This window comes from Zootoca vivipara, chromosome 9 (assembly GCF_965207765.1).
Source record: "Zootoca vivipara chromosome 9, rZooViv2.hap1.1, whole genome shotgun sequence".
NCBI lineage: Eukaryota > Metazoa > Chordata > Lepidosauria > Squamata > Lacertidae > Zootoca > Zootoca vivipara.
Genome location: NC_142592.1, coordinates 33,627,377 through 33,688,324, shown reverse-complemented (window position 1 = coordinate 33,688,324; position 60,948 = coordinate 33,627,377). Strand labels below are relative to the sequence as shown.

The window sequence follows — 60,948 nt, the reverse complement described above, 5'->3', positions numbered from 1 at the left end:
TAGGCAAATTAAGGCCCGGGGGCTGGATCCGTCCCAATCACATTCTAAATCCTGCCCACAGACGGTCCGGGAATCAGCATGTTTTTACATGAGTAGAATGTGTGCTTTTGTTTAAAATGCATCTCTGGGTTATTTGTGGGGCATAGGAATTTGTTCATTCCCCCCCCCAAGGTCTGAGGGACAGTGGACCGGCTCCCTGCTGAAAAGGTTTGATGGCCCCTGATTTAGACCCTGGAAGATCAGGATTCTAAATTGCAGAGGAAACTTGAATACAACAGTTCAGAAGCTCAGTCCACAATATATAATAAAAATAACAATAATTTTTTATTTATACCCCGCCCTCCCCAGCCAGGGCTAGGCTCAGGGCGGCTAACACCAAATATGAATTACAATAAAACGTAATAGAAAAACAACAACAACAAACAAGCAATTAATTAAAATACGGCTTAAAATACAGCTTAAAATGCAGCCTTGTTTTAGTAATAGCCCATAAATCAAGACCATAAAGGGAGGAAACATCAAATACCAGTATTCAACTGAGCCAGCTATCCATGCTGGTCCTACATGAACCAGCAAAAAAGCCAAGGGAAAATTTATATACCAAATCCCATATAAGGGGTCAGAGTGGTGGAAATGACATTGGTTATGTACAGGGGGATGAAGCCAACAGGCCACCCCACTTTCTCTGTTGCGTGGTGGCAATATTATGTGTGTGTGTGTGTGTGTGTGTGTGTGTGTGTGTGAGAGAGAGAGAGAGAGAGAGAGAGAGAGAGAGAGAGAGAGAGAGAGAGAAGACAGAGACAGAGATGAGGACACAGGTGAGCCATACAAGTGCATATAGAAGGTCCTAGGGTCAATCCTTGGTGTCTCCTGGTAGGGTTGGGAAAGATTGTCTGCCTGAAACCCTGGAGAGCCACTGCTGGCCAGTGTGGAGCACTGAGCTAGGTGGGCTAAACCTAGGCAGTTTCCCGTGTTTCTGTAGTCCCTAAGTTTGGAAACTACTCAGATACAGTGGTACCTCAGGTTACAGACACTTCAGGTTACAGACGCTTCAGGTTACAGACTCCGCTAACCCAGAAATAGTACCTCGGGTTAAGAACTTTACCTCAGGATGAGAACAGAAATCGCATGGTGGCAGTGGGAGGCCCCATTAGCTAAAGTGGTACCTCAGGTTAAGAACAGTTTCTGGTTAAGAACAGACCTCCAGAACGAATTAAGTTCTTAACCCGAGGTACCACTGTATGTGGATTAATTGCTAAAGGAGCTGGCAGTAGACATTATACCCCCTCTTATGTGAATAAATTCAAGGGGCAGCTCTGTTATAAGAATGGCCTAGAGCAGGCACCCCCAAACTTCGGCCCTCCAGATGTTTTGGACTACAATCCCCATCTTCCCCGACCACTGGTCCTGTTAGAATGGGATCATGGGAGTTGTAGGCCAAAACATCTGGAGGGCCGCAGTTTGGGGATGCCTGGCCTAGAGTGTCTAAGTGTGACACTGCTAGCCCATCTGCACTTCTAAAAAGTTTCACCTTGCCAGGCGTATGAACATCCATTAAAAGAGAGTTGATGAAGATAGACGTAATTATGGTTCATGCTCTCAGAAGCCTGAGCTAATGAGATCATGGGGAAATGTGGCCAAGGTCCAGTTGGCAATGCTGCCAATGCCAAGGGCACGGCTCTAGATCAAAAGAAACAGGCTCGGTTTCTAGTCTCAGCATCAAAGGATCATGAAATGTGAGCATACTGGCAGTTTCTGCTTAGATGTATCATTTATTTTAGTCAGGCTCCTGGTGCTTGCTGAAGTATACAGATCAATAGATACATATGCACATTTTCAGAGCAGACTATGGATTTCAGCAACTGGAAATGAGTCTTTATATGAAGACAATTGGCTGTAATATCTGCAAACATATCACATAAATATTTCTGAAGGGGACATGTGTTTTCTCCAGGGATAGGCTGGCAGACTTTGGAAAGGTTCACCTGCAAGTAGTGAGCATAATTATCCTCCACTTCAACTAAAACATAGTGCAATTAGTCTGTGAACGCTAGTCTCAAGGCAGCCACAATAACAGTTCTGGCTACCATGGCTAGTCTACATATATGGGGAAGGCTCAGAGCTCAGTGGTAGAGCATTGCCTTTGCATGCAGAAGATCTCCTGGTAACACTGGGAATGAACCCTGCCTGAAGCCCTGGAGAGCTGCTGCCAGTCAGTGTAGACCAGGGTTTCCCAAACTTGCGTCTCCAACTGTTTTTGGACTACAATTCCCATTATCCCTGACCACTGGTCCTGCGAGCTCAGGATGGTGGGAGTTGTAGTCTAAAAACAGCTGAAGACCTAAGTTTGGGAAACCCTGGTGTAGACAATATTGAGTTAGATCAGGCATCCCCAAACTTCGGCCCTCCAGATGTTTTAGACTACAATTCCCATCATCCCTGACCACTGGTCCTGTTAGCTAGGGATCATGGGAGTTGTAGGCCAAAACATCTGGAGGGCCGCAGTTTGGGGATGCCTGAGGTAGATGAACCAATGATCTCAGTATAGGATAGCTCACTATGTACCTAACGGAGTTTATTGGTTTAGTTTTACATTTTAAAAAATCACGATGAGCCCTTTTGACACTGAACAGGCAGATCAGGGAAAGCCAGATCCTAATGGAAGGACAGGTTCTCCAACTACACATGCTCTTTTCAAGGCTGAGAAGGAGCCTCTATAGCAGGCATAGCCAAACTCTGGCCCTCCAGATGTTTGGGACTACAATTCCCATCATCCTTGACCACTGGTCCTGTTAGCTAGGGATGATGGGAATTGTAGTCCCAAACATCTGGAGGGTCGGAGTTTGCCTATGCCTGCTCTATGGCTATACTTGCCTCATAAGACCCATATCACAGCATGCACTAGCTCCATTGCAGATTCTAGGCACATTCAGCTGAACATGGCGAGACTCTTCCTTCCGACTTTTGCACCCAATGCAGGAAGGACAGAAGTGGAGCTAAAACTATGCATGAATTCTCGGATGGAGGTATGGCACTTCCATGTGCTTTCTTGCCCATCTCCCCACACATGTTCCCCTGAATGCAGGGCTTTACGATGTATTTTTATTTATTTATTGCATTTATATACCACAATTTTCTCCAAGGAGTTCAAGGTGGTGGACATGATTCTTCCCTCTCCTCAGAATCATAGAATCATAGAGTTGGAAGAGACCACAAGGGTCATCCAGTCCAACCCCCTGCCGAGCAGGAAACACCATCAAAGCATTCTTGACATATGCCTGTCAAGCCTCTGCTTAAAGACCTCGAAAGAAGGAGACTCCACCACACTCCTTGGTAGCAAATTCCACTGCCAAACAGCTCTTACTGTCAGGAAGTTCTTCCTAATGTTTAGGTGGAATCTTCTTTCTTGTAGTTTGAATCCATTGCTCCATTGATCCCCACAACAACCCCATGAGGGTAGGTTAGGCTGGGGAGCAGTGACTGGCTCCAGAGTCACCCCATGAACTTCATAGCTGGTCTCCCAAGTCCTAGTGCAGCACTCTAACCACTGCACCACAAGGGCTTTCATTCTTACAGTCATCAGATGAAGGACATGTGTGTGTGTGTGTGTGTGTGTGTGTGTGTGTGTGTGTGTGTGTGTGTGTGTACCAGCCTATAGTCAAGTGGCAAAGATGTGACAGTGACAAATAAAATTAAATTCTAATAGAAAATAATAAAATAAGACTTTATTGGGACACATCTGTAACTACAGAAAGCATGCTGACTGCGTATCATAGACTAGACATCACAGCTATTAATAAGTAAGAAGACTGCATGTTTTAAAGATGGATAATGCTGGCCTATTGACAAGCATAAATGGATAAAATAGTATTTTAGCATAGTAGTAAAGCAAGTTAAATTACTAATATAAAGGAGTAGTTATGGAGCACTGCCTCTGTCTTCAGAGTTTGTTCCTAAACCAAAGTTTAAAGCATCCACGGCAATTGGGAACACACCAGAGCATCATTATGACAATGGCACTTAGAATTCTAAGCGTGCCATTTCCCCCTTCTCTGTTAGCAGTAGCAAGCCAAAGAAAGAAAGAATCTGCCCATTAACTGAATAACCTGCTTTGTCTAGCTGCTTCATAATCCTCAATTAATAATGCAAGAACAGAAAGGCAATGAATGAGCCCAACCCAAAGATGCTTATATACATCCTCTCCCACCATTGCACACTTGAATCAGCTCTTACCATGCTGAGGATCTGTTAGGGGAGTGGGGGGGAAGAAAAGGGGGCACTCATATTCCATCCACTGATCAATGGTACTAGAGATGCCAGTGCCGAATTATTGTATGCAGTGAAGAAGATTGTATTGCTTCCTGCTGTCCCCTACTTCAGGCAGCTGATTTTGAATGCTGTGCAAGGGCAGCAAATTATTAGTTATTTACCGTGCAATCCTATGCTTGTCTACTCAGAGATGAACCCCAGGTAATTGTGTAAGGGGATCCAGCTTTCATTTATTATGAAGATAATAAGAATCTATATCATAGTTCTAAAGTCAATGTGCTCACAGCACATCTGAATTAGTGGTATTCCTGTGCAGTGTCTGGATTAGTGAATCCAGTGCAGTTGTGATTAGTGAATCCTGTGCAGTTGTGATTAGTGAAGAAGTTGTGGTCTCTGCATGCAAAATTCTTATTTTGTATCCTTAAGATTACACTGGCCGTGCACTGGATTTTACTAGCTTGTATAAGAGGGCAAGGGTGGCTAAAGGTAACGGTAAAGGAACCCCTGACTGTTAAGTCCAGTCGCGGACGACTCTGGGTTGGCCGAGGGAGACGGCATTTGTCCACAGACAGCTTCCGGGTCATGTGGCCATCATGACTAAGCCACTTCTGCCGAACCAGAGCAGCGCACGGAATGCCATTTACCTTCCCGCCGGAGTAGTACCTATTTATCTACTTGCAGTGGCGTGCTTTCAAACTGCTAGGTGGGCAGGAGCTGGGACCGAGCAATGGGAGCTCACCCATTGTGGGGATTCAACAGCCGACCTTCTGATCAGCAAGCCCTAGGCTCAGCAGTTTAGAGCACAGCGCCACCTGCACTACCTGGTAAGTAATAAAGCAATACATTTCCCCTTCCTCCAACAATTTCTCTTAATCCTTTCATTGTGTGCCTCCTTGATTACAGCTTTGCACATTTGTAAAAATTTACCTGGCAAGCCAACCTTCCATTATAAGGAAAAAGAAATCCCACTGTGCGCTAGATGCCTAAGCTCAAGGCAGAACTTAATTAAAGTTCAAACGAGCATGTAAGGTGGTTAAAAATGTGCGGCATACTTTTTTAAAAAAATGCACAAAGAAAATGTTGCTCATTCATCGCATCACATATTTTCTCATATTTCAGTCAAATGATGTCCCTCCACTTCTAGGTAGTTCCTCCCCCCCCCCCAAAATGCTCCAAGTAGATTAGCACTGGCACACATAATTACATTTAATTTTTGCACTTATTGTGCAGTTTCCTTTGCATGTGACAATTATGCTTGCTGATTAGGAAATTAATTCAAGACTAACTCGCATGTTGTTTCAAATAGTGTTTGCAGCTGCTAAAGAATCTGACAGGAGGTACATAAAAGAAGCTCCTTTATTATTATTATTTAAATGCCTATGCTAAACTCCTCACATTTTGCGTTGCTTCAGCTATGTCTTTTTGCTGCTTGCTGAGTTAATTCATGATACAGTGGTTGCCCACTAAACCTGTGCCTTCCATCTGGGTTACTAGGTTACTTTCTCTGTCTGCTGCTACCCCATCTCTGCTGCCTAGTTCCTATGCTGATACACCTTTTCCTTTAACAACTTTAACAAAGACTGCTATTTTAAAACTGGCGACACGGGGACCAGACCCTCATATACTCAAATGAGTTTAGACATAGAGAACACCCATTTAAATCAAGTCCACTGCTTTCAATTGGTCTCTACACGGAGTATGATTTAGTCGGCTATCACTCAGTCTTACAGACAGATGATGGGATTTCTGCAATCAACCTACCCATGTGTTAATCTGTTTTGTGGCGGATTATCCCCTGGTGATAGATGGCACCTGTGGAATCTAAAGGAGCTAAGATTTGCTGGGAGTCATAATAATAATAATAATAATAATAATAATACAGTCAGTTACAGCTGCTTCAGGTTGCGTCTTTTTGGGTTGTGCTCCACGCAGACCCCGGAAGTACCGGAACAGGTTACTTCTGGGTTCCAGCATGCGCGTGCATGCCATGCGCAGAAGTGCTAAATCGTGTTTTGAGCATGCACAGAAGCGCCGAATTGCGACCCGCGTGTGTGCAGATGCGGGTTGCAAATGCTGCGGGTTGTGAACGTGCTTCCCGCACGGATCATGTTGGCAACCCGAGCGTCCACTGTAATTTATTATTTATACCCCGCCCATATGGCTGGCTTTCCCCAGCCACTCTGGGCGGCTTCCAACCAAATATTAAAAACAATACAGCATCAAACATTAAAAACTTGCCTAAACAGGGCCACCTTCAGTTGTCTTTTAAAAGTAAAATAGTTGTTCACTTGGGCAAGAGAATCTGGGCTCGCTTCAGTTCATGGGCATAGCCAGGGGGCAGAGAGGGGCAGCTGCCCTCCCAAATCAAGTAAATCAATACAAAATACTTAACTGAGGTTCTGTCCCCCTAACACAAAGCCTGCCTCCCCACATAAACCCTAGCTACTCCCGTGCTCCAGTTTGAGGATGAGCTATGGCATCTCCTCTCTCCTGAAGTTGGCTCCCCGCAGCTGGTTTTCCTGAGTGTGCAATGGGAGGCTGCTGCTGCACAGGTTCCTTTGGTTCTTTCTCATGGCTTGTTCTCTAGAGTCATTACCTTGGATCAGTGCATGTTCACATGGCTTTGGACCTCAGTTTCCTCTATTCTGCAATTCTCTTTGCTGTATCCAAACTTGCTCACCCATATTCCACTTAGTTTGGGTAGGTGCCTTACTCACTTGGGCACCAAAGTGTTGACCCATCAGTCCCTGTGCTTGACCACAAACTTTGTGAAGGTGCATCCAGGATGGCTATATATAGATCAGGTGCCCATGATATAGATGGCTAGATATAGATCAGGTGCCCATGATACGCTGGTTCATGGGATGACTTAGATATGAACCATTCCTTGCTCTCCTGGCTTTCTTCAATTTTTTCTTAGCCATATATTGTTGCACATATGTGAATATGCAGAGTGTGCTGCATGTTCATTACAGTTTTCTAATTTGTGTTACACACACACACACACACACACACCACCACCACCACCAACAATTGTGTAGTAGATCAAGCTGGAGGAGCAAATCAGAATGAAAAATGTACTCATCCATGAAACTCACTGGGCAGTCTAAATACTGTAAAATAAAGCCTTGTTGGATCAGATCAAAGGCATGTCTAGTTCAGAATCTTGTTTTCACAGTGGCCAACCAGATGCATATGGGAAGCCTGCAAGTAGGACTTGAGAGCAATAGTACTCTCCTTACTTGTGATTCCCAGCAACTGGTATATAAAGACACACTGCCTCCAACAGGGGAGGCAGAACATAGCCATCATGGATAGTAGCCATTGACAGCCTTATTATCCATGATTTTGTCTAATTCCATTTTAGAACCATACAACTTGGTGGTTCTGGGAGAACATTCCACAATTTAACTATGTGGTGTGTGAAGAAGTATTTTCTTTCATCTTTCAACATTCGGGATGGCCTTGAGTTCTAATAGTATGAGAACTATGGTTATCTCCACAACCATTATTTGAGGAAAACAATGTACTGTACTGGTAAGCCCCCTGCTTTGCCAGGATGCCCCCTCTAACTTAGAGAAAATCTGATGAAGCCTCTAAATTGGCCAAGTCAGGTATATAAATACCAGGAAACTGGTTTCATCTCTTGCCTGATCAATAGCACAGTATCCTCTACCTGTTGCACTTCAGTTCTGAGTTTGAGTTATGGGTTGTAGAAACAACCTGGACTGAAAATATCCATCCCACATTGGGATTTGGATATGATTGTCATCCAAATCACAAGTGTGGCCCCAACACTACTAAACAAATCTGCACTGATTTTAAAATAATGATTCACACACACTGAGTGGTGTAATAGCAGGGTAGTTGATTAAGAAACTCAATGGATGATAAGTCTATATAGCAACCAGTGGGCAAATCCACAGTGTTCTTCATTTGTAAGATTTTCTGAATTATTTTCACACATTTCCCTATGACTAATTGATTTACTTGTGCTGGTGAAAAAGGGCCGGTAAATTATTACAAATAATTTTCAGCTAGGAAGCCTTGGGAAATGTAAACAATATTTTTGACCATCAGTTTGTTTTGCTACAACAAACCCTCTTCCTTTCATTAAGCCTGCCTTTAAAACCAAGTGTACATCCTCATAAAGCAGATAAGGTTTTATTATGGCAATTCACCATATTCACACAGAGGGTTGCATTTGGTAGATAAGGTGCCAGAAAATCAACAGATGTTCACACTAATTGAACTGCCTTCCTGCTGGTGCTCTCAGTCAAATCCCATACTAATTATCTCTTTATACATATTCTAAATAGGATCTATTCTTTTGCATGCTAAATGGCTTCAGAACACAATAGGGATTTACAGTCTAGTGTTGCCTGGTTTCTTAGTTTTTGCCTCACTAAGTGATAAGACTGGTTCTGCCAGAAGGGGATGGGAGGCCACTAGCCTCTGAGTAGGGGTGGATCCGCCACAAATCAGCCTCTCCAGACCAATGTATTACTGATATTATTCTTATATGTTGTATACTTCCCTGACATATTTGCATGGAAGTGTGGATTATATACTGCTTGGAATGAAGGACAAGATGGCAACCTCACCATGTCCTAAAGCCAACGGAACTAGTAGTTGAATCTTACTTGCCAACACTTTCCACCACCCTTGAGCAGCAGTTCAGATGGGAGGCTACAGAGCAGCCTGAGCAGCACACACAGTGTGTTCTCCAACAGCTCACCACTGCTGCCCCAAGTCATCTGCTGCCTCAGTCTCCCCAATGGAAGAGCTGCTCCTGACCTAGCTGGAGGAAAGTTCTCAAAGGTGATAGCTGCACAAGAGCGAATTCATTCATGCATATGCAGCACTTTTCAATGACTCCCTACAAATTTCTTGCTACTAAATCCACCGGCCTCTTCCGTTGAATCAATACTTAATCCCCGCTCTGGTTTGTTGTGTTCATTTCTTCCCACCAAGAAACAAGGATTCGAGAACTGACCAAATGATGACCTGCCATTATCAAATCTATTGTTCCTGAATATTAAGGGATGGATGAAACACATTCCGGTACACACACTCCTCTTGGGAGAATGGGAAAACCAAGAAGCGCCAGCAATGGGCCGATATGCGTAAAAGGGCCTTCCGAGGCAACCTTGAATGCCAGCCTTCCGCCTCTCTTCCTCGGCTCCTATCTCTTTGCGCGCAGGGCTTCCTTCACACACAGACGTCTCTCTCTGTCTCTCTCGTCGAAAGCACGAGAGCCGGCCTGGGCGCGCGCGCGCTCCGCAAAGGAGCCGCGGCCGCCGCATCTCCTCCGCGAGCACATGGCCCGCCTGGAAAGGCGGAATGTGCCGCAACGTCCCGCTGGAAGAACTATCTACGAGGGTGGGGTGCGGCTGAGGGATCCGGCGGCGGGGAAGTCGCGGCGGCGGGGCGGGAAGGCGCTTCGCTTTGTTCTCGAACAAAAGCCTCCGGGCTGGGTGGCGCGCTACCAGGGGTGGGGGGCGCCTCCGGGCGGCGGCGGCGGAGAGCCTTCTCTCCGGAGGGAGAGAAGGCACGCGCTTCGCGCAGACGGAAGAGAGGGAGGGGGAGAAGATGCCCGCCGCGCTCTAGCGTGCTGCTGCTGCTGCTGCTGCAAACTGCGCTGCGCCAAGGGAGGGGCGGCTCTTTTCGCCCTGCCTTTCCGCGCCCGCCCCCTCCCCACCTCCGAGTCTTTAAACGCCCCTGCATAGGAAGAGCCGCGCACATGTCCGTTCTCCCTCGCGCAGAAATATATATTTAAATAGCTATATACATACACACACAAGCGCGCGCGCGCGCGTCCCACCGACCGACCGACAGCCTGCCGGCTCAGCCAGTCGCTGATTCCTCTCGCCGACCTCCGCCACATTGCAGGGGCTGCCGCTTGTCGAGTCGCTGAAGCAGGCGGGGCACCCCGGGCACGGAAGAAGGTAAGGCGAGGCGGGGGTGCAGCCAGGGCCCCCGGCCCTGGGTGAGAGGGGCAAAGGGGGATGGGGTGGGGTGGGGGCAGAAATGGCTGGGCTGGAGGAGGCGAGCCTCGTGGTCGCCAAGAAAAAGGCTGAGCCGCGCGCGCATAGCGCCACAGACAGGTTTCTTTGATGGGAAGGAGGAGGGATCTTTGCCATCCGTGGACTCTGGATCGAGCGAGTGGGGAATAATAATCTTCACCCCCCCCCCAAAAAAATCTCGTTGGTTTCTGAAGAATAGGCATGGTGTATATTGAGCTAGAGAGACCCATGGTTTGACTCGGTCGATGGCATCTTCCTCAATGGGTAGTGGCCGGTGCCACGCGCCATCATATGCAGAAGAAGCCCCCGTGTGTCTGCAAGGCAGGGCTAAGTAAGGCAACAGGGATCGCGGGATGAATCCCTAACCAGGCAATAGTCTGGATCCATGGTGGGCACTGCCTGTCGCCCTCGCTTGTTCCAGCACCGTCTCGTACAAGGGATTCTAGGCAAGAGATCCCCACCCCCTGTCTCGATCCCTAGTGGCATAGAAAGGTGCAATGATGGCCTCGGCGAAGACACGCTATGGGGAAGTAGACGCGCAGGCTACATAGATGGACCCTGGGACCACAAGCAGCAGACGGAAAGATGAGCAGCGCATCCTGGGCTCCGGATACCCAGCATGAACTGAGCATCCTTCTTGGGCGAGGCGCGGCGAGGCAGCAGGGCTGGAGGCTGGCCAGAGAGGAAAAGAAGAGCCGTGTAGGTTAGTAGGATTTTGAGGTAGCGCTGCTGTCTGTGTTGTGTCCCTGCTCTCCACCCCCCCCCCCCCAAGTATATCCATCTGGCCAATGCAAATCGAATTCGTTCCGATCTGGCGATCCTACTATAAGAAAGCAGCAGCATCTCCATACCCTCTCTCACCCTCTTGGCAGACTTGCCAAGCGTGGCCCGAAATCCTCGTGCTCGTTTATTTTCCTTTCGTGGGAGGAGGTGATGTGTGTGTTTGGATCGCCCGGAGAAGGAATCCGGCATTTTACGCAATGACGCGTGGCGGGCATTTTACTTCCTTTCACTGCCATCAGGTGGGAAAGCGTGCCATTTCAACCCCCCCTCCCCCACGGGCTGAACTTAATGTGTGCTGAACTTGGGTCCCCCACCCCCAATCCACACCGCTTGTGGATCTGTGATGGTTAAGGAGAGGTGCACCCCCCGCGCTTCGCTCGCTCGGAGGAACAGGGGCTCGTACTCAGAACTATTTGGGTGTCTCCGGAGCTTATTACGAGGAAACGGGCGTAAATTGGGCAGGCGATCCTTGTCGATCCTAGAGGTTGAGGCACGCCACTCCAAGGACGCCTGCATCGCTTCCCAGAGCTTTCATTTAATAGCAGGTGGAAAGTGGAAGAGAGACGATAACTAGGCACAAAGGGATGGGGTTTGCTTTGTTTTTTCTGGAATCGGGAAAAGGAAGAGGAACAAAGACCAACCCTTTCCGAGGTGTCTAAAGGGGAAGAGCTCCAGTTGGTGATGCTCTGCTCTCCGTGACATGTTACCGGTTGCAATTCGCTACAAGGACACGCTCTGCTTTCCTAGTGCGTCCCTAATCCCAGCCTGCTTGGAGTAATTGTGGGCGGGCTCAAGCCTGGCACGGGGTGACGTCACCATGTTTGGGTGGGTATGTTAATGAGGAGCCCTGCTCGCTGTCTACAGAGATTGCTTTTTCCTTTTTTGCGGTATTGTGAACCTCACCCCTTTTATGGTTCCCAAATATTGTAAAGGGAATTGTTTTTTCTTTCTTTCTGAAATTATCATCTTGCTATAGACCCCGTTTCTTTACAGTGATGCCTGTTGCCTACATAGGGGTATTCCAAAACAGGCTCGTGTTGCTATTGTTTGGCATGACTTGTAAGCCTTTAGAACGACCCAGTACGGTATGTATTTGCTATGAGCTGTGCTAGTTAAGACAGTGCCTGTCTTATTAAATGATATATTTATTATCGAAGGAACTTTACAATACAATACAATACAAAAACACACACATATGCATTATCTTATCTTAGAATGCAATTATATAAATCAATTTAAAATATACACAATATATATTCTCTCTCTCTCTTGGATACATATTTGCCACCAATAAGATGAGAAAGACTTGACTTGAATCCTTATTGCGCAGTCCTGTGAATGTTAGAAGTTCCATTGTGCTCAATGAACCACACTTCCTAGTCTCATTAAGGTCATCTGGGCTTACTTCTGAGTAGAGATGTGCAGGACAGTGTTGTTAGTTGTTTCTCCATTCACACAAGGAAAGGGGCAGTTTCTGCTCAGTTCTCCTTCCACTTGCAGCAGCTGCTGCACAATATCATACACCATTCCGAAGGGCTCCCCAGTCTGCAGGAGTAGATTTTCAGGGGATACAGGTTGCTTCAGGGAGGATGTGGGCAATGAGAGAGCCTCATCCTGTGGTTGTGTGTACCACTGTGCCATTCACAGAAGGGAGGCTACAATTGAAGCTGTTATAAATAGACCCACCTCTCACTAATAAGCTGAGAAGGTGTAAAATGGTTCAGTTTATTAAAAAGTTTTTATTTTCCTGGGCAACATTAATGTTTTGTTTTTAAGTTATTGCATTCAATGGCAGTCAGTGAGGGACAAATGAGCCATTTTAGATAGTATTTAGCATCGATAAATACTAATCATAGTGGGTATATTTAGATGGGGTTATAAGATGTATATGTTGAAGAAAATTGACTTGAAAATAAGAAGGTACTTGCTATGTCCATCTGAAGACATGGCAGTTAAAATTTGCCTCTCCTGTGATGTGTTTAAAGTAGAAAATTGATGACATAAGTCTAAGATATTTCATCAGATCTTATGCTATGCTGTGACAATGCACTAAGATTTGTTGGGGATTTCCCTTACTCTGTAATGGAAGGAAATTGAAAGGGAAAGATTTTACTTCCTATGAAAAAGCAGATTATTCTGCAAACACAGCATGAAATTGCATCAGCAGTTTGCTTTCATCAGCTTATATACTTGCTTTTGCAGATGCTGTTTACTAGAATTATAGCATCAATATTCTTGGGATCAGCATGAATATATGGTTACTAATTGTTAAGCGTGATCCTGCCAAAATCTGACACTTTGCTCTTCCCTTGAAATTACAGGTAATTCACATAATAGTTGTTAGGCACTATTATTATCTGGAATACCGGGAAGCGTTGTGTGGGGTTTTTTTTTATAAAAAAAATACACACCCACATTCCTTTGAGCCTGAACAGTTGCAAATCCAGGAAGCAATTTCAACTGTTTTTAACCTAGGAAACAAAACTGCAAAACTGTGAGCTACTGTATGCATGAGCTAGTGAGCAACTGATGCAACAGTCTCCTCTCCACCCCAAAATTATTTGTCTTCTTTTGAAATACAGAATCTAAACTGTTCCTTTCCCCCAAGCTTTCAAAAGTTAGAAACAATGAATATGGCCTGGTATAAGTAGTGATTCGAGTTGGACCCTTCTACAATGCTAGTTTTATTGTTATGTTAGTTTTATTAAAATACAGTGGCTCAGTAATTCCCTCTCCCCCTGCAAAAAGGAAGAGAAGAACAGAAGCTAACAGGCTCTAGGGGAGACTTGACCCTTGTGATAGGCGTGTTCTCCATCCTATTGGATCACTGAACCACTGCTTCTCTGGCAGAAGCCAAGTCACCTAAGCTGATTCTTTTCTAACTCCATCATCCAATTGATATGATGGAGTATCTCAAATTACTTTCATGCGCTTCCAGGCACCTTTCTCAGCTGGCTTCTAGAACAGGGGCAGGGAAGCATTTTTAGTCTGTGTTACCTATTGGGCAACCTTCAGAGCACGGGTGGGGCAAACCATGACAGTGGGAGGCTCCAGATGCAGAAAATGGGTGGTTAAATGTGGGCAGGACCGGAAGCAAAAAGTGGGTGGAGCAACAGATATAACTCTTAACTATGTGTTGACAGCTACATCCCAGCCATGCAGAAGTCATACATTTCTACACACAAACCATCTCTCCACCCATCCAAGCAAGAAGCATTATCCTAGTTCAAGGATGCATCCCAGCCAGGCCAAAGCTGTTGAGTGTTGACCAGTGCCTTTAAGGGGCATGGCTTGGGAAGAATTTGGAGGGCCAGATAGAGAGGCATTTGACCTCTGAGCCTGGTATTCCCTTCCTCTTCTCTGGAGTGTAGGCATGAATATCAGTGTTTTTTAAAGAACAAAAAAATGGGCACTTTTAATCAGGCAAATACGTTTTTTTATCCTGTAAAAATACATATTTCACAATAAAGCAATGCTGTGCTAATAGTTGGATTCTAATTGTAATGGGAACTGTGTTTTGTCCACATTTTGATTAGGTCTTCATTGCTTTGTTGGAGGTATACTTCCCACCCCAATTTTGTAATTCCTGAATGTTTTCCCCTGAAACAGCAGGGGGAGAGGCACAACATGTTTCTTAATTTAATATATTTCGCAGCAGTGTCTCTATGCTTCAATTTTAGAATTTGGCATTGTGTGCACCACTCACACGAGCTGCTTTGCTGCAGACTTAATATCTTGACTCAGATTTAAAGCTGGCCTCTTACTCTACCCTATGCCTTCCCACCTCTCACATGCAGCAAAAGCGGGCATAGAGTGGCTTCCTTGCACTCTGATTGGCTCTGAATACAAGTTCTTCTGTATTGGCCTTTGAGTTGCCAGTGTATTCCAGGATATGGGCAAGACCAACTTGTGGAGGGGGGAGATTATAGACCACTCCATAATCTGTAGACTAGGAGGAAAGGGGTATTAGTAAAGGGTACAATATATTAGCATCTCTATAGTAGATGAAAACATTCAGACTCCCTCTTTTCCACTTGACATCCAAGATAATGTCTATAAATAATGTACAGCCATACCTTGGTTTTCAAATGCCTTGTGAGTTGAACGTTTTGGCTCCCAAATGCCACAAACCCGGAAGTGATTGTTCCAGTTTGCGAACTATTTTTGGAAACAGAATGTCTGACGGTGCTTCCATGGCTTCTGGTTGGCTGCAGGAGCTTCCACTTTGGTTTTCAAACATTTTGTAAGTCGAATGGACTTCTGGAATGGATTCCATTCGACTTCCAAAGTACGACTGTATCGCAGAGGAAATCTTCAGCAAGACACCCTTTAGCACCAGGGTACAAAAGCCTGATTGCCTGAGGGAATTGGGGAGCCATTTAGCTGCTGGCATCCCAGAGTCTTTTCTGTCCACTTCCTATTCTAAGATAATTATTCAAGTAGGCAGTTAGCATCGCATCTAAAGGTAAAGGGACCCCTGACCATTAGGTCCAGTCGTGACCGACTCTGGGGTTGCACGCTCATCTCGCATTATTGGCCGAGGGAGCCGGCGTATAGCCAGAGCAGCACATGGAAACGCCGTTTACCTTCCCGCTGTAGCGGTTCCTATTTATCTACTTGCATTTTGACGTGCTTTCAAACTGCTAGGTTGGCAGGAGCTGGGACCAAGCAACGGGAGCTCACCCCGTCACAGGGATTTGAACCGCCGACCTTCTGATCAGCAAGCCCTAGGCTCAGTGGTTTAACCCACAGTGCCACCTGGGTCCCTAGCATCGCATCTAGTTCCCATCATATCTAGCGTTCAAGAATCAAGACAGGGCAAAGGAGCAAAGCTCAGAACTAGGAAAGATGTGATGGAAACTAGAACAGCAGCTTAATTTCTATCCATCTCCCCAGTTATCATGGCCCTTGGAGGAGACAGAGTTAGAGTTCCCTAAGAAAAGGCACTGGATGGGACCCAAATGACGGGCAGGGGACCCATGTTCTCAAGGGCCCTTTGCTGCTGGGGAATTCAGGATGATGGGTGTGGATGATGGGATGGAATTTCCTTATTATTTTATATGTGCTTTTTTACATACCTTCACAGAATTGGCTGCATTTGCTTTACTATGCATGGATTGTGGGTATGGAGACACTTTCTTCTTGGCTGCTGTGCTTCTGTCATGCTTTTGAAAGGAGGAGGGGTCAGTTTAGACTGGGCTGAGGCAATATCTCCTAACGGTGCTGGTAGAAGTTTTGTGGAGCTGCTGTTGGCTGTGGTATCCATGTTCTTCATTGTCCCTCAGGAAAAAAAACTACTTCAGAAGTCTCCATAGAACCTCAAGCTGCATTCAAAGCTAAATGACAGAACCACAACCCGTGATGCTGAAATCGACATATGTGTGCCTTTTTGCATGCAAAAGTTGTGGGCATCTGTCAGAACTGTTACATTCACCCAGCTCCATGCCAGAGGCAGTTTTGAAACTAGAATTACTACGCTTACTGGAATTATTAACTATGCGATAGCTACCTACGTACTCACAGAAGTGTTCACAAAGCATGTAAGAAGAAAACAAAACAGCATGAGACTACTTTTCTCCCTCACTGTTCAAGAAAAGGTTTCTTTCTTAGTTTCTACTAGAACTGAAACTGACATAGATTAGAAGATGTGTATGGGATTAGTCACTAGGGGAGCTCACAACATTTTGGGGGCCCTGTGGTACATTTGCAAACCAGCAAATCTTTCATGTGCATCATGCGCACACCACACCACACCACACCACACACATGCACGTGCAGATACTGCCACACTCACTCTCCCCAAACAACATAAATTAAGCTTGAAATCAAGCTTTTTCAAAGCATAATGGGGCTGAACTTTCTGGAAGCTGCTGCTGCAGCAGTTAACCTTCTCTCCCCAGCTGTAATCTTCAGGAAGTTTACCCCACACTGCAACAAATAGGCTCACTAGAAAGCTTTCTGTTGGGATGAATAGAAGGTTTTTCCAAGTCTCATTAAAGCAGGGGAGGGGTGATTTGGTCACAGCTGGGGACATAAGGGCTCCCTGTCCCCTCCCATGCCACAATTGGGTCTGAAGGCCTCTTTCAATCCCCATTTCAGCAGGTGGTGGGCTGGGAGCAGGATCCTGCAGGCACGAGGGCAGGCTGATTGAAAGCTGATGCAAGAGAGTCATCAAGTTCCTTCACAGTTGTGAGGCAGCTATGGCGGGTGCTCTTTGGAGAGGAATCGGTAGCATGAGCAATGGGGATTATTCTTAACCAAGGTTGTCTCCCTTCTCCTTGCGTTAGACAAAATAACAACAACAACAACAACCCCCCCATTTGTTCTGGACCTAAAGAATCATGCCCATGCTCCTGAGAGAAACGTGGGAAGCACCAGATCCTGCAATTTCATCCTCACAGTTATAGTGAATGAGTGCTGATGACAGAAGGAACTCTGCTCTTCCAAACTGGAATGATGGGCATGGAATTTGTATGCCTGCTGTCTCATTCCCAAGGAAAACACTTGCAAGTGGAGATCCTGCAGTCTCCTAAGAAACCAGCTGGACTTGCCTCTTGTCTTGACAATTTCATGGGTTTATGCTCTCGTCTGAGTGTCCTAACCTGGTTCTGACAAGGGCCCATGACCTATGATGGTGGTTTCAGCACCACAGAGAGCTCTGAGTGAGCAACTTGCTCTGGCTATGGCTGGAGATAGAGTGAGGTCTTGAGCCTCTGTTTCCCAGTTTATTGACCAAAGGTTTGCTGTCCTTGCAGAAATACTGGAGACTCTTAAGGGGTCAAATGTTTGGACCAGAGATGTGTGCTGCTTTCGTGTTCCGTGGCCTGCTACCTGCACCACTACCTGCACAACCGTCAAGTGCAGGCTAAGAGAAGGATGTTTGGTGACTTTGATTCAGTGGGCTGTGGTTCAGTAGGCTGAGGTTCAATGTCAGGAGCTTGGGCTAGCTCTTCAGCCGGTGGCCCTGCAGTCTTAGACTTGGTTGGCTCTTTCTCCTCTGATTCTGAGGACAGAACCATGATACCTTAAGGGTTTGACAGGGTGGATGGAGACCATTGTTGCTCAAGCTGCAAATGCAGTGCCTGGTATTCAAACCCTTCCAAACCCCTGGTTGCTTTTGAGAGGTCTGAGACTGGGGCCAGGGTCTGGCTGAGTAGGATCCCTCACATAAGCCTCCAGTGATGCAATTCTGTTATATATGGAAACATCAAAATTCTGTGTGGAGCAGAAATGAACAGCTGCAGTTTAGACAAACAATTAGTGCGTGCACAAACTATGGTTTTCGTTTTCTGATTAAAAGTTTTGATACTTTGATTTGTTTCTGCCATAAAAGTATTGGCATAAAATTACTATTAGTAGGAGCAGGTTTTCCCTTTCTTTTCTTTTAAAGGCAAATGCACTGGCAGTTATGCAGCTCCCTGGAGGTCTTTCATGTGACTAAACTATTTCTGGTTATTAATGTAGAGTGTTTTGACTTTGCCTACTGCATTTTCCATTTTAATCTCTTTTAAAGTATGAGAACATAAACTGTTCTTTTAAAAAGTTGATTCTGTACTTTTTAAAAAAACCCCACAAACTTGAGTATTAATGTGTTTGAAAGTTACTAGGAAATTGGCTACATGTGAAACTATTAAGATGACTGTCAAATGAAGCACATCAGCCTTCCATTGATGATAGCAGGCTATTTTTTTAAAAAAAGGGGATTGTCTATTTAATTTATGTTGATCTTTCCTCCCACCTAAAAAATCGGTTATACTTTATTAAATTTTTCATATGATCTTTGTAAGGTCTTGACAAACTTGTAAGGTGATTGGGGGCAAGAAGAAACCCTTCTGAATTATCATGGCAGTAAAGTAGGAAACTTGATTCAAAACCATTTCACATTCATCAACACTTCTTAATATCTGGTTCAGATACTAACTTTTAAAATGGTCTAATAACACATGAAACAATAAATGGCTCAGACATGGTTTTATGAAGATGAATGTCATGATGTGTCCAGGTTCTGGATAGAAATGTTTTCAGAAAATTTCCATTTCTTAAAAATGCATTGCTTCATTAAAAATATATATATTTACAAATGAGTAAAACAAATGGGGTTTTCAAATCATCCCATTCACATTCACATGAGGCAGGTAATTTAAACAAGCAGGTCAATTAAATTAAAACAAAATAACATATTCAAACATGCTAAACCATATTTAAATTAATTTAGGACATTTCCAAAGTTTTCCAGAAAACTCATGTTGAAAGGGTTGATGGTTTCAGTTTAATTGTATTTATGATAACAGTTTTGATACACTAATATAAAGAGGTTAATTTTGCTTCAAAGTAGAAGCATGTCAAAGTGAAGTTATATAAGAAATACACTTTTATCTGGATCATTTGCCATCTTTCATTAGTGAAAGTTCACATCACATGCAGCTTGAGACTGCATCTGTTTCTAGCAGGTTGGGGGACAATATGTTTTGGAGTGTAGCCTTGGAGACAGTATGATACGACTATATCAGGTTTCCATAGCAGATTTTAGATAGTAGTGTAAGTGGAAATTTTAATACAATGAAGAAAAGGTCTACAACATTCTGTGCTTCAAAAAAAGAGTATTCTAGAGTAGTCGCACTCCAGAACTGCATTAGAATTTGTTTGAGGTATCTGCATACAGACATAATTCAGAAGACAAACTGAAAGTTTGGAGCTGACATAAGTGGACTTATTATTCCCTAACAGTGTGAACTTATCCAGAAGAAATTGTCATTGTCTCTGTAATAAAGGGACCCATGACCACTAGGTCCAGTCACTAATGTCTCTGGGGTTGCGGCACTCATCTCGCTTTACTGGCCGAGGGAGCCGGCATACATCTTCCGGGTCATGATTAAGCCACTTCTGGTGAACCAGAGCAGTGCACGGAAACGCCGTTTACCTTCCTGCTGTGGCGGTACCTATTTACCGTATCTACTTGCACTTTGATGTGCAAACTGCTAGGTTGGCAGGAGCAGGGACTGAACAACGGGAGCTCACCCCATCGTGGGGATTCAAACTGCTGACCTTCTGATCAGCAAGCCCTAGGCCACCCACGTCTCGGTAATAATTTCTCCTAAATCCCGTAGCACTGGTAGAACACGATTCTACATTGGTGGAAATACTGACAGCCAGTGAAGTGAAGTGGCTAAAGTGCTGGGCAAGGACCCGGGATACTAAGATTCAAACCTTCACTCAACCCCCAAGCTCATTGGGTGACCCTGGGCCAGTCGTTAGTAGGAGGCTATCTCCTGTGTAGCCTCTATGCTGGAGGAACAACATTGGTATGGAGGGGGGTGGGGAGGACTTGGTAGATTCCTGTATTTCTGCAGGGCGTAATTTCAACTGCCAATGATGGCTAAAAATTAAGTGTGCATGCACACGAAAGCTCATACCAAAATAAAAACTTAGTTGGTCTTTAAGGTGCTACTGAAGGAATTTTTTTATTTTGCTCTCTATGGAGTTAAAGGAGAGCCCAAGATGACAGTCACAACAGAAGATAAGATTCTGACTAACACACATGGAGAAGATGTGAACTGAACTTGGGACCTGTTGCAATCAAAGCAGGTGCTTTACTAGTGATCTACAGCTCCTCCCCTAAATTATTAGCAAACCAATTGACATTAAATACTTTATTTTAAAATGGTACTTTCTGTGCTTATATTTATTTTCATGATTATTTTACACTTGTGTTGTTATTTAATTTGTATCCTCCATGCGGTATGTGTGTGTTTACAATGCTGTGTCATTGGAGAAGGTAGTGTTTGGTTTTCACTTTCTTTTTCTTTTTTCTTTTGAAAAGATGGGCAAATTGACCGAGGAAACTATTTTTACCGTTCCTATAGCAAGGCATGCTAATTCTGTTTTGGCAGCAGAGAGCAAATCACCGGTGTGCTCCAAGTGTGGGCAATTGGGATTAGCATGCCTTTGACTTGCCTGGGAGAGAGGAAAAAAGTTGACCCCCTGTATAGCTATTAATATTTTTTTAAATAGGCTACTTCTGTTTCCTTCCCATATATTAAATTGCAAAATATCTGTGCTCTTCTAATATTTCATCAGGCACATCTCCCATCTCAGAACAGACATTTAAAAAAGAAAAGGTATGCATATTCAGCTTTTTTGGGGGGGCGGGAGGAAGGGAAAAGAGATTGTTAGCCGCTTTGAGATGCCTTAGGGAAAGTACCCCCAAACTTCGGCCCTCCAGATGTTTTGGACTACAATTCCCATCATCCCTGACCACTGGTTCTGTTAGCTAGGGATCATGGGAGTTGTAGGCCAAAACATCTGGAGGGCCGCAGTTTGGGGATGCCTGCCTTAGGGTATATCAAATCCAAAGCAGGATATCAAATCCAAAACTCTTCTTCTTCTCTTCTGTTGGCAAAGCTGCTCTATAGAAGTTGGCTGGTAAATAGCTCTACTTTCTATTATTTTTCCATTATTAGGCTTTAATGCCAGCTTTTAGTAGGTTCATCCAAGTTATCTAGAGGCCACATTGATCTAAATGTACCAGGATCTAGCATTTATCAGTGTTTATGAAATGAGATACTGTTTTCATCCTTGTTTTTGATGATCTCCCGTGTTATGAAAATGCTTGATTGGTTTGGTACATTTGGTACATTTCCCATTTATATTAATCAGGCAGGTTTTATTCATTCTCCTTTGGCTGATGTAATTCAGACTAAAAATCCTTTATCTACTTACTATAGAGGTTTTTTTTTACTAGAAATAGTCAAATAATGGAATCAGGATTTTCATTTTATAGGGGCAGGTGCTTCTGAAACTTACTGGACTTTTCAGTTATTATTAAGGTCTGGAAGCTAGAAGATAAATGGAATAACCTTGGAACAGCTTAATTTGCATTTTTCTTGTCCTTATAGTAGAAATGATGAAGAAGCCTGAAAACATTCAGCTCTTCAGAAATCCAAAGAGCTAAAATTTCAAAGCCAAGATTGGGTGAATCTTAGAGTTCAAAACACTTGCAAAACCATACCTGTAGATCACTTCATATGAAATAACTTCCATAGTTTCAGGACTGTAGCTTGAAGGGCATGACACCTGCTTAGTAAAACTGCAAAGTTGCCCTGGGAAATTTGACTACCCTTATCCATTATCTTGTTCTTAATGCAAGGCAGACCTGCATTAAGAATTTAAATGAGGCATAGTGACATTTCAAGAATCTCAGGACCAATGCACACGATCAAACTGATAATAGAATTGTAGAACTGTAGAGTTGGCAGGGACCATGTGGGTTATCTCATCCAACTCCCTGCATTGCAGGAATCTTTTGCCCAAGATGGGGCTTGAACCCATGACCCTGAGATTAAGTCTCATGCTCTACTGACTGAGCTGTTATAATGTTGTCAGCATGTAAGTGGGATTTGGCTAAGCGGATTCAGGTACTGGTAGCTTTCTTCCTCAGTCCCTTTGCAAGCTGACCCACATTCTCTACAATACACTTTGTACACTACTTCAAATCCACCCAAAGTGGGTTAAACTATGCCATTATTCATTTGGACTGTATTGATTTCTTTGTAGCACATGTTGAAGCAGTTATGCGAGTATACCTCTTCTTGCCAAACACAGACCTCTGAATCTACTCAGGCCCCTGATGGAGGAAGGGGGCGTGCAGGGGTGTGGTTTGCCCAAGGTGTTACCCCTAAGGGGGGTGACATCGCCGCCGCCGCCCCCCCCGGGATGCTTGTCACAGGCGGCACCCTCCAGAACGCTCGCCATGGGTGGCTTCCCCCTGGGAGGCTTGCTGTGGGCGGCACCTCCGGGACACTCGCTCTACCCCCATGGGCAGCTAGCCCCACCCCCAGGTGCACAGCATGTGTGCCACTCCAGGTGCCAGAGCAGCTAGCTCCACCTCTGACTCGGGCAGCATATAAACATTGGCAATTTGGTTTTTGCAAAGTACTATTTCTGAACAGTGAAAGATAATAATAAAAAACAAGTAAGATTTTAAAGCAGGCATCCCCAAACTGTGGCCCTCCAGATGTTTTGGCCTACAACTCCCATGATCTCTAGCTAACAGGACCAGTGGTCAGGGGTGATGGGAATTGTAGTCCAAAACATCTGGAGGGCCGAAGTTTGGGGATGCCTGCTTTAAAGCATACATCTACTCATAAAGGGTGATAAAGCTATAACCAGTCAATTCTACCATGGGTTTTGAATGCTTGTGGCAAAGATGCAGCTTCTCACTGGACATGACATATAATAAATATTTTGCTAAAGCACATTACATCTAGACCTCCTATCTAAAAATGTGGCATTCGCACAATTGACGTCAAATATCCGCACGTTTCCCATTTTGTCACAGAAATGTAAATCTTACATTGTCCTGTGATTAAAAATTATTCATGTACACGTTAATAATATTCACACATGAAAATACCAGGAGAGATACCAAATATGGTCTTACTTGTGACACATTTCAATTAACATTCATATAGGAATTACCATATGGCTTCCTAGAAGTTGAAAGCAATACATTTCAACTTTGAATGGCATTTCCACGGTTAAGAATGCTCCATTAAGATAAATTTATCCAAACGTGCAAGGCTCCAAACGTACCCCCCCCCCACACACATGCAAGAGCTCTTCTTGCACACATCTGTAGGACAATGATGTGATCACACAATCTAGTTGGGTCATTTATTTCTCAAATTTATCACATAATGTTTTACTTTTTAAAATATATTTTTATTATTTTTTGTGATGAGTAACAATAGAATATATATATATATATATATATATATATATATATATATATATATATGGAGAGAGAGAGAGAGAGAGTCAATGTTTTCAAGTCATAGAACCATTCAAACAAAATCAGTCATATTCAGAGTGAGACATTAGTGTTGTAGGAAATACGGAGTTGAGGGGAAGAAAGAGGGAAGGAACTGGGGAACAATGAGATTTTATTCTTTTACATGTTTTCTTTTGCAGTCTTGGGAGATTTTTTTATGGAATAATGCAGCCAAGAAATATTAGCAATGGATATTTTATCCATCATTTGGGTAAAGAAAAGAACTAAAAAGAGAACTACCATTTTTAACAGAATGAGATAAGTGCCCTTTTCTACTGTCATCTGATTAGTTGTTGTTGTTGTTTTTACAGGTATTTATGTTAACAACAAGCTATTACCAACATCTTGATTACATTGGACAAGGGACACTGTTGACACTTCCTTCACTCAACCAGTTCAAGCAAACATTCAGATATTTTTGACTTGGCAGAACAGAGATAATAACTGAGGCTGGATAGCCTGTCTGAAGAGAACGTGATCTGACATTTCCGCTTCTTTATTGCAAATGCCTAAGAACAGCAAAGTGGTTAAACGAGAAATAGATGATGATGTCATCGAGTCAGTCAAGGATCTCCTATCAAATGAAGACTCTGTGGAAGATGCTTTCAAGAAAAGTGAGCTGTCAGTTAATGACTCGGATGACAAAGATGTAGATGTGGAAGAGGGATCTGACGTGGAAGATGAGAGACCGGCTTGGAACAGCAAACTTCAGTATATTCTGGCACAAGTTGGATTTTCTGTAGGCTTGGGAAATGTGTGGCGATTTCCATATCTGTGCCAAAAAAATGGCGGAGGTAAGGCTCTATATTTACTCGTTGACTTTGGTTATGTAAAGATTGTGGCTGTTGGTCCCTGTAGTCTGTGAATCCCATTTCTACTCTTATAGTAATCTATGCTGTCTCCCAGACACAAACCAGATGCAACACCAGCAGAGCAATCCTTCTGGACATATATGGTGAGGGTAATGTTACTACCATCACTGTTGCCCTACAGGTTTGCTGTGGGCAGGGCAGGAGTGGGGGAGCTTATTCCTTTCCATTGGCTATAATTGGAGGGAATTACGTAACTATGCCAGCCCCAGATAGAGGGTTGGACTATTTCTGTGGACCAAGGGACAAGAGCGGTAAGACTCGTAATCTGGGGAACCAGGTTCACATCTCTGCTCCTCCACCTGCAGCTGCTGGGTGACCTTGGGCCAGTCACACTTCTTTGAAGTCTCTCAGCCCCACTCACCTCACCGAGTGTTTGTTGTGGGGGAGGAAGGGAAAGGACATTGTTAGCCGCTTTGAGACTCCTTCCGGTAATGATAAAGCGGGATATCAAATCCAAACTCTACTTCTTCTTCTTATCCATTTCTAGCAGTGTTCCACCCCACTGGCATACATACTTTTCTTGCTGGTGGGGAACCACTAATTTCACTTCCTATGGCTCCTCAGTGGGTTTTCTAGTGGAACTTGGATTGTATGCTAACCTCATATTTAAAGTTTTTTTTTAAAAAAATTGCACTCTAAATATTTGCATTTAGGGCACATTTTTTTAAAAATTGCAAATAGCAGCAATGGGGGGGGGTGATAAGTATCAGGATCACAGCAGGTAAGTATCATGAAAGTATCAGGATCTCTTTCTAGACACTGGTTACAATGAAAAAAATCTTTTCTGTTCTTGTTTAAACCATTCCTAAAAGTAATACATAATTCATTTGATAAGTTTTTTCTAGACCTTCACAGATCGAGATCGGCACTATTAACATGCTTTTTGGCTTCAATTAAGTAAATCAATCAATTCATCAGCTGAAGACAAAGGATTCATCACAGGATGAGCCTGACAAGTTTCTTGAATTAAGTGATTTTAGACTGGAGCACACAAATCTACCATTCTGGATCATGAATAGATTAAAAGGTGTCCCCGTTGCCATGTGGGATCTGGAGTAAAAGAGCTAAAAGCAACTGCTACAAATCCATAGCACAAGTAAAGGACAGAAATAAAATTACTTAATGAACAAATTCAACACTGATCAGAATTACATTTATTCAGAAACAAGCTGCATTGTAGGATTGCAGCCTTAATTTTAGTGCTGCTGCCATGGATATGCTACAACTGATGCTAAACCTGCACGCTGTCCACAACAGTTTGTGGTCACCAAAGAACAAATTGGGGTTGCCCCCAGCCCTGAATTAGCTCCCAGAGTTGTGGGGTGGGGAGAGAAAGTAAAACACACACATTAGGATATGTCAATAATTGATTCCCCCCCCCAAGTGCATTTCCAAAGCTTTACAATTTATTTGTCAGTTCTTTTCTTTGCCAATATATGAACTTCTGTTTGTCCTGCAAATTACTAGCAATTATTCTTCCTGTAGCTGCAAAAAAGGGCTTCTAAACTTCCTGTTGCTCTTCAGAGTTATTGGATTTCTCATAATTACTGGCTTGCCCTGACATTTCTTCAAATGGGGACATTTGCAGATCATGTTGCTTGGTTTGCAGTGTGAATATGTGAAAAATTGTGCCTGGATATCGGAGCAATGCATGCAGGCATGTAGAAAGAAAGTACCGTATTTTTCCATGTATAAGACTAGGTTTCCCCCCCTAAAAATAATGTCAAAAATTAGGGGGCATCTTATACACAGATACATCTTTCCCCCATTTTCTTAAATCTGAGTCCCCCAAAATAGGGGGCGTCTTATGCTTGGGGGCCTCTTATAGACGGAAAAATGTGGTACATTTATTTTTACATTACAAATACTGGAATATAGTAACTAAATATCTAATCCATGGGAAGTATTGTGTCAATTCCAACTTCAGAGTAGACCCATTGAAATTATTCAACATGACTAACTTAGGTCCATTAATTTTAGTGAGTAGGACTAGGATTGGGTACAACCAGTCATGTTATTATTAGAGAGTTGATCCTAGAACATTTTGATCATTCTCACTTCATGTTTGAAGCAGTCCATTTTCAGCAGAAGAAGAAAGGACAAACTCTCTTGAGTTTGGCCCTGCTTACCCCGGCAAACACTTCTGTTACTCTGGCACCTGCTGCAGTTCAGCAGCACAGGAACTGTAATGAAACAGTCACAGGAATTGCGAGCAAATGTGCCACAGGGTTACTTACTCACAAGAAGATCCAGGAAAGGTGATGCTGCTGCTTGAGTTAACAAACTGCAATGATCCCTCAATTGAAGACTGATATGGGAGTCTGAAAATCGAAAGCAAAAGCTTCGAATTAGCATCTTTTACCCCATGGTGGCAGACTACTACTATCAGCCTTCCACTGATGAAGCATCACAGCTTTTTATTTAATGCCACATGAAGGCCTTTACTGCCAAAGTGATTTCCCCTACATTATCTCAGCAAGCAGGTTGGCATCTTTATATGATGCAGTCGTCAAAGGGTGAGTGCATGCGCGTGCACAAGGTAGCCACTTGTCAAAACATCCACAGCTAAGCTTGTCTCCCCACAATATTATTTCCAGCAGTGATTGCTTTGCATGGTTAGCGGTGAACAGCTGATAAAACTACATAAAAATCAAGATCCATTGAAACAACAGCCATCAAGAGTTCCGTATGAAAAGCAGTGTCTAAAAAAATAACAGCTGAAATAGATAACTGTCGGCTACCTACCAAAGGAAGCAGTGATGGTGCTTGGTGCATTTCCATTTAGCAGGGCATCCTATAAAATCAACACCATGACAGAAATAGCTGTGTGCCCTGTATGTACACTCAAGATATTTGGGACCACCCTCCCCTAACTTAGTGCCCTGCAGGTGTTGGAATCCATCAGATGCAGCCAGGGATGATGGAAGTTGCAGACCAACAACCTCTGGAGGGCACCAGGGTTACAGACATTTGCATTAGGTGGCCAGGGATATGGAACAGGGCATTCAAAGAAGATACAGTATAGAACAGACATCCCCAGACTTCGGCCCTCCAGAGGTTGTTGGACTACAATTCCCATCATCCCTGACTACTGGTCATCTTAGCTAGGAATCATGGGAGTTGTAGGCCAAAACATCTGGAGGGCTGCAGTTTGGGGATGCCTGGTATAGAATGTTGGGGGAGCTGATTAAGTAATCACTTCTCTTTCAGATCCTGAATGCACATGGAAAATGTAGCACCATCAGGCTTTCTTTGGCTACATTTAGACGAAGGTCACATATATACATACAACAGAGTACTTTAAAATGTGTGAATTTGTGGCTTAATTTCCAAACATCTCCGAAACTGTGTGGTTGTTAATGGGAAGTAGATCTTGAGTCTTTGAGAGGAAATAAAATCTTGAAAGAGTATCATACAGATTGAAGTGAAAAGAGTTGCTTTTTATATGGTAAATTATGAGTAAGGTGGCATCTTCTTGTCCTGCAGACCCAGAGCAGTAGTTATTCCTGATCAGATTCCCTACAGCCAATATTATAGCCAGGCATGACTCCGGAGTGCTGATTGGTCACCTGGACAAGGATGCACCTGATCCGGAAAGGATACACAATGATCTGCTTTGAGGAACTCAAGATGAAGATTATATTGCAGGGCCCTTCTTTACAAGCCCTTTCCACCAGTAATTTGTCCACATACCTCACTCATTAATTATACTGTATGTACTTCTTTCTATGCCGAGTCCACCATGCTACTACGTTCTACATCAGGCTTCCCCAAACTTCGGCCCTCTAGATGTTTTGGACTACAATCCCCATCAGTTTGGGGATGCCTGTTCTACATATTTCCTCAATATCTCTGAGCTACACTGACTCCTAAAGTGATTTTGATTTTTGGGCCTTGATATTGGAGATAGCTTATTGCATCCACCTATTAGTTTGTACAGCCTTTGTTCCAGCCTTTGCAAGCCCCACCATAACAGATATTTATGCAAATTGTTCTGCACTCCTTTCTAAAATACATTTCTGTATTCTCAATGTTTCTCAACATCTTCTTGGTTTGCCAGGTGCCTATCTTGTGCCATATTTAATTTTGCTGCTGGTCATAGGGATACCGCTTTTCTTCTTGGAGCTTTCGGTGGGTCAGAGAATTCGGCGTGGAAGCATTGGTGTATGGAATTATATCAGCCCCAAGCTTGGTGGAATTGGTTTTGCAAGCTGTGTAGTAAGTACTGCTTGCCTAGTAAGTAATCTGACCTGTTTCCCAAGCCTTAGTGCATACCGTGAGTTTTCCAAATACCTTTTTATTTCAAAAAGGAGCTAATATGCTGAAGGATTAGCTTTGTGATTTGCAGAGTACCTAAGATTTATATATTAAAACTAAGGAAGGGATCTGTCTCAGTGCCCACATAACTATGAAACTAATTAGCTGGCATGCCACTTGTTTAGGCTACAGAAGCCTCCCTTCTTGTGCCCTTCAGATGTTTTAGGCTATAACTCTCGTAAATTCTTGGACATTGTGGTTGATGGGTCCAAAACAAATGGAACTGACAGGTTGGGGAAGGCTGGGTTAAGCAGGTAAGGTGCTAAAGAATATTATTTATCTATTTATATACCGCTTACATGCCCAAATGGCTTCTAAAGCGGTTTACAAGTATAACATCAATTATAAATTCCATACATAACTAAAATACACAGTAAAACAAGCCAGTTAAAAAGAATAACAATTAAAACAGTTAAAAGAACAATTAAAACAATTAGATCAGGAAGCTCAAGTTCAAGGGAAGGCTTGCCTAAACAGGTGTGTGTTCAGGAGCTGGTGGAAAGCCAATGCTGATGGCACCTCTCCGCAGGAAGGGAACATAACTTTAAAACAAAGGAAATGCACATAAAATGTTTGGAAATTGCAGGTGCTGTCTATCTTTTAAAGTGTATTACCTGGTCATGCAATCATATAGATTGAAAATCTCTTTTAGCTCCTTGGTTTGTGCTGAGGCAAAAAGCCAGTGGCAGAGTGGAGACAAAGGCAGAGTAACAACTGTAATGTTACTTTTGTACCATTGGCTAGTATGTATACATTTCCATGTACCCCTTCCTGTCCTTTATCTAGGCAAGCAATGATATTCAGCTAGGAAGGGGGCGAGGAACACTTAGGATTTGAAGCAGGGCCAGTGAAGTTTGTTGTTGGGGAGAGTTTGTTTTGTCATGAGGAGAGTTCCGACTGCCAGACAGAGCGTTTTGGAGGCCACATTTAGCTCCTGGGCCTGAGGCTTCCCACCCTTGTGGTACACTGTAAGCTCATGACTTAGGCCTGGCCCTGCCACAAAATGTGGTGAAGCAACTTGCTTCAGGCAGCACCATGGCAGGAGAGTGTGTCTAAATCAGGCATCCCCAAACCTAGCCCTCCATTTGTTTTGGGACTACAACTCCCATCATCCCTAGCTACCAGGACCAGTGGTCAGGGATGATGAGAACTGTAGTCCCAAAACAGCTGGAGGGCCGAGTTTGGGGATGCCTGGTCTAAATGATGCATCAAAACTTCAACATGTTCTTTCCAAAGCTGGTGTTTGTTTCTGCATGAGATAATAGAACTTGACCATTAGAGAGCCTTTTAAAAAATGTTATTTTCTATGTTCAATACTAGGAAAATTTTCAATACTAGGAAAATTGCTTCTGAAAATATTTTACTTTCCCCACAGGTATGCTTTTTTGTGGCCCTATACTACAATGTCATCATTGGATGGAGTTTGTTTTACTTTTCTCAGTCCTTTCAGCACCCGTTGCCATGGGACCAATGTCCTTTGGTGAAAAATTCTTCACATACCTGTAAGCATCCAGTGTATTAACCTTCCTTCCTTCCTTCCTTCCTTCCTTCCTTCCTTCCTTCCTTCCTTCCTTCCTTCCTTCCTTCCTTCCTTCCTTCCTTCCGACTTCCTTCCTGACTTCCTGACTTCCTAGCATTTAGATTAAGAATATTTGAGCACTGTAGCACTTATGTTTTGTATAACCATGAGCTGAACTGGAATGTTTCATATTGTTAAATTAAGTTATTGATCCTTCCCCAAAATAGTGCTTTTCCAGTATGATTCTTAGCAATAACACTTGATAGTTATCATAAACAATGTTCTAATTTAGAAAGGAAAAAAAATCCATAATATTTCCAGATTTTTTAAAAAATTGGTGGTCTAACTCTTTATTTTTGACATATAGACACTTTCATTGATTTCCTTGTGCATTTAGTTGCTCCTTGATTCAATTTCCCCTTATTGGGAGCTTTAAAAATCATAGTACCAGAAATGAAAGATTTCTACTTGTTTAGTTTGGCAGAGATACTTATCGTAGATTTTGTATGTCATTGTAATACAGTATTATACAGTACCTTTAAAAATGTTTTGTTTTGTTTTTTTAAAAAATGTTATTAGTATCTGGCATGTCAGAAAAGCAAAATCAAAGAATTATGATATGGTAGAGTTACAGGTAGGTAGCCGTGTTGGTCGGAGTCGAAGCAAAATAAAAAAATTCCTTCAGTAGCACCTTAAAGACCAACTAAGTTTATATTTTGGTATGAGCTTTCGTGTGCATGCACACTTCTTCAGATACACTAGAAACAGAAGTGTCAGACCCTATATATATACCGTGTTTCCCCCTTTTTAAGACGTAGTCATAAAGTAAGCCATGGCAGGATTTTTAAGCATTTGAGAAATATAAGACATACCCCGAAAATAAGACATACTTCCACACCGCGGAAACCAACCCCCACAGGCACCTCCACTCACAGAGTCACTCCTTGCAGCCGGCACTGCAGGAGCGCGCTCAGTTGTGAAGCCATGCTCCAGTCAGCTGTTCTGCAGCACTCCGATCCGACGCAGCGGAGGCGGCAAGCACGGGGAAGAAAATGGTGTTTAAAAACGCCATTTAAGAGGACCCTGTTTCTTGTCTCCCTGAGGGCAGCGGTCCCGGTGGCGGGCAGCCCCTCTGCCGCAGGAAGACACTGTAAAGTCTCCCTGGAAGAAGCAGTGAGCCCAGCTCCTTGATTCGGCGCCGCTGCGTCTCCAGCATTTTCTGCTGGTTCTCTATGTTCTTGAGCTCTCCACGGCCCGGTTGGGGCTCTCCGAGCCGGGCACCCCGGGGCCGCCCCCCCGCTCCCCCGTCCATAGAGAGTGAGAGGAAGTGGGGCGCGCGGGCACATGGCGCAGCGCAGCGCCCGGCGCCCCCAGCTCCTGATCACGGCAAAGGGCACCACCCCGCACCAGCTACGGACCTGCCCCGCAGCCCGCCGAGGACTGCCGGGCTACGGCAACCATCCTGCCTGCGGGAGCCTCGGGGAAAGAGCCTGCGGGAGCGTGAGGAAGAGCCGCTACTGCCGCTGCTGCAGAGGCACTGCGAGCGCGCCGCCCGGCGAGCCCAGGGCGAGCTCCAGCCCTGCGGGAGGGGCCAGGCACGGAGCAAAGGGGCGACACCGGAGGGTGGCCTCGATGAGTCCCGGCCTGGCGGGCCATCTCCCGGCAGACTCGAGCACAGCCCGCCGCTGAAGGAGGCGCCGAGCGAGAGTCCTCAAGGCTGAAGCACTAAGGAAGGGCTCGCGCTTCCCCTTCTCCCTCCCTACCACCGGCGCGCGCTCCCCTGGGGAGGGGGAAGGGGTCAGGGGTGCTCAGATCACGGATCTGGAGAGAAAGGGGCGTCAGGGGCGGGGAGGGGAAAGGTTGCATGGAGTTTGGTTGGGGCGCTCCCTTGGCCAACAAAGTTTCCCGAGGCCCAAGACACATCAGAGAAGATGTCTGCAGCTGCAAAGGCAACTGCAAAAACCCTCTCCTTAATTTTTGGCTTGGCTGCGAGGGAAAGCGTCGGCACTGATTTTGGGTGCCGTTAAAGGCGACATGTTGAGAGATGCGCGCTATGAGGGGCAGGAAGCAAAAACTCCTGTGAAGTTCCCCTGCACAAGCACCCTCAAAAGGAGCCACCAGTCGCTGCATCCTGGGAGAAGCGTGGTGTTGCTCCTTCCTCGCCATCTCCAGGGGTGAGGGAGAGGAAAGCCCCCTTTCCTTGACAGCCACTGGGGTCCGATATGGGGGAGTGTTTGCCCACAGACGGCAGCTTGTTTGCCATCTCTTGTCGGTGGCAGAAGGCTGGCTTTCTCCTTCCTCCCTCCCTCCCCACGCATGGGTGTGTGTGTGTACCGTAAAAACTGTATCGGTAATAATAATAAAAAGACATCCCACCAAAAGTAAGCCACCCTGTGTTTTTTTGAGAAAAAAATGTTATAAAACGGTGTCTTAAAAAAGGGGAAACACGGTACAGAGGGTGGTGGGGGTGGGTGGGAATGGGAGATGGGCTGATGGGAGTGGTAAACCTGTAGATGGGTGTTAATGGCTGCTGATGGCTGCAATTAGTCCTGGGCTGAGGTGCTAAAGAAAGCTTGATCATGCATAATGAGATAAGAATCCAATGTCTCTATTCATCCCAGGTGCTTCCATGGTTTTAAGCTTGGTAATGATTTCCAATTCAGCAACTTCCCTTTCCAGTCTGTTCCTGAAATTTCTCTGTAATAAAACAGCTGCTTTGAGATCTTGTATAGAATGTCCTGGGAGATTGAATTGGAAATCATTACCAAGCTTAAAACCATGGAAGCACCTGGGATGAATAGAGACATCGGATTCTTATCTCATTATGCATGATCAAGCTTTCTTTAGCACCTCAGCCCAGGACTAATTGCAGCCATCAGCAGCCATTAACATCCATCTACAGGTTTACCACTCCCATCAGCCCATCTCCCATTCCCACCCACCCCCACCACCCTCTGTATATATATAGGGTCTGACACTTCTGTTTCTAGTGTATCTGAAGAAGTGTGCATGCACACGAAAGCTCATACCAAAATATAAACTTAGTTGGTCTTTAAGGTGCTACTGAAGGAATTTTTTTATTTTGATATGGTAGAGTTTGTCTTAAAGATGACACTTTCTGAACATCCACAATGGTCCCTTTTGACTTGGCCTGATGCCAGAATTTTGACTGCCCATGTTTGGGAACCACCTTCAGATGCCACTTAAAACTTAATTCAGGGAATGTTACCACACATTTATGAATGTTGTAAGAACATGATAGTTTTGATCTGAGAAAAGTACTGTGGATCTTGAAGGTGACAGTCCCAGATCTTGCTCTGGCAGGTCACATCAACCAATTATGTTGACAGGAACCAAATGATATGGAAATATTTAATTTTTTCTTATTATTATACAGTTGTACTTTGGTTCTCGAACGGAATCTGTTCCAGAAGTCTGTTTGACTTCTGAAAATGTTCGAAAACCAAGGCGCGGCTTCTGATTGGCTGCAGGAACTTCCTGCACTCACTTGGAAGCCACAGAAGCCGCGTTGGACGTCCGGTTTCCAAAAAAACATTCACAAACTGGAACACTCAGTTCTGGGTTTGCGGCGCTCAGGAGCCAAAACATTCGAGTCACGAGGCATTCGAGAACCAAGGTACGACTGTACTTGTGATTATGCTTTTCATATTATATACATCATTAAAATTGTTTTAAATATGGAAAGATGCTATGGGTTTTGAATTGTGGCTAAAAGGGAGGATTCAACTAGTGAACCCCACTAGTGGAAGCCCTGTGCGAGGGCTTCTGCTTTTGCAATGGGGCTTCCTCCTGTCTCCTCCAAAACATGCCACTGCACCCCCCAAATTGGCTCGGGAGGCAGGAGAACCCCAGAACATAATGTGAGGGGGAAATCACTTGCCCTGACAGAACGATCACCATATCATCACATTGAATTCCACCCAATGAGTTTATTAAGTAAGTAAGTAAATATGGATCTGACTCAGAAATACATGTTTTGCAAAACATGATTTTAGCCCAGGAGTCACTTGGTAGCCCACCACTGATCAGGGGGTGACCCAACTGCCACATGTTGAGGTTACATAGGCCTGCATCATTGGTTTACAGAATGATGAGCTTGAGATACCTGTCAGTCTCAGCAACATTAACCCAGCATATAGGCTGGGATTTTGATCTCAGGCTTTCTGAGGACTGGTTTATTTTACCTATGTTACACCAAATGTAATGAGCTATAACATTCAAGGATCTCTTCTCGGCTCTTGGTCATCTGCTGCATCAACATTTATCGCTCACTCTAATGGTTTGTTTGTTTTTAAGGAGTAGAGATAGTCACATCTATTCAGAAAAGTCTCTACATACAGGTGAAACTCAGAAAATTAGAATATCGTCGAAAAGTGCATTTATTTCATTAACACAACTTTAAAGGTGAAACCAATATATGAGATAGATGCATGACATGCAGAGCAAGATATGTCAAGCCTTTATTTGTTGTAATTGTAATTATTTGTCGTAAGGCAGATCAATTATAAATGGAATGTAATTAATGAAATGTAATAGCGATGTTTATTTTTGTATTATTGTAACTATTTGTTTTATTACTGTGGAATTTCCAAAAGAAAGCATTTGTAAAAATAAAAATAAAAATAAGTTGCATTACTGAAATAAATGCACTTTTCGACGATATTCTAATTTTCCGAGTTTCACCTGTAAATCCACTATGAATGTAAGCCTATGCAGGAACATAACAGGAATTTCCAAGTTGCAGTCAAAGTCCTTAAAAGTTCAAAATTCTGAAAGCAGAAACAGATGAATTGATTAACTTTTTCTTTAAAGTTTCTCCAGAGGCAGGGTTAAAAGATACATTCTAAATTTACTTTGCTAATTTTAATAGTAGCATTTGCATTGTTTTTGCCCGAAACAGAAAGGTGCAAGTTCTGAAACGTTTTTGTATAATATGCTACACATTTCCTGTTGCTCTATCAACTTTTACACTAAACACATAAATAAGGGTAATTGAATGTCACACTAATTATTTCCTTATTATATTTATTCAATTTTCCTAAACATTAAGAAGAAGAAACCCCAAGAGAACATTTGAAATGCCTGTGAATAATCAGACTATATTATGTCTACTTTTATATCTATGGGAATTAGGCAATAACTCATGGCCATAATGAAATAATTCCATTCTGGCATATCATGAAGCATAATAGAATGCAATCTATCTCTAGGCCTTAATTACCTCCTGGTGACCACATGCCTTGATCTCCAAATAATAAGAGAAACAAATCTTAATTGCATTTCTAATAATATTTTTTCCTTTGCCTGAAGCAAGTATACCAGCAACCTTGAAAGCTACCTTGACAGTTTGTTGCACAAATTTTCCTTATGAGATACTTGATAGCTTTGTGTTACATCTCAGTACAGTACTCAAATGTTCCCTGTGCAAACAGAGTTTATGGTTACTGTAAAGTAACAGACTTTCCTTCTCTAAATAACTTGACATAAAGTACATAGTTTCAGGAAGAGGTTTTAAAAATTGGCTGCACTCTATCCTCTGCTTAATTCAGTGGCAAAGCTCACATTCATGTGATCATAGCAGGATCACAGCCTTTGGCTAAGTTCCTTATTCCAGAGGATCTCAACTGAGGTCTCGCTGAACGGGAATTCCCTGCAAGAACAGAATTCAAGAATATAGTACTAAAAGAATAAATACATTTTAAGAACCATTTACATTCATATAAACACTGTATCAAGATTCCAATGTACAGGATTCTCATATTCTTTACAAAAGTTGCATCGTGGAATTTTTAAGTCTGCAGTACTTATGCACAGTTGCTTGGGACACAGTCTCATTGAACCCAATCAAACTTATTCCTAAATAAACGTTTATAGGGTTGGACTTTGACAAAGTCTGATATAGTTCTTGTTCTAGTTCATGCATCATTTATAAAGCACTATATATAGGTATGACGCTACATTGCTGTTGCTAATAGTTGTAAGTGGTGGTGTAATTGAAAGGAAGTCCAATGGACTGTATATGTTTTGCTGTTCAACAAGTAAATGCATGTAGAAACCCTTCTGAATGTCTTATTTTAGTAGCAAGGTTTTAAAAAAGCACTTATTAGAGAATTAATACCTGTTTGTCATGATCACAGTCCCATAGTAGGAAGACTTATTGCCTTGGAGAACAGGGCTCTTGGATGGATGGATGGAGTAATTGATTTGATTGCATTTCAATATTGCCCTTCCCATAAACAGGGTGGAAAGCAGCAGAATAGCAAAGTAATGCATTTTTTTTTAAATAAAAAAACACCTTCTAAAAATTAAGTTATTTAAAAACATTAAGAACTTCTAGAGCTATTTAAAAAGTTCTCTAGAAGAGGGAATTATGGCAGCTGCAGCTTTCCTCATTCCTACAATTTGTATGTGCTAATCCCATTTTTTACAGATTCCTTAAAAGTACTAATTCCAGATATGAGGCAGGGCCCAGTCAAACTATCCTCTTCCTCTGTCAATGGCCCTGACAGGTTTGTCTGCTGGCAGTGGCACAACACTGAGCAGTTGACTGGAGACACCTTTTTCATTTCCCCCAATGCTTCAGAATGATGCCTAGATTCTTTTAATCAACACTGCTCAGGTTTGGACCAAGAAAAAAAAAATAGATAAAGGGGAGGTGGCAGAGCAGGCATTGGGGGTGGGCCTTTGCAGCTCCCCTCAAAACACTAGGTGCTGATATTGGCCCTGGGCATCAGTGATCTCTTCTCCTATGCACCCTGCCAGTTTACAAGATGGACATATTCCATGAAGGCTAGAAATTAAAAACACACACAACTCCCACCTGGCCAAGATAGCATACCTGCAGATGTGGTGTTGTACTGATTCAAAAGAATGGAAAAAAACCCAAAGCACTTGACTGTTTCCTGCATTTTTCAATGTGTGTGTCTGGATAAGCTACAAGTGGCAGTACCATGATAACAAACTACAGGAATTAGAATGTTTTGTAGAACTGCCTACATGTTGCTTTCTATTTAGGATCCAATTAATATTTTAGATTGCCTTTTCCTTTTCTGATCAGTTGTGGAGCCAGAGTGTGAAAAAAGCTCTGCAACAACATACTACTGGTACAGAGAAGCACTCAATATTACCAGCTCTATCTCAGAGAGTGGAGGTCTAAACTGGAAAATGACGATCTGCTTGCTGGCTGCTTGGGTTATGGTGTGCCTAGCAATGATTAAAGGGATCCAGTCTTCGGGCAAAGTGAGTAGTTCCCCTTTTGTTTTCTTTAAAACTGATTTAAGTCTTCTTCATGCTTGCCACCTGAATTCCTCTCCAGCACACCCCTTTGCCTACCCTCCCATAAAGTTTGCATGGAAAGGCTGGCAGCTACGGTATGACTCACCATGCTTTTCTGTAACCTCTCCAGTGGAGAAATGTTGGGTACATCAACATTAAGATCGTAGTCTATTAACTACAGAAACCATACTTGGATAAAAAGAGAGAGGGAGTGTTGCGGTATGAGAACCTTTGCTTTGTTTTGTTTTCATTTGCCATAGATAATTCTTATAATTGCATCTTGGTGTGTAATTTAAAAAAAGGGAAGAAACACAAGAAAGAAATGGGATTTGTAGTTGGCTTTCTCAAGTTGGCTTTCTGTTTCTGGATATGAAGCAAGCTGCCCAAGACAAGTGTCAAAGATTAAGTGCTCAGGATGTCAGTGCCCAAAGGAGACACCCAAAAGGAAGACAGGGAACCACATGCTAGACTGTGATTCTTCATGTGGCCTGCAAGTGGAGAAGCGGATATTAAAAAGCATTTGATCACACCAGTTGTGTATGGGAGGCTTGTGAAAAATGAGAGCCCAGAGCAGCAGAGGCATTGGATGAGGCAAGGAAAACTAGAAGCCTAGTTTTCAGAGGCATGGTTGCTCTGGAAGAAAAGCAGAAGCAGTGGAGATGTGAGTTCAGCATTGGAGGCAGAGCTAACCACATAGGGCACACAGGGAAGCAGAAGGTCAAGATGAGTAGAAGCTCCAGCACCATTTGCAAACAAAAATGTCCAGCCCTATTTCACATTTCTCATTGTACATTCCATGCAACCATAATATTTTGGGGGGTCAAGGTAAGAATGATAAAATTGATCTGAAGATAATTCCATACAGAGTGAGCCTCCACAGTCTCTGCACCTACTTTTCCTCTGCCGTTTGTCAGTTACTAAATTGCTAATACACATGCCTGATGTTTGATCCATCTATGATTGTTTTGGTCCATGTGGCAGTTTGCTTAAAGCTTAGGATTGGCACTTTTTTTTGTTTCTATTGCAGTGTGGGCGATGCAGGGGGAGGGGGGGTGCTCTTTATGGAATGTGTAGATACTGTACTTTCTTTGGTGTACTTTGCTGTGACATGTCCCAGATTGAAGATAGGAGTTTGTCAGGGAAGTCATACATACCCTGCCCTGATTCTTCTTTCTGCAAGTGGTCCTGACTCACCAGTCAAATGAGTTGGGTGAAAATACTCACATGGGAACTCTTGTCCTGGCCACCTTCCCTTAGGGCTAGAGGACTGAGTCATGCCAGAATGTGGTATAATAAAACCAGTGGCAAATAAAAAGCAGATTATTATTATTTTTATTTTTCACATGGTGCTTCAGATAAGCACAATTCACTGGGAAATTCTCTTTCACAAGCTTCATTTTTAGTGGAACGTACACATTATGAGTCCTTCACAGATTATTCTATTAGATCCGAGACTCATGACTGTACAATGTAATCTAACTTTCATGGGACTAAATCCCCATGTGAGGATGTATACTATTGCACATCCCTACAAATTCAGCTTCTCAATTTCATCTTTCCAGATTATAGATTTATATAAGAGATTGTGGTAGAACAGTTGCTAAACTCTTATTTCAGGAGTAATATAACTTCTGGTACAGAAATGGTTTCCTATTATTACTGTTATTAGTTTATTTTCTTAACTAAAATATAGCCAGTTCTGGTACAGAATTGTTGTTGTTTTATGATGATGATGATGATGATGATGATGATGATGATGATGATGATGATAAGACTCAAAAGGCAGACTTTTTAATATCTTTTTACCAGGCGGTGATTATAATATCATGTTTCTTCCCACTCCTTCCATCCTCAGAGTCATAAGAGCCTTAACTCCTAAATTTCCTGTTCGTAACACAGAGCAGAGTTAAAAGACTTCAGCTCAGAACAAAATGGTTAGCAACAGAGTCTTGGACCCAACACTTCCTTCCCCTGATAGAAGGCATCCTACTGGTGGAACAAGATTCCCTCAAATGGAAATTGGGGCCACGTATGCAACATACATTTAAAGCACCATGATATCACATTAAATAGCCACAGCTTAACCCCCACAGTCCTTGGAAGTACAGTTTGTTAAGAGTTGCTAGGAAACCCTCTGTTCCCCTCACAAAACTATAATTTCCAAAGTGGTTCATTAAACACTTTCTCCAGGGAACTCTGGGAATAATAAAAAATTATTATTATTTAATCTTTGACAGACTATTGTATTTTAATATTTTGTTGGAAGCCACCCAGAGTGGCTGGGGAAACCCAGCCAGATGGGCAGGGTATAAATAATAAATTATTATTATAATTGTAGCTCTGCGGGGGATAGGGGCCTCCTTACAATTACAGTCATACCTCGGTTTAAGTACGCCTCGGTTTGAGTATTTTCAGTTTAAGTACTCCGCGGATTAATCCACTTTCCATTACTTTCAATGGGAAAGTTCGCTTCAGGTTAAGTACGCTTCAGGTTAAGTACAGACTTCCGGAACCAATTGTGTTTGTAAAGTGAGGTACCACTGTATCAACATCCTTAAGAAGCTGCCATTCCCAGGATTCTTAGGGGGAACCCATTACTGTTAAAATTTTATAATAGTGTTTTAAAGGTATGGTGTGGGTGTGGCCTTAGATTTAACCCAGAGGCTCCTGTGTGCCACCCTTTGGATGTGTATTGCTTTCCCATCTCAGCAACAATTTCCTTTCCCTTCCTTGTATTAACTGTCACTACAATTTACATGTGCACTGAAGTAAACCATAATAAAAGGCAAACATTGTTTCCTCATAACCACAATGTCCCACTTTGAACCATGATTCCAACCCCTCTGGGAGCGATGGTTTATTTTAGCCCCGGTTGTTATCCATGTAGCATGAAACAATGGTTAACTCTAGAAAGGTAGGAATGGGAAGGAAAAGAGGTCAAGGGGCACATTCCTGGTGTTGACTTCCAATGTGCAAATTACGCTTTACATGTATGTTGATGTGTTGAATACAAAACAAGGATCCTCATTTTCCTGTTGGGTATTTGAATAAAGTTGGAGCCTTGATCAGAAAACAAGGAGGAGATGTTGCAAATAATACATTGGTCTAATACATGGCCAAATCACTAAAATGCATTCATATTCTCTCACATAATAGAATAGAATACAATAGAATAGAATAGAATAATTTTATCGGGCAAGTATCAACCATACTTGGAATTTTGCTTCAATTACAAGAAAAACGTCCCTTTCTTAATAGCACCGCAAGTGGCAAGTGTTTCAAAATAGTTCTTATTTCACATGATTTGTTTCTTCTGAAAAACAAGAGCAATGGATCCACAAGCTATAATTCTGCAATTCTTCAGATCTCTGAAGCAAGCACACAATGCCATGATGGGCTTTGGGAATGTCAGATGACCTTAGGTTTCTGAACGCACTACAGATGTGGTTAGACTGTGGAAGACAAGGGCCATTAATGGGTTTTATTTTAACATTCTTTTCATATTTTTCAGATAATGTACTTTAGCTCCCTTTTCCCTTATGTGGTACTTATATGCTTTCTAATCAGAGGGCTGCTCTTAAATGGATCACTGGCTGGCATTCGTCACATGTTTACACCTAAGGTATGTAACTTGGTTTCTGCCTATTATGTTTGATTGCTTTTGACATTCGTTTCATGCCTGAATAGTTTGCATGAACTCTTGTTTCAAGAGCAGATTATATTGCAGTTAAGTGGAAGAAGTCAACTGAGTTGGTGTGTATCTGCTATACAGCATAAGTTCCATTAACACAAAATTAAAAAAAAAATCTCATCCTTTTTACACATTTCAAACCAAGGCTGTGTACACACTACCATTTACTCTGCATCAAATACACTCCCACCACTGGTTTGGTAAGCAGTGTACACATGATAGTAGCCACAATCTATATCTATCCTGTTATATGTCCTTAAAAAAAAAAGTACTGCATCTAGATGCATTTCCCACTTAAGGGTTTAGATCCGAACTGAGAAAAAGCACAGCCTAGCTGTGCTTTAAACTGGTAATGTCTACACTGCCGAAGTCTCAGCCCACAGGGAATAGGGACTTTTCTACCCAGTTAGCACTGTCTGCACAGCGACTTTATTCACACCCATTCCAGTGGTGTGGGATCACACAACAGGAAAGCTGCTGTGTGTGTGTGTGTGTGAAACCTACTTCATATTACAGCCTCCACTTCTCCCATAAACATATCCAGTCAATCTGATTGGGATTACATAGGGTAGCATGGGGAAATTAATCCAACATTTGACAGTCTTGAGTATGGTTCTACAGACAGTTGCTTATGCCAAGTATAGTCATTCACCTCTGGTGTTAAGTGCTTCCTGTGCTAGGGCTGGACAAAGATTCTCAGAGGGGCATATCAAAAGTGACCCACAGCATGACCCATAAAGCACAAAGCCTCTGCCTCTATGCACTACCCTCTTGGAAAATTCCCATCCAACAATTCTTCCCTTTTCTCAGCATCCATCTCATAATTTCACTCTCCACAATGGCTACCCCACTTAATCTTGGCCAATAAGGATGTGATCTTTTATTTATTATATTTTAATACCCAAGAAGTTCAAGGTAGCATTCATGGATCTGCTCCCCATAGCATTTTATATTCTCAACAATCCTGTGAGGTAGGCTGAAAGGTGGTGACTTGGCCAAGTTCACCTCGTGGCCAATGACTGATTGAACTCCCCTGACCATAGCGAGTGGTTTCATAATTAGTTCAGTTTAGAATATGGAGGCTTCCTGCATCATTCATGAACCTGGTTTAGTGTGTCAAAATCCACTCAAACAACAATCTCATTGACTTTGCCAAAGGTCAAGTTATGCTCCCACATTATGTACATTCTAGAAACATGTTCTCTTAATTTACTGCATTTATTGAAGAAATCAGGATTTTCAGTTGCACTGTCTAGAAGCCACAAGTGCCTCCCAACTCAGTTTCATGCTTATTCACCTACGTACACACACCTCTGCATATGCAAAGGCTTACGTGGTCTCTGTCCTGTAACAAAGTGGGTTAATGTGAAAGCATCAGGTAGGACCATAGACTTGCAGAGTTGGAAGGGACCCCAAGGGTCATCTACTCCAACCCTCTGTAATGCAGGAATCTCAACTAAAGCATCCATGGCAGATGGCCACCCAACTTCTGCTTAAAAACCTCCAAGGAAGGAGAGTCCACAACCTCTCCAGGGAGACCATTCTGCATGATAAAATGGACTGCATGATAAAATGATGGCAAGACTCTAGAACAGGGAACCTATAGCCCTCCAGATGTTGCTGGCCTACAGTCTTCCTCATTCCTGAGCATTGGTCATGCTGGCTGGGGCTAATGTGTGCCCAACAAACTCTCGAGGGTCACAGGTTCCCCACCTGTAATCTGGGAATAAGGCCCATTGAACACAGTGGAGCTTACGTTGAGCAGACATGAATGAGGTTGCACTGGAAATCTTGTTCTGTTGGGATGTTATAAAATCTACTTGTGTGTTCAAATGGTTGGTTTTACTCACTATCTTCTTAGTTTCTGTTGTGGAAAACTCACAAGTCCTTAGTCATTTGTACAAAGTTGCCACAAGTGTCTGTTAAAAAGACACTCCCTTCCCTGAAGACAAATACATGGTAGAAAACTGGGAGCATTACTCATGTCTTAATGATGAAAAACTAAGCCAGAGAATGATTAAGAGATTTAGGAAAAGTCACACGGGAAGTCTCAAGCTGCAGTTGGATTGAACTGAGATCTTGCTAATCCCTCTGTAGATGGGAACCCCTGACAGTATATAAGATTTTTCTTTCTTTCACATTTTCTATGCACACCTTAGACAAGTAGTTTTGTGTGGACAGGTTTACAGAGAAGTAATGGTCTTTTGGCAGACAGAGCTGATCACAAAGTCCATTGGGTAAACCGCTTCCTTGACAAAATGCTGCTTTTCCTTCTACTTACTTATTATTACATTTAGATCCCACCTTTCCACCAAAAAAGTTCAAGGTAGCTCCTTCTCCCTCTCTTCGTTTTATCTCCACATTGTCTTCAAGAAGGAAAGAAAGACTGTTTCTGACATTTTGCTGCTTGCCCCCCAAAGGGTCAAGCAAACAAAAGTTTGCAAAAGAGAGAAAAAACTAATAATAAAAAAATCTTGGTGAGCACGTGCAAAGCAACCTCTATCACCATCCTTCCATTCCTCTGCCAAGGCCCAGAAACTTGGGGTCTAACAGCATGTGACATTAAAGATGTGATTAGTAGTAATAACAACAAGAAGCATGGTGTATCAAGATTGCTGGGAGGGGATATTTGAGCCTATAGTGATAATGGGAGCCCCTCCCTAATTTTAATTGCATAGGAGGCAGGAGGATTTCATGAGGACTCTAGATAGAGAGGTAAGGTTTAAAGCAGGCATCCTCAAACTGTGGCCCTCCAGATGTTTTGGCCTACAACTCCCATGATCCCTAGCTAACAGGACCAGTGGTCATGGAAGATGGGAATTGTAGTCCAAAACATCTGGAGGGCTGCGCTCCCCTGCTATAACCTCAAGGTCTTCTAAACATCTCTCAGTGTGCAGCAACTCACCCATGCTTGGTATTTTTTTAAATGAACAATATCTCTGCCAATCACAGCAGCTATGTCACATGTAGTTGGGCTTTTACCTTCAGGAAAGGTAAAAGAAGATAGACGCAGTGGGCCACCTCCTTCTCATGTCCCAAGGGTGAGCTTGTAGGCCTTGGCATGGCCAGAAGGTGAAGAGACAAGAATGAAACTAAGCCTCTGGCTCAGTGGCTAGCAAGGGCAGAAATTCTGGTCCTCAGGATCTTCCTCAAATACCCACTGCTTTAAGCTGAGACATCTTCCTAGAAGGGCTTCCTGGACATTTTGTAATGTCAGGTTCCTTGAAGTCATCTGAACACAGGCTAGTCACATCAGGGGCAGACTTTGGTCTATCAAATTACAGCAACACCCTGTGCGAAGCAAAAATTTGGCACCTTCCCTGCCTCTCGCCTTCCGTTTTGCTCAGTTCACTGCGCTGAGGCATCTCCTAGAACTGGTCATACTGCCTAAACTCACCTCTCATCACATTTAAAGGTAAAGGAACCCTGAGCGTTAAGTCCAGTCGCGAACAACTCTGGGGTTGCAGTGCTCATCTTGCATTACTAGCTGAGGGAGCTGACGTTTGTCCACAGACAGTTTTCCGGGTCATGTGGCCAGTATGACTAAGCCACTTCTGGCAAAACCAGAGCAGCGCACGGAAACACCGTTTACTTTCCTGCCGGAGTAGTACCTATTTATCTACTTGCACTTTGACGTGCTTTCGAACTGTTAGGTGGACAGGAGCTGGGACTGAGCAGCGGGAGCTCACCCCGTCATGGGGATTTGCACCGCCAACCTTCTGATCGGCAAGCCCTAGGCTCAGTGGTTTAGACCACAGCGCCACCCGCGTCCCCTCATCACATTTACCTAGGACCAAATTCCATTAAACACAATTGCAGTAGACATAGACAGGATTGCACTTTAAACACATAACTTAATCCTGACAAGCTACTTTATCCTGTCAAATCATTGGTCCATCTAGTGTTAATGTCATCTGCCTTGACTGGCACCTGCTGTCTGGGGTATCGGAGGTCTTGCCCAGCCCTACCCAGGGTTGGCAGGGATTGAATGGAGCCCCCCCTCCCTCATGCAAAACTTATGCATTCCCACTGAACTATGTCCCACCCACCAAAATTCTGCACATGTTCACTCAGAAGTAATTAGGGCTTGCCAATCAGAAGGTCGGCGGTTCGAATCCCTGTGACGGGGAAGGTAAACAGTGGTTCCGTGCACTGCTCTGGTTCGCTAGAAGCGGCTTTGTCATGCTGACCACATGACCTGGAAGCTGCACCGGAAGCTCCCTCGGCCAATAAAGCAAGATGAATGCTGCAACCCCAGAGTCATCTGTGACTGGACCTAACGGTCAGGGGTTCCTTTACCTTTACCTTTAAGTGTGCTTAAGAAGGTAATTGTACGTAGGATGGCACCCTAAAATCTCAACTTCTCTCTACTAATTGATGGGGTTATAAGGCTTGATAGATAGGTTCCCCTGAATTCCGTGACAATTACTTAACATGCATTTAGGGCATAATTACTAGGGAGAGCTTTTCCAATTACATGTATAATTCCCCAAGCCTTAGTTAGATTTCTTCAAAGCAGAAGGATGACATCCCAGTTAAATATACATACTTCATTCAAGCAGAATGAAGTACAGTATGTATATTTAGCACCATCTAGTGAGCAAACAGTGCTATAACTGCACGGTGATGATTTGCATCATCTGTGGCACTGTGTAGTGTTTCTGTGGGGGAAGTTTCCTGTCTAAGTGTTTTTAATTATACTTTATAGTACAGAAAAATCTCCCTTTAGCTGTGGAAAAGATTTAGGAGATTATTCAGAAAGTTTTGTAAAGCTGAAACATTTGCTTTTAATAGAAATAATAATGCCTAATAGAGATGTAAATAATGGAACAATGGTTTGTTTTGTTACTCTCTATTTACCATTAGAAGGCTTATCTAGAAGGAAATCTATTGAACTCAGTAAGACTTTCGTCCAAGCAGGAGTGCATAGTACTGCATTATAGTAATACTACGGTAATGACATCTAAAATGTATCTAAAAATCCACCTCAATCCTTTATCTTGCTAAAAAATTGTTCAGTTTCATTGACCTTCATAGAAGAAATCTCACATACTGTACTCACATCAACACTAGTTGTCCCAGTTTCATTATTTATTTATTGCATTTACATGTGCAAATTCTAAACTCCCCTTCATCAGTTATGATCACATGGCAATTTCCAGTCAAATACCAGTACATTAAAACAATAAAAATCCAATAATGCTTGGAAAACAGTTACTGGAATGACCGTTTGCCTGTTGCTTTGGCAGTGATGATAATTTGCACACAATTCAATTAACAACATAGAATTAATAATAATGCATTAGTGTCTAAATATTTTTTTGCTGCTTATAATGAAAGCTGTTTTTAAAGTGTGTGTGTGTGTGTGTGTGTGTGTGATTAGCAAATGCATTTCTTGTGATACATTTTGACCAACCTGCAATGCAAAAGAATGAGCCAATGTACAGAATGCCAATTCAGTTTGTGGATTGAACATTTGTGTGTAAAATTTAGGGTGCTGGGGGTTTTCTTCCTGGATTGTTTGTTGCCTCTCCATTTAGGAGAAATGCTGTATTTTGTAGCTGACATATATTGTGTCTAATTTCAAACAGCTTGAAATAATGCTGGAGTCGAAGGTCTGGAGAGAAGCTGCTACTCAGGTCTTCTTTGCCTTAGGGCTTGGATTTGGTGGAGTCATTGCCTTTTCAAGCTACAACAAGAGAGACAACAACTGCCATTTCGATGCTGTTCTGGTGTCCTTCATCAATTTTTTCACTTCTGTGCTGGCAACATTGGTGGTGTTTGCTGTTCTGGGCTTCAAAGCAAATATCATAAATGAGAAATGCATTATCCAGTATGAACATTCATTTCCTTATCCATTTTTTATACTATATATCTCACTTAGGAATTCCCACAACAATTCTTTGGACTGACGGTGTGTATGCCTGTATTCCCTTGTGTTTTGCAGAAATTCTGAGAAGATTGTCAATCTTTTGAATGCCGGCAACCTGAGCAAGGCTATTATACCGCATCATATTAATTTATCGAGCATCACAGCAGAAGATTATAATTTGGTTTATGATATAATACGGAAGGTAAAAGAAGAAGAGTTTCCCCTTGGTCTTAAACCCTGCCAGATTGAAGATGAACTTGACAAGGTGAGAGTGATACTTCCATCTTTGATGCAAAGATTACAGACTGTTTTAATAATCCTTATTGACTGCAGGACAATTTTGATATTTATAGATATTTTCCACTTCCTAATAGCTTTTCTGACGCCATTGTTCTGCTCCCTCTTTCCTCCTCCTCCTCCTCCTCCTCCTCCTCCTCCTCCTCCTCCTCCTCCTCCTCCTCCTCCTCCTCCTCTCTTCATTGATTTTGCCCACCTTATACAATATTTTTACTTGATTTGCTCCTGTTTTTCCACCCAAGTTTAATCCTTTGGCTTTCTCCTTGACAGGCTGTTCAAGGAACTGGTCTAGCTTTCATTGCCTTTACAGAAGCCATGACCCACTTTCCTGCTTCTCCTTTCTGGTCAGTGATGTTCTTCCTCATGCTGGTTAATTTGGGGCTTGGCAGCATGTTTGGAACCATTGAAGGCATTACGACACCAATAGTTGATACTTTCAAAGTGAGAAAAGAAATTCTGACTGGTGAGTTGTTACAGATTTCTTTTCTTCAGTTCTACTTCATTCTAGGAAATGTTAACTATCAAAATGACCCGCTTGGAGACATGGTGGCAGAAAATTCCATTTCTACCAACATGAAGGTAAAGGTAAAGGGGACCCCTGACCATTAGGTCCAGTCGTGACCGACTCTGGGGTTGCATGCTCATCTCACATTATTGGCCAAGGGAGCCGGCATACAGCTTCCAGGTCATGTGGCCAGCATGACTAAGTTGCTTCTGGAGAACCAGAGCAGCACACGGAAACGCTGTTTACCTTCCTACTGTAGCGGTCCCTATTTATCCACTTGCACTTTGACGTGCTTTTGAACTGCTAGGTTGGCAGGAGCTGGGACTGAGCAACGGGAGCTCACCCTGTCACAGGGATTCAAACCTCCAATCTTCTGATCAGCAAGCCCTAGGCTCTGTGGTTTAACCCACAGCGCCACCTGTGTCCCTACCAACACAAAACAAGTTGCCAAAATTTTGCCCCCATAATCTTCACAAAAATAAAATAAATGAGACCTAATTATATTAGGGGTTCCTATATTAAAAAGAGTGACAAGTGAGCCACATATTCTGAACTCATATATCTGACAGTGGCTTGTTGAGAAACATAGTAAAGGGTAAAGGAAACATGGATACGTCATTCAAAATTTAGTACAGAAGCCTGAAATCTTTCTTTTTCAAAGCAGAATGCTATTTTCTCCTGTTCTGATTACCATTCATCCATTCCTGAACTATTTAGCTGAAGGGTCACATTTCAATGGTAAGGCAGTTGTTCTGCATTGCATAAAGTCCTGGGTTCAAACCCCAGTACCTCCAGGGAGGGCTAGGCATGCCCCTGGTCTGGAACCCTGTAGAGTCACGGCCAGCCTGTGTACACAATATTGGGCTGGATGGACCAATGGTCTGACTTGGCAGCTAGGAGATACAGTACTGTAGTTTGTTTTGTTTCTGAATACAAGAGCACCCCTCCTCACAATTATGGATACTGAAACCACTATCTCTACATTTGTTTGCTTGCTTGTTGTACTTATTTATATAAGGTGAGTCCTTTAGAAGAGGCCCTGTGGATACAGAGTACACATGTTCCACCGGGCCTCTTTTAAAAGACTCACCCTGTAGTTATTTGTGTCTCTTCATACAACATGAAACCAAGCATAAGAGCAAGAATAAAATAAGAACCAAAAATGCTCATCCATAAATATATATATAAAAGGGCAGATCCAAATCCAGCCCAATCCACGGCCAAGTTGAGCATGATCATGTTTACAGTTAGAGGAGGTACCACATTCACTTAATCATGAAATCTCCCGTGTCAGGTGTTCACTTCTAGCATTTTGAGGGGGGTGAGGGTCAGAGTGGAGAAAACCTCAAGTCCATTCTCAATCTCACCACATCTGGAGGTGAAGGTAGGAAAGAAATGAGAGAACAATCCCCTTGTATTCCCTTACTTTACAATAGCCACTTCCATGCAAGAAGAAAAGATGCCGTATCCACTAACCCAAGAAAATAATAATGATCAAAGAAGCACTGTATCTATTCTAGACTATATCAAGAATATGAATGGATGTTTGATATCTCTCCCTTCATCTTCTGTGCTTTATTGCAGTTGTCTGCTGTCTTCTGGCCTTTTGCATTGGCTTAATATTTGTACAGCGGTCTGGTAATTACTTTGTAACTATGTTTGATGACTATTCAGCCACATTGCCTTTGCTTATTGTCGTCATTTTGGAGAATATTGCCATGTCTTATGTTTACGGGATAGACAAGTAAGTGGACATATTGAGTTGTTCAAATAGCTAACATTGTTGGCAATTATGAGCATCACAAAACCATACATTAGCAGCAGCCCACTTGAGCTAATGATGTTTTTTTTCCTCCACTGCCTCTCCCACCCCAGATTCATGGAAGACCTAAAGGATATGCTTGGCTTTTCACCAAATCCGTACTATTACTATACATGGAAATATATCTCCCCACTTGTTTTGTTATCTTTGCTGGTAGCTAGCATTGTCCAAATGATATTAAATCCCCCTGGTTACAATGCATGGATTGAAGATAAGGTGAGTGATGCTTTTTTTTTAAAGGAACATGCATCACCAATGATTGTAAGTTTTAGGCATATAGAGTGCATATAGGACCACATAGATTCTTTTTGCATTGTATTTTATAAATACACACAAAGTGCACAATGCTGCTAGATCACTGCAGCAACCTTGTAAATAACCCTACAAAAATAAAATAAACTTTGCAGAGAGATTAATAGCTTGAATTTTTATAGTAGCTGTTGAGAAGGGGATGTTTCTCCTCCTCTGTAGCCAGCATGGAAACATAGAATAGGACATCTTAAAAGCCTGGAAAACAGACTTGTGAAAGAGAGATGGAGTGATCTGTTCTTCCTCCATTAGCCTACTGTGTTTTAATGCTTGTTGTGAAGGAAGAGACTTAGCGTCCTCCGCTACTGGCATAGAAACCAAGAGGACTTGCAAAAGAATGATAGAATGATCTAGAAGGGAGCACCCACCCCCTCTATCAGCCTCCTCATGAATCCTGCATGAATCCCTTGTTGCCAATGGCTGTCAGATGAATTGTTACATACAAGGCTATATGGACCAAAAAGGGACTTGATCTATTAATCCTACAATCACATGAAGGTTGTCTTTTAACAGTGTTTGTTTAATGCACATATATGTGCATTGGTGATGTGGAGGATGTAAAAGGCCTGTATGAATGGAAGGAACAGTGTGGCAGACTGTGGTCACAGAGTTCACAACTGCAGTTTGCAACATAAAAAAGAAGCACAACAGAAGATTCTTCATGCATTGATTATACTTTGGGGGTGGGGCAGGGGAATTTTGGAATTCCAAAAACCAGGGAGAAATTTGGATAAGGAGAATTTTGGAAACACCTCTGTTTCTGAACTTACAATTTGGGGAGGAATTAATGAAACATCATAAAAAATAACGTTGTCTGACTAGGCTTAAGGAAGGCAGCTGTGCCAATGATATTTCTGAATTTTTTTCTTGGTCTATGCAGGCGACCGAGGAATTTCAAAACTACCCAACCTGGGGGCTGATAGTCTGTGTGTCCTTGATTGTTTTTGCAATGCTCCCTGTCCCGGTAGTCTACCTGATTCGCCGCTGCAACCTTATAGACGATAGCTCTGGCAGCTTGTCCGCGGTTTCCTACAAAAGGGGGCGTATTATAAAGGAGCCTGCGAATCTCGAGGGAGATGACACCAGCCTGATCCATGGCAAGAGTCCAAGCGAGGTGCCATCTCCAAATTTCGGCAAAAACATATACCGGAAACAGACTGGTTCTCCAACTGTGGACACTGCCCCCAACGGCCGCTATGGTATCGGTTACATAATGGCAAACATGTCGGATATGCCAGAATCTGACTTGTAGCTGCAATGCAGTGTTAATGCCTCTGTTCTTGGAACATTTGTTTCTCTTAAGAGAAGTGGTCAGCCTCACTTACCAGAGTGCAATCTCAGGTGCCCCATGACTCTGTGCTTAAAAACATCCTGACATGTGGTACAAAAAAAACAGCTTGACAATTCCCTTTGGCTTGATTTTTTCTGGTTTCCATTTGTACTGAAGGGAATGCACATAAAAATATCAGTCAGTGATGGCATAGCCTTGCCAGGATTGCCAATTTTTTAAAAGAATTATTTTTGCATTTAATTTGAAAGTTTTCTATCTTTAAAGTACAGGTGTTACCTCAGTTTGTAACAATTTTTTAAGTGAATTCATATTTCTCTACTGCTGTAACTGGAATTTCCTTCTTTGTTCCTGCAAGTTGACTCCCCCTGTATTGGAAGAAAAAAATTAGCTCCAAAGAGTTCGCCAATCCTGTCTCGACTGCACTTATTTGTACATACGTTTTGTAGATATCCTGTACTTTTTTTAAGCACTCGCAATTCCTTAGGCTATTAGCTGAGTAAAAAAAAAAGCAAAACAAACAAATTTTAAACCCTGCAGATTATTTTCTTACATGTAATAGCTGTATAGAGCAATAGTATTAGAAAACCAAGTATAATGATGCTGGAAACACAAAATTCCTCACATTCTGGGGAACTGCATATGATGTGGCTGTATTTTACATACTATATTTGGTTTTTTCAGTGTGAAAATTATGTAAGACTGAGTCGCTCCAAGACTCTTAAAAGATTGTGCAGATTCTGCATTTTTCTAAGCTGTGTGCCTAAAATAAAAAATAAAAACCCTTCCTAATATTTATTGTGGTTACAAGATTATATATATTATATTTATATATAATATACTTGTAATGTACATATGTATAGTAATGTTGTATGTAACAGCTTCAAACCCTGAAGCAAGATGGCTTTAAACCTGGGTTTTTTCCTTCTGTTTTGCTTGTTTTATGAAAAAAAGAATCCCCTCCCAAGTCAGTGATAATTAAAAATTGTATACCATTACATTTAATCTAGGAATAAAGAGTGTGGAAAGGTGTTTTCTTTGTACTTTCTGGAAATTTGGGGCTGAATTTGGGGCAGGTAGTCCCTAGCTGGCCTAGGTTGGAGGAGCTAAGTATTCTTAATTAAACATCCATGATTAAAATGTACAACAAACAAGCCCATTAAACCAGCACATAAATTAAAACAGCAATGAAACAATTAAAACAAGAGGTTAAAGTCTGGAGATCTGGGAACTGCTTGTCTATACAGGCGTGTCTTCATGAGCCGGCAGAATGCCAATACTGATAGGGCCTCTCATGCTTAATACATTTACTGGGCAGTGGAGGGGATGTACCAATGTCTCTGCAGGACAGCCAGGCTGAACAAAGAAGCTGCATATTTGAAAACAGACTCAGACGAATGGAACCACCAATGTTTCTGTGTGCTTGATTGCTGGAGCAGAGGCATGCTGAATTCTGGGCCTGTCTCCAAATAGCCAGGCTTTTGTGTAGCTGTGAATCCTGCTCTGATATTCAGAGGCAGAGTGAAGCTGCTTTCAGAAAAAAAGGGCCTGTGAAGGAAAGCATACTGTGTCTGACTTCAGATCAGAAGACTGCAAGATCGAATCCTGCCTGGCCTAAACTCCAGGTCACTGGCTTTTGCACTGAGGCTGTGCACAGTTTGTGGCCCTCTTTCCTGCTGGTCTCTCAAAAGTATTCAGGCAGCGGGAAGCATGGAGTATCTGCTGGACTTGATCAGTGGCCATTGTGCTCTGTGTAGCAATAGAGGGTTGCCACTGTGTACAACAAGGCTCAAACAAGATCTCATCATTTCACACACACACACACACACACACACACACACACACGCTCTCCCCATTAAATGGTGGCCAACTCTAACCCTAATCAGTCTGAGCTTTGGAAGTCGTCTTCTTCTTGTTGTTGTTTATTAAAATTGTACAACACCCTATACCTGTAGATCTCAGGGCAGTTCACAACATAAAATCACAATATAAAAAACAGAAAATACGTAATAAAAATGAAAGCAACAACCACCCAATAATCCCCCTTCCACAGAACATTTTAAAATGGCATTGGATGTCAGTCAGCCAAAGGCCTGGTTAAAGAGGAATGTGCCAGCTGAACCTCCTTGGGGAGAGCATTCCACAAATGGGGAACCACTGTAGAAAAGGTAGTGGCTTGTTATGCCAAGCCCCAAGCCCCTACCGCCCTGGTTCCAGTCCAAAACACATTAGACAGATGCTCTTACTTCATTCAGGCAAGTAGCAAGAAAGATTCTGCAGCAGGCACAGGATTCAGGAGTCAAAATACAGTTGAGTAGTAGGCAAGAAGCTTGGAAATGGATGGAAGTGACAAAGATGTCCCAATATCCCCCCTCCCGGTCCTTCTGCCAAGCTTGTGTGGTGTGCTCATGTGCAATACTCTCTCGCCTTGTGGTAATATTGAGATTTCGAGGGTCTGTTCCCATCTGTGAAAGCAGTGCCTTGTTCTAATGAAAAGGCTGCATCCTTCTGTTCAGGCTGCTGTCCAGTTGCTTCCGCCTCGATCAAAGCCCTTCCCAGCCTCCATTGAGACTCTACTTTGCAAGAAGGTCACAGGGGATAGCTAGCACTCCTGCTTCCCATCCCATCCAAAGCATAGGTGCAATCCCCCTCTATTTCTTCTTTCCCTTCCTCCTGCATCAGAGCTTGCCTATCCAAGTATGATCCTGGCATCACTTCAAAGCTCAGGAGACCCACGTCCTAATTCAATCAGGGCAAAACTCTTCCATTCACTAGAGGTTCCATTGCAGCTGAAGCTGTTCTGTTTCGTTCTGTTTCAGGCCGATTAAAGTTCTAAAATCAGGTTGGCGCACATGAACCAACTGGTTCAGTTCTGGTTCACTTAAGAAAATGTAAAGATAAAGCACATTATTATGATTATTTGTGCAATGGAGCAGAGTGAGTTAATAGATCTCAAACTGTTACTGCTGTCAGCAATAAGAACTACTAAGCATGCTTGAAATGAAACAAATTTTAAGAAGTACTGGTACATTTGACATTCTTATATATTCTCATAGTTTAACAATACAGAAACATTTACACAGGTGACAAAGCAACCATGTTTCAAGGGGGAGGAAAGGAAAGGTGTTAGAAAAACAATCACAGAACTGTCACCATGAACAACATTATAAGCTTCAATTGATTTAACAGAACTGATGTAATAATTTGAAACCAGGTCACTTCAGCCATTCAGCAACTGTGGGTACCAAATGCATGGAAGGGCTCTCTAGTGTGGATTGAATAGCCTTGTACCCTAGATGCCAATATACATGCCGGCCACTTGTCTGCCTAATACATTCAATTGGTGCTAAAATGAACGGGACCTTGTGTGCACCAAATGCATGCATGTAAGTGGGAGAGTTAAGTCTAGCCAACACCTAGAAGCAAGAAACTTCACAGAGGAGAGCAGAGGAACCAGGAGCCAGAGCTGGCCCACCAATGAAACAAAGTGAAGCACCTCCCTAGTGGTTTAGAGTCAGCTCCAATTTTGTTGGCACTCCATCACCTGAGTTCTGGAGATGATGGAAATGGGCAGATATCCCCTGCGATCAAAGGGAGCTCTGCACACTTCCTGAAACAAGGCCCATACACTTGCCAGATGTAGTACTTCTGTACCAGTTCAGAAGGCAGCACTATGGGCTTCACAATAGGAAGAGCAAAAAAGGCTGCACTCTGCTGCATTTGTGACCTGAACTGGAGGCAGCAGAAAAGAAACATTCAGGATATCTGGGGAATCTGGGAAGGTTGCTCCCCAATCTCATAAGTGACATTCAGCATGCTGGTAGATCCTGTTCTGATTTTATTATCATGCCATAATACCCTTAAAAAGGTAAAGGTACCTGTAAGGGGGAGGGCTTACAGAGAACAGTGCCCCCCTCACCCGAAGCAGCTCGTCTCCCAGCAGTCATGAGAGCGAAGGGTCTGATGGAGGGAGTCAGGAAACGGAAAGGGAGTGCCCGGGCTCTGGGAACATCCAAGAGCCCCTGCTCCATAGGCAGGGAGAGAGGGAGGGGGAAAGAGAGGACAGGAATCAGTCAGACCGGAGACCCTTCCCCCCCCCCCGACACCGGAATTGAGGAGGAGGAGGAAAGGGAGGTGATTCTCAGTTCCAAGGCTTTTATGTTGGTCTAGAACGCGGAGGGGGGCAGTGCAGGAATCTGACTCGAGCGAGTAGACATGAATCCAGCAGTTCGTTACACTGTAAATAATGTGCACTAATAAAAGCTTCTGAAAGACAAGCATGTGGAAGGTCATTACTCAAGAGTAGTCACAACAACCCTGACAGTACCCCTGACCATTAGGTCCAGTCGTGGATGACTGTGGGGTTGCGGCGCTCATCTTGCTCTATAGGCCGAGGGAGCCGGTGTTTGTCCGCAGACAGCTTCTGGATCATGTGGCCAGCATGACTAAGCCGCTTCTAGTGAACCAGAGCAGTGCACGGAAACGTTGTCTACCTTCCCCGCTGTAGCGGTACCTACCGTATTTATCTACTTGCACTTTGACGTGCTTTTGAACTGCTAGGTGGGCAGGAGCTGGGACCGAGCAACAGGAGCTCACCCCATCGCAGGGATTCGAACTGCCGACCTTCTGATTGGCAAGCCCTAGGCTCTGTGGTTTAGACCACAGCGCCACCCGCGTCCCTCTCATAATACTCTTAGGGTTGCCATATTTCAAAAAGTAAACCCCAAAGTTGTTGAGCCTTAGAATGACAGCCCTATTCCACCTTCTGAGCTTGGTGAATGAATGGCCTGGCTCAAAATAAGGCAACTTTCCCCATTCCTAAAATGCTGCTGTTGCCATGGGAAGTTTCTTAATGTTGAAACAACTTTGCATGCTATACTCTAGTCACTAACCAAGTTTAATATTATGCTCTGCTACGGAGTCCTTTCACAGTTGTATCTATGATACATTTTAACCAGCTCCTCCTCCTCTATGTGTCAAGCGTTTTTAAAGTGCTAAATATTATTAAAACATTACCTTTGTAGCAGCAAAGTGCCTCCCCATCATTTAATAATTAAAAACTGGAGTTAGGTTTCCCCCCAAGCCATGGACTTCTTCTTGTTAAATATTTTACAAAAGTAATTGCTTTGCCCTCACTCCATTTTTAACATCCATTGAATGGCTTTAAAACCTCAATCTTTTTCACATGACTCCAATGTGCTTTTTGCCAAAGAGCATGTTAAAAATTTACCCCAAACTCTTGCTCTCCATTCAATCTAAATTTGAAACATTTTGATATTTAAATTTTTTATATCTGCTTTTTCCAGCTCTCAGTTCTCTCCTAAATGTGCTCTCCAGATCATATGTGCTCTGTAGCACATTTTACTGATGACAAACTGTTTATGAGCAGTAACATCTAACATGGGGTGGGTGGGTGTCAGATCTAAGCCACTGCAGTCCATTTCTGTGCTTATTATTGTGGCTGTAATTTGCTCTGACCTGTCAGGCACATGGTTTTGTTGAATTCATTCTCTGAGTCTAGATCTGTATGTAGCCAAAATGCCACCACCCACACATAAGAGGGAGGTATCCATAGGTTTGGGAAAGAACAATTTTGGAGAAAATGCCAGGGGCAAACACTTCCCAAAACTGCTCAGTAGGGTGATGACTTTTTTACAACCTCATTTCCCTGTATCATAATTTGATGAGCTTTCATTAAAGATTAGATAAAAATCTTACTTTCAAAGAGATTTGATAAAAAAACCTCACGCACAAAATGATTTTAAAATTTTTATTTATCAGTTTTTGACCTTTTTTGAAGTCACTGTAAGCAGATATAAAATTGAACCCAAGCTTTAGAGTCACATATATACAACATTATATAGGGTCAATCAAACACACAAGGAAGCTTTTTTTAGCTGCAGTAACAGTATAGAGTAACAGTATAGAGGACGATGTTTTGCTACCTCTCCTGGAGGTTCTTTTCCCAGCATGTCCGGCAGGGTCTGCTGGCTGAGTTTTGAGGTCCCAAAAAGGGGCTTTTACCTTGCGCAGCTGTGACATTTGTATACCCTAAGTTGCTAAGAACACTCCCCATTGTGGAATGTGGTGTTGTGTCTAAATTTGATACGAAATATATATAGAATTGTTAATACAATTTTATGAAATGGTAATACGGCATACAAAAAAATTAAAAACAGTTTGTGCGTAACCTTTTTAAATATTTCAATGGAATATACCTCATTTTAGTCATTAGTAGGCAAAAGTTCATCCATTTGTGCTACACTCCATGCTGCAGTGTGTCAATTTAGGTCACCCTTATCAGCCCCAGTTTGTGTTTACCAGCCATCTCTTTTTCTGAAGTCCAGCAGATTCCAAATTTGGTAGGATTCATGGGTAGGTGGGAGAAATGGCCAGACAACTGATAGAGCTGGGAGGAAGAAAAAAGAAAATGGGGGGGGGGAACAGAGGGGGGTGGGAGGGAGGAATGACACCCTGGTAGAAAAGTGGCATTGTTTGGGTGATGCCACATTATGTTGGCAGGCACCCCATGCATACTTTGTTCTATTACATAGCACTTTCAAAACAAAACAGTGTTTTGCTGACAAGATCCTGAGTATATGATTTATGGAAAATAAGATCACATTGGTGGGGTGGGAGAAAAGAAGGCTGGAACACGTGTTGTAAAATGCGTAATGCAAAGAATAAGTCTATGCAGTGGAATGAATGAGAATAGCAACAGCACGAAGTCAGCGGAAATAAAAACAAAATGAAATGGGAGGAGACTATTCAAGTAAGTGCCAAGTTGAAAACTGCCATTAGTGAATTGGGATGCTTTTGCAAACGTTGTTAGAACTTGTTTCCTGCCCTTAAAGCTGATGTTGCAAGGTAAAGCTTTAGTTAATTTATTAATCAAATCAATCTGTATTATATAGGAAAAAAATTGCCTTACAATGCACTGGAAATATTAGTTAATTTCACTGTACTGCACACCAGCAGCATGATTTCTGGGTGAGTAATATCTTATCGCACAGATGGTGGCAGTAGAAAGCCATGCATTTATTGTAGAGAACAGTTTAAAGTTTGAATGTGCACAGATTATATGTTTTCTGCCTTCATTAGTACCCACAAAATCACCTGAGTAGTGTCTTTGGTCAGGACGGCTGCATGTAACTGAACTCCACCTGCCCCATGCCATCATATCCAGCTGTGACCCACCCTTTCTCTCCCTCCCAGCAATCCATAATATCGACTCAGTTCTCTTGGCCATTCCAGGAACACCCCCCCCCCCACCTCCTCACCCAACACCTCTCTGTTATAATACTGCTTTATCAAATAGATATGTCATGACCAAAGATTTTCACTCAAGGCTGTGAAACTCGGCTATTACGAGTGAGTAATGCCTGCCCAATAGCTTGGCAGAGAGGTGGTCTGCAGATTGTGCATCCTTTGTTCTTCCCTCACCATTTAACACTTATTTTCTACATGCAGTTAATGCTTCCAGGACTGAAAACTAATCAGGTTTTTAGGGAGAAATGACTGCCTTTGGGGGTATGCGCAGGTTGCAAATATTCTTTATTTCATGGTAGAAAAAACATGAATTTGCATGTAATAATCCAAGAATCTTGTGGCAGAGCCACATCTCTCTCTCTCTCTCTCTCTCTCTCTCTCTCTCTCTCTCTCTCATCTATCTATCTATCTAATCTATCATCTGCTGTTTTTATTTGTTATCATGGCACAGAAGATAAATTTTGAGAAAAGGTATGTAAGTGTTCTACAGCATAGCGAAAGCATAACCGTAAATAGTAATTTCTTATACCGTACTATAAACACATTCGCACAATACCACATACAGTTCATTGAAATAAAATACATAAAGCTCCCACCCAATTTGCTACCCATCTAGGGCTGATTAGAACAATTTAAAGCAGAACATTAAAAAAGCAAAGCAACTTAAAATCACAGAAATAGCTGGGTTATAAAAATATACACCCGAAGTGTCAAAGGCCAGAATAAAGAGGTTCATCTGGTCTATGGTATGTGGCTACTCTCTTGATGAAAGATGACTCAGTCTAGAGGATGCTTGTAGCCTGCCTCCAGATAATGGTAGAAGTAATGCAGCAAAAGGAATTGAGCTGTGATCATTGTGTACATGTAGTTCTGTGCATTAATTGATAACAATTGCATCAAAGGAGGATTAACACATGCTAATTTTGTCACATGTCGCTTTCTTCCCCATAAATGATGCATTTTCCTCGCCTCCATGCAGGGGCGGGGCCAAGGCACAGAAGGGGAGGGGCCACAAAGTGGGCGGGGCTAAAGGGCCAACGGGCCTGATGACATCGTGGCGGTGGCAGCAGCGGCCACCTTGTGCTTCTGGGGCTGGTAGCGTTGGCGGCTACCCTGCTTGGCTGGAGAGGACGGGAGGGTCGGGCAGGTGAGAGGGGGTGGCAGGGCGGGCGAGGGCGAGGCAAGACACGGCCGCAGCCACGACGGCTCCGAGGCGTTGCTGCATATCAGCATAATATTTCAACCATGGTTCAAGCCCCACCTTAGGAAAAAATCCTGCATTGCAGGGGGTTGGACTAGATAACCCTTGTGGTCCCGTCCGACTACAATTCTACGATTCTATTGCTATATTACCATACCATATGCATCGTTCTGCTTTCTTGAATTGTCCTACTCCTAGGCATAGCAGCCAACTCCTAGAGGCCTAGGTGCCTCTCCCCCCCCCAATTACTGGTAAATACCGTATTTGAAAGAGTCATCCCCCCATGTTGATGGGCTTTCTATGTGGGGCTTATCTGCCCCCCCCATATTTTATTAAGGGTGGAAGAGGGAGGGAAGGAAGGAAGAAATAGAGAGAGGGATAACTCATATTTGTGGGTGCCTCTGGGTGACGCTGTGATGCTGGAACTCTGCATGTACAGGAGCCTTGTAAGCAGCTTTCTCTCTGCTTGATTTACAGCAGGCACGTCCAACAGGTAGATTGTGATCTACCAGTAGATCACTGGATGTCTGTGATAGATCACTGGTAGGTCACTGGCACCCCTAAAAAAAGCTCACCCAAAATTTTCCTCCTCCCTCAAAAAAGTTGAACTATGACCTGAAGCCCTAAACAAAAATGGGCCTCCCTCCCTCCTAAAAGAAGCTCAACAAGTTTGACCTAAACCCCCCAAAACAGGGCTTCCCTTCCTTAAAAAAAACTCAACAGCTTTGACCTGAACCCCCCAAAAGGGGGTAGATCACCCCCAGTTTTAAACTCTGAGTAGAT

At 43.0% G+C, this 60,948-nt stretch overlaps 1 protein-coding gene across 1 annotated transcript; it reads left to right on the top strand.

Moving 5' to 3' along the window:
- The first annotated feature begins 9,835 nt into the window (after positions 1-9,835).
- SLC6A15 (solute carrier family 6 member 15) lies at positions 9,836-52,727 on the top strand. The gene is made up of 12 exons (XM_035128519.3): positions 9,836-10,217; positions 24,219-24,701; positions 28,840-28,997; positions 30,472-30,598; positions 37,694-37,875; positions 41,423-41,533; positions 47,194-47,435; positions 47,550-47,739; positions 48,042-48,234; positions 49,861-50,020; positions 50,152-50,314; positions 51,288-52,727. Exons 2-12 carry the CDS (start codon positions 24,413-24,415, stop codon positions 51,657-51,659), a joined length of 2,187 nt encoding a protein of 728 aa, XP_034984410.3. The 5' UTR covers positions 9,836-10,217; positions 24,219-24,412; the 3' UTR covers positions 51,660-52,727.
- The last annotated feature ends 8,221 nt before the right edge of the window (positions 52,728-60,948 follow it).

Bases quoted from the DNA above. Each gene is read 5' to 3' on its own strand.
- SLC6A15 (XM_035128519.3), top strand. From the start codon at position 24,413: ATGCCTAAGAACAGCAAAGTGGTTAAACGAGAAATAGATGATGATGTC. The intron at 24,702-28,839 runs GTAAGGCTCTAT...TTGGTTTGCCAG, and splicing joins GTGCCAAAAAAATGGCGGAG to GTGCCTATCTTGTGCCATAT. The intron at 41,534-47,193 runs GTATGTAACTTG...AATTTCAAACAG, and splicing joins GTCACATGTTTACACCTAAG to CTTGAAATAATGCTGGAGTC.